We start from the raw sequence: 72,089 nt of genomic DNA, 5'->3' as shown, positions 1-72,089 counted from the left end.
TAGGTATGATGTACCAACGGGTCAAGGTTGACCGGGTGTTGGTTTGGTAGGCTTGGGACTTGGTTTTGGGCATAAACCAAGTACTGGATCGATCAGTGGATCGATCCAAGCCTTTCCTAGCGAACAGAGAGCATCTGGATCGATCCGTGGATCGATCCAGATGTCCCAATCGATCAGTGGATCGATTGGGACGCGGCTGCTTCGCGCGATAAGCGCTGGATCGATCCAGGCGTTTTTCCCAGAGCACAGAGGCGCTCTGGATCGATCCGTGAATCGATCCAAAGCTTCCCCGATCGATTGGGAACATTCGAATCGATCGGGATCCGACCGTTGGCGTCGATAAAGGCCGCAGGCGCACGATTCCTTCGGTAGTACTTCACCGATTCACTCCAGATCTTTCGCCAACATCTCCACAGCGCTCTCAAAGATCAGATCGCCAGTTCTTGAAGGATCTTGGAAGCTTTCCAAGTCAAGAGGCGGATCAAAGGCAAGAAGAGAAGCTAGGGTTAGGGTTTTCTGTACTCATTGTAAGCTTTGCGCTTGTATTTAGTTTCCCTTTCCTTTCTTCTTGTACTGAGAGTCTTGTAGGGCTTCTCCGCCCTCGGTAGTTACCGAAAAGGAGTGTTTTCATAGTGGAGGGTGCGTGCGTGGTGTGGATCCTTGGATTAGTCACCTCTTGTGAGGTGGATACCAAGTAAACCAACCTTGTTAGCGTTGTGTGATTGTTTCTGTTATTTTCCGCTGCATATCCTTGAAGAAACAAGCAACGCCGAGGAACGAGCGAGCAACGAGCTATTCACCTCCCTCTAGCTACTTTTGGTCCTAAAAAGTGGTATCAGAGCGAGGCCGCTCTTCACCGGAATCATCGCCGGAAGGGTCAAGCATAACAAGAAAAGCTAGAGGGTGAAGAAGGTGGAGCAAATTCTTCAAGTTCAAGACTTTATCAAGCTCAACTTCAAGATGCAATTCCAAGATGGACTTGGATTTGACACAAGGGTGGCTCCACCATACACTTCTACGAGTTTCGATTCTTGGAAATCAAGAATCGAAAATTTTCTTATGATGGAGATAGAGCAATGGTTTGCTCTAATGGAAGGCTTCAAGGCTCCAAGAAATTCAAAGGGTAAAGTTCTCAAGAGGAGCAAGTGGAGCCAAGAGCAAGTCCAAAGGTGCGAGGCTAATGACAAAGTGACCAAGCTTTTGGTTAATTTATTGCCAAGCACCATCCTTTGCAAAATTGGAGAATTTGAAGATGCAAAGGAATTATGGAGCAAATTGGACAAGCTTCATGAAGAGATCCCCTCCACTGTACAAGATCATGAAGAATCCAGAGAGGGTGACTCTTTGGAGCAAGACCAAGAGGAGGACTCCGAGGTTGAGAGATGCTCAACCTCCGAAGAAGAGGAAATCCAAGAAGCTTCATCCTCAAGGGAATGCAACGAAGGGAACAAGGAGGGAGCATACTCCTTGTTTCATATTCAAGATGATGAAGCCTCCACCTCTAAGATTGAGGGGGAGCAATCTTCGGTGACACCGGATCAAGAAGAAGGAGAAGCTTCTACATCCGGGTCAAGAGAAGAAGAGGAGGAAGAAGCTTCTACCTCCACAAGTCAAGAAAAATCGAATGGAGGAGGATCAAGGGTTGATCAAGAGGAAGCTTCTACCTCCGGATCCAAAGAAAAAGATGCCACCCCTACAAGCAAAGGTATAAATATTTCAATTAATAATAAAAATCATATCATATGCTTTGAATGTAGGGAACATGGGCACTACAAGAGCAAGTGCCCTAAATTGGCCAAGAAGAAGGGCCAAGTGGCACAAAAGGACAAGGTGAAGCCCAAGGAGACCATCCCCAATACAAAGAAGAGCAAGGAGCATATTATATGCTTCTCTTGCAATCAAAAGGGGCATTACCGGAGTCAATGCCCCAAGGGGAAGAAGGTGGTCAAGGCTCAAGGAGGCACTAGTCAAGGGGGAGCCTCCAAGGTAAAAAGGAAGGTAACTTTTATTGAGCCTATTCCCTTGCATTATGGTAAAAAGCATGATAGCTCTAATTTTTATCATTTTAATGCTATTTACCATAAAAATAGAGAGCATGGTAAAATTAAGGAAAATCATGTGGCTCTCCATGCTAAGACTACCACACCTAAGGTTAGGGAGGTAGATAGAAATCTAGGCAATCACACTAAGGGTTGTAGTTATAAGCCTAGAAACAAAAATGCTCATGGGTGTAATGAAAAATCAAAATTTAATGATTTAATGATAGAAAATCAAGTCTTGAGGTCAAGGCTTGATAATATGGAAAAGACCCTAAAAAAGATGAAAAATATCCTAAAAGGGCAAAATGAGCATAGCCTAGGTCTAGGAGCACATGAGTCATCTAATGGCCATAGAGGTTTGGGATACAAACCCAAGGCTAAGAAGGATGTGCCCTCTTACCATAGGGTCCCATATAGTTATGGCACAAACCCTAGGTCTAGTGGTCAAGTCAAAAATACTAGGGAAGTCATCCCTAAGAGTGTTTTTGCAACAAACGTGACGAAGGCTTCTAAGAAGTCTAAGAAAGTCACAAACAAGGTCACAAGGGAGGCTATCCCTAGAGTTGACCTAAAAAATGTGACCAAGGCTTCTAAGAAGCCAAACAAGGTCACTAGGAAGGTATCTAGGGAAGTTATCCCTAGTGAATATCTAGAGCATCCAAGGAGCACCAATAGGTGTTGGGTTCCTAGGAGCATCTTCTCTACCCCATAGATGGGTTAGAGAGTGCCAACTCCGATTAGAAGGGTAGTTAACCCAACTTTGAGGAAATTGACACTCAAGGAGCATTTTCAAGGTTTTGTTAACCTTTGAAAATGAAATGGAATTATTATTTGCTCCTTGAAAGAGTAAAATGTGCCTAATGGTGGAAAATTGATGTTATTTTAAATGGCACAAAATTTGAGAAAAACATAAGAACTACCAAGTTGGGATTTTGGTATGCTCTTAGGAAATTTAAGGCAATCCGGGCCTTAATTTAAAAGTGCTACTCTTGTGGAAAAATGAAATATGCCAACATTTGAGGAATATGCTTAATTTCAATTGGTATAAATTAATCAAGGGAAGTAGAAATGCCAATTTAGGCTTTGGCATTCTCATGAAGCACTTTAGGGCAATCTAGGTTTAAGTTGTAAGTTTAGCTAAGATTAATGATACTTAGATAGGTAATCTAGGTATATTTTATTTATGCTAAACCTTGCCATGATTGTTTGCTCATAATATGCCATGACATCATATTTTATCTTATTTGTATTTTGCATTCATGACTTATCATGAAAAATACAAAAATACCATGTCATGACATTCATACATCATGTAGTTATAGGAATCTTTCTTTTGAAAGTTATTTTATTTTGATGTATGCCATAAGATTATCATGCATTAGTTTAATTCCTTATAATTAAGGATAAATGACATTTAACAACACTTATTAACAAGTGACATTCTAGGTGGATGTCTAATATCTTTGAAATGCCTAGATAGATATGCATGATCCCTAGATTAGGGCAAAACCAAAATCTACATCTCACAAAGACTATAAGGTGACTTGTATGTGCTTTAGTGCACATTAGATACAAGTGAGATGTTAGGATGATGAACAAAGCTCAAGATGTTGATTTAGTGCATTCATTTGAGTTTTTAAGTTCATCAAAACACATAGTTATGTGTTTTCCCATCATTGGGAAAGCTAATGTACAAGTCATGTGCATTATGCCCAAGGAACATGATGGGATATTGGTTTTGAAAATGTTTTTAAAATGTTTTTGGAAAACTTTGGTGAAGGCTATCTTTTGATAGTAATCACCATTGAATAGTTAGACACAAACTTGAAGAAAACGCTAAAGTTTTTGTAAGTTTTCAAGTTTGTGTCAATCTTTGAAAATATAAAGTATTTTCATAGAAAGCTATTTTTCCATGATTAAGTATGCCCTAAATAATGTCTACACGAAATTTCATAATTTTTGGATTTTTGTAGAATTTTCTAGGGGTTTCTGAAGTTGACTGAAATGGAATTTCAGCAACTATCAGAGCTCTGATCGATCCATGGATCGATTGGAGTGCCTGAATCGATCCGTGGATCGATTCATAAGGCAACTCTCGCGAGCAGTAGCTTGCTGGATCGATCAGCCGATCGATCCACAAGGCCTGAATCGATCAGTGGATCGATTCAGACAGGTTCAATCGATTGGAACCCAACTCCAATCGATCCAAGTTGCTGATTTTGGCTGGGAAGGCCTGATTTCAGTATCTTTGAACCATGTTGAGTCTATGTGACCATTCCAAACCCTTAAAATACATTTGTATACATAAAAAGGGTGTTTTCGTGTTGAAAACAAGGATGGAATGGTTAAGGAAGACTTTATTGAAGTTTAGGTTGAGGTTTGTTTCAAATTTTGAACATTTGAACCTCAAAACTTCTAAATCAGGGTTTCCTAAAGGTTTAGGGATTCCAAGTCATTGTTGGTGCAATGACAGAAGTTACCACCATGTCTTTAGGGGGAGGGACTCTTTAAAGGCATGAAAATTATTTTTCATGAACCTTGGAAGGGGGTTAACCTTCTTTAAAGAAAATGCTCATGGACGAGCTTTTGAACTTGAAATGGGGAGTGGATATCCTCATTATTTCAAGTGGAAACTCAAGTGGTTAGAAAATGCTCAAGGTTGGGTATTTGTCTACATTGAGGGAGAAATTAAGGAAAAATGAAGGGTATGGGACCTTCATTGTCGTGTTGATCACAACGAGTGATGTTGTGAACAACGATGAGCAACTCTTCAGGGGGAGAGTTGTCAACAAATGGATTTGTTGAGTTATACCCAAAATTGGGGCATGGGTTGATGTGTGCCCAAAGATGGGTTGATGTGTTTTATCAATAGGGGGTTTGATGTGTGCCAATAGGGGGAGAATGAAAGGACTTGTGAATGGGAGTAAGTTAGGCTTTCATTACCTAGAGGGAGTTTGCCCTCTTAGGGGGAGAATGAAGAGTCTAACTTATGTGTTCATTACCCAGTGGCATGAAGAATGAGGCTATGGGATTAGTTTAACTTACATGTGGTATTGTAAGTGTTATTGTGGTATTGTCAAACATCAAAAAGGGGGAGATTGTTGGTGCAACATCCCTCAGGTCAAGGTTGACCTGGTTGACCAAGCTGAGTCTTGGTTTGAGTTTAGATGTTTGACAATAAGATATTGATTGAAGAAGAGTCAAGTAGGTCAAGGGAGTGACCGGATACTTGACTGGGAAGTCCTAGTGAGTGAAGCTAGGCAGATGGAAAGTCTTAGTGAGTGAAGCTAGGCAGATGGAAAATCCTAGTGAGTGAAGCTAGGCAGATGGAAAACCCTAGTGAGTGAAACTAGGTGGAAGTCCTAGTGAGTGAAGCTAGGCAGATGGAAAGTCCTAGTGAGTGAAGCTAGGCAGATGGAAAACCCTAGTGAGTGAAACTAGGTGAAAGTCCTGGTGAGTGAAGCCAGGCAAGGGAAAATTCAGATGGATCAAGGATGATCGGACATCTGGTGTTGGGAAGTCCAAGTAGGTCAAAGGATTGACTGGATACTTGGCATGAGGAAATCCAGATGGGTCAAGGTTGACCAGACATCTGGTGGAAGTCCAAGTAGGTCAAGGGAGTGACCGGATACTTGGCACGACTAGAAAAGTCCAAGTGGGTCAAAGGGATTGACCAGACACTTGGTGGGAAGTCCTAGCAGGTCAAAGAAGTGACCAGATGCTAGGCATGATGTACCAACGGGTCAAGGTTGACCGGGTGTTGGTTTGGTAGGCTTGGGACTTAGTTTTGGGCAAAAACCAAGTACTGGATCGATCAGTGGATCGATCCAAGCCTTTCCTAGCGAACAGAGAGCATCTGGATCGATCCGTGGATCGATCCAGATGTCCCAATCGATCAGTGGATCGATTGGGACGCGGCTGCTTCGCGCGATAAGCGCTGGATCGATCCAGGCGTTTTTCCCAGAGCACAGAGGCGCTCTGGATCGATCCGTGAATCGATCCAAAGCTTCCCCGATCGATTGGGAACATTCGAATCGATCGGGATCCGACCGTTGGCGTCGATAAAGGCCGCAGGCGCACGATTCCTTCGGTAGTACTTCACCGATTCACTCCAGATCTTTTGCCAACATCTCCACAGCGCTCTCAAAGATCAGATCGCCAGTTCTTGAAGGATCTTGGAAGCTTTCCAAGTCAAGAGGCGGATCAAAGGCAAGAAGAGAAGCTAGGGTTAGGGTTTTCTGTACTCATTGTAAGCTTTGCGCTTGTATTTAGTTTCCCTTTCCTTTCTTCTTGTACTGAGAGTCTTGTAGGGCTTCTCCGCCCTCGGTAGTTACCGAAAAGGAGTGTTTTCATAGTGGAGGGTGCGTGCGTGGTGTGGATCCTTGGATTAGTCACCTCTTGTGAGGTGGATACCAAGTAAACCAACCTTGTTAGCGTTGTGTGATTGTTTCTGTTATTTTCCGCTGCATATCCTTGAAGAAACAAGCAACGCCGAGGAACGAGCGAGCAACGAGCTATTCACCCCCCCCCCCTCTAGCTACTTTTGGTCCTAACAGAAATGTATCATAAGATTCGATCACCTCCGGAGAGATCTAAATCAACAATATACGACATCATTGGAGTCCTTGATGCATGAGAAAGCCACAGGAATTGATTGGATGCAATCTAACCTCTCTAGGTCTTTCAGTGGATTTTGACCAAAACCCACTGATGAACCTAGTGTAGTCAGATTTCACCAAACTATCGAGCAATACAAAGGGTTGAGCAAGGAGAAGGTAAATATGGTATCAAACCTAGATTCTAACCACTGCCAATGAAGTTATTGTGCAGTGCCATTTGACATGGAACAGTGCACTTACTGTAATTCAATGAACAACACACACTTTCGAGTTTTAACTTACAAGCACAACAAAACCCTATTTTTTGAGTTGTAACTTAGAGTTGAAACTCAATTTATAACCATATTTGTTATTCAGGAAATTATTCAACCATACAATTTTCACATCAGGAATAATCGCGGACCTGATATTTTCTCATATCAGGCACACCGTGAGCTTGATATTTTCCCATATTAGGCTCGTTGTGGGCCTGATATGGTTTCATATTAGGCCCACCGTGGGCCCGATATGTTTCTATATCAGGCCCATGTTCTGGCTGAAATATATCGTAAGATTCGATCACCTCAAGAGAGATCTAAATCAACAATATACGACACCGTTGGAGTCCTTGATGCATGAGAAAGCCACAGGAATTGATTTGAGTGCAATCTGACCTTTCTAGGTCCATTAGTGGATTTTGACTAAAATCCAATGATGGACCTAGTGTAGTCAGATTTTACCAAAATATTGAGCAATGGAAAGGGTTGAGCGAGAATAAGGTAGATATGGTGTCAAACCTAGGTTCTAACTATTCCGATAATGTTATTGTGTTGTGTCATTTGGCATGGAACAGTGCACTTACTATAATTCAATGAACAACACACACTTTTGAGTTTTAACTTACAAGCGCAACAAAACCATATTCTTTTAGTCGTAACTTAGAGTTGAAACTCAATTTACAACCTATTTGTTATTCAGGAAATTATTCAACCATACAATTCTCACATCAGTAATAACTGTGGGCCTGATATTTTCCCATATCAAGCCCATCAATGGGCTTGATATTTTCTCATATTAGGCCCGCCGTGGGTCTGATATAGTCTCATATCAGGCCTACCGTGGGCCTGATATGTTTCCATATCAAGCCCTTGTTCTGACTGAAATGTATCATAAGATTTGTTCATCTCTGAAGAGATCTAAATCAACAATATACGGCATCGTTGGAGTCCTTGATGCATGAGAAAGCCATAGGAATTGATTTGGGTGTCATCTTACCTCTCTAGGTTCATGAGTGGGCTTTGCCCCACTTTAGTCATTCCTTTAAGATAAAACCCAATTTACAAGCACCCACTTTTAAATATCAAGACAATTATAACTTTACATTCCCTACAGAACTTTTTTTCATACAACAATGGATGTAATACATACAAACATGATCAAGTAACAACACTACACAAAAATATAGATTTACATTACAACACTTGATGTACTACATACAATACATACAAAGATGATCAAAATAACATCACTTTAGAAAGTTGTAGCTTTACACTCCCTACCCAACAATTTTTCTTACAACACTAGATAATTAATCTGATTTTATGCAGAACTTGTCCCTCAAGATTGATGCTGCTACATTAATTCTAAATTTTTTCATGTCTCCTTATTTGAAGTTCATCTCTAAATCATATAGCAGACATTAAATGTATTACATCACAAAGAAGCCACAATCAACGCTGTAAATAACATCAACAATTTAATCTTTGATATTTAATATACAATTATTATATTCATACTATTTCTTACTTACTTACCTGGCTTCTTGTTGTGGACATTCTATTGTGAGACATACGCATTTGTCCAATGGATGATGACTTTCTAAATATGGATGAATAGCAGCAAGTTGCTCATGAGTATATTGTTTTATCTCTAACACCTGTAAGAATGAACAAACAATTTATCAAATAAACATCAACTATAATTTTTAATTTATACTGTAATACTAACATACACATGAATATTGGATGCTCACCACTGATTCAAACTCATATTTCGATTTAGAACTACTTGTAAGAGAATTATAATAATTAAAAGTCCTTGCTTTGATATCCACCGTCATCAAGTGAAAGTGTGCACTATCAGTGGACAAAGGTATAAAATTATACCTAACCCCTTCATCTTCAATATATGTCTTTATCACTTATTATTGCATGTCAAACTTCATTATGGACTTTTTAGCCAACTACAAATATGCAAAGACATATTTACTTAAGAAAATAATAAAATATCGTAAGATATTTTATATTATCAAATCATTTAAATTCCTTATAGTGAAGAAAGTGAAACAATATATAGACTTATTATATGGTCTACCAGACAAGGATGCCTCCCTAAACAAAATTTTATAATAGGTGTCAATTAACTCCCCTTTTGTAAACACCTCTCTATTCACACCAAATAAGAAGGAAGCCACAGTTAAACCAAAAGATGGTTCCTCCCAAACAAAATTAGTTGTACACCTGCAAAGTAAATCAATTACTATAATAAATTAAAAAAGGAACCAGATAATTTTCATAACTTTTCATTGAATTAAATAGACTATGTATTTTAGAATTCACACTACCATACTTTAAGGTTTCCAATTGTTTTAACAAGTATGCCACATCTTTGTCTTATTTTTTCTTCTTTAAGTCTTAAATTACTTCTTCACATACTATGACTATAAATATTAAACACATTTAATTAATAATTTAAATCTAACATCTAAAACTAATTAATATCCATATACACACTTACGACAATGACTTGTTTTCTTATTTTGTTGAGTTATGCAATCCTAAGTGCATCCTTTTTCGCCTCTTCTTCAGAATTACCTTCCGACATTGAGATAATATCTGTTTCTTCTTCCATATCATCCACATTAAGTTTTCAATTGCCCTTGTCCATAACATCTTTAGCTTCACCTTCTTTTATAATTTTTTCAATTTCTTCTACTGCTATGATGTTCTCAATAGGCTTGCATATTTGTATTTTGCTCCGCTTCTTCTTGGGTAAAAGTTTTCATCACACTGGACTATCACTTAGATTATCCCTATAATCATACCAACTACGGTCATGTACTCTCCTACTCCTTGTTCCAAAAGCAACTGGGTCTTGTGGATCGACTACACGCTCATTTGATTAACCTTGCATGCCTTTATTTTCTATAATTATTTTGATTAATTCTTTCACCCTTTCATTCAGATGTATGTTCTCCAATGTTAGCTCCTTGATTCGATTTGCTTGAATGATGCATTTACGACATTCCTTATTATCTTGCCATCCAACTTCAGTGTCATCTAATTGTGGTGTCTCCACTAGACGTGGAATATCATTAGCCAAATTAAGGTTCTCAATCAATGTTTTTTCAAATTGGGTAGGGATTAATTTAATCATAACTTGTACAATTATAAAAACAAATGAAATAAACTGTATATTTACTTTGAATATGTGACAGTCTTCAATATTTACCTCTTCAGTGATACTCAGTCTAACAAGGTCCTCACCTTACTAATATGTGAAGGAATATTCCTCCACTTGTTTATTCGTGCTCCTTCAATATTGTATGATTTTTGGATTGGAACATGCTATAAAAATCATGTCTGATTCATCATAATAAGTGTTACATAATCATAAATGTCCACAAAATATTATCATATTTAACATAAAAAATATACTCACAGGCAAAATACCAACAAATCCCTTTAGGTAAGGGAGTGTGGTGGTCTTGGGGTCATATGCTCGAGTTGATAAAAATAAATCCCCAATTGTAGCTAATTGTGGAGCCATAAATTGACGGATGACTTTAATCCAGTTGAATCTACTAAGATTCTCAAAATCATCTACTATATTTATAAGACCTAAAGGAAGTTTATACGTACTAGAAGAAAATGAGATACAAACAAATATATACAAAATGTAGAATTTGTAAAATAATAAAATATCAACATGTGCTTCAATGCTATTAGAATAAAATTTCATCAACTCCTCAATTTTTGATCTGATTATGGGTTATTATTTGAGAAGTGAGCAAGAAAGATGTCACCCAATGCTTGATTTGAATTTAAAGGAACCAAAGCACCCCAATCTACAATACCAAGCAATAAAGATATGTCTCTTCGTGTAAATGCAACAGGTACACCTGAAAATCGTAAGTTAATAGTTATATTGTAAGATACTTTTTTGCATACCAAAATGCAAAAAAAATAAGACATTAAATTTCTAAAACTATTTGGTGCTTAAGATTAAAAACTGTGAGTTGTACCTAAGAATCTAAAGGTTTGAGATATTAAATCTCAATTTTTAAATATATTAACCAGTATACCACGGATATGCTGGATTTCTTGTATGTCTAAAAAAACACAAAAGGGAGATTGTTTGATCATTGTTAGATGTCGATCATATAAAATAACAGCTCTATGATGCATTTCTTTGATTGTGCATGATTGAAAAAAAAAACTGTTAAAATGACCTAACACACTGTTTCAATGTAATTTCTGGCCAAAATTAACTACAGCCTATAATTTTTACAAATTTAATATATTAACAGTAAAATTAAAACTGGTGGAATGTGTTTCCAAACCGAGCTTCACATTATTCTGGAGGGCCTGATATGAGATCATATCAGACCTACATTGGCCCTAATATTTTACCATATCATGCCCAACGTGATGATCCCATATCATACCCTTTCTAGATTTATCCTATGATTTCTGGATATATCCTATGGGTTGAACAAGTTCATGATATTTATCTTTGCTATCGCACCTTCTTGCTTCATTATGAAAGGAGAGTATTTACGGCGAACAAAATCCTAAACACTTGAATGGACATACCTCAGTGTGGATTTTGTCGGAGATCCTTAACGTCTATCGACTTAGATGTGTGGATTTCGTTGGAAATGCTTGACGTCACCTTAGGGACACACTGTATGGATTCTGTCGGAAATCCTAGATGCTGGGATACACGAAGACAAAGTTTCAGTGAGGAACGATGACCATGAATTTTCACGAGGTAAGAAAAAGGAGAATGAGTCTCGCATGCATCCGAATCATTTTATTAATTTTAAATTAAAAACTAAACAAATGTGGCTCAGATGCATTGAAAAATAGTGTCCGGAGGGAAGAAATTTAGGAGATTGGTGGGAGGGGTAGGAAGGAAATAATATTATTTTTGATTTTTTTTATAATTTTAAAATTAGGGTGTTGATTTTAGTAAATAAACAAATCTGTCCACTCCTTTTATAAAAAATAACAGAATTTTTGAACTACGGACAATAATAATAATTATTTATATCCACTCACCCCACCAGTTCCATTGAACTGAAGACAACCTTTCTCGGGCCGGTTTGAGGTTGGACCGGCGATTAATAGTGGATCGAGAAAACGAGGGATTTTGGTGGAACTGATTGATGGAAGCGGCCTCCCCGGTGGTGGTGGTCGACGCAGCCGGGACGACGGGGGTTGAAGGAGAAGAATCGGAAGTGTTCTCTCCTTCGGATGTCGAGTATATAAGCTACGGGGGAGAGCATCATCTCCCTCTAATCATGGGTCTCGTCGATCAGGAGCTCAGCGAACCCTACTCCATCTTCACCTACCGATACTTCGTCTACCTGTGGCCTAACCTCACCTTTCTGGTACACCGTCATACCTTTTCTCCATAGTTCTGGTCGACTGAGTAACGTTTTGCTATTCAATTTCCAATTTGTGGCATAATCCAGGCGTTTCACAGGGGGAGGTGTGTGGGGACGGTGGTCTCTAAGATCGGAGAGCATAGGAACACCTTCCGGGGGTACATTGCAATGTTGGTTGTCATCAAGCCTTACAGGGGCAGAGGCATTGGTAAACTATGTTTAGCCGCTTAGTCATTTTTTTATTAGACAAATGATGAACGAGCACTCTTGCTTACTGCTGTTGAGTGAAATTTGTGGCAGCATTGTTGAAGCTAATCTTAGCAATTGATTGAAGGGATTTTATCTGTTCTTACTTGATGATAATTGAAAAAAAAACCCTCCTAGTTATGCTATGCTGGACGTTTGAAGGCATAGATGATGAAACTAGAAATCACGAAGTCATACCTGGCTTTAGCATAATGATTTGATAAAGTGTGATATGTAAAGGTTGTATTTCTACCTTGAGTATAAGCTATGAATAGGATCAGTTTTCTAGATTTGTTTGCACTTTGGTTCATTTGTTACATACATTGCCTATAGGTGAACTGTTGACACCTTTATGCCATATGAAGCATATTTTGCTACATGATATAATTTATTGGTTAATAGTGTGTTGTTTTTCACAATTATCTCTCTCACTTCTATTAGCAAGTTCATTTTAACAGGATGAATAGAAAAGGCTATTCATAGTAGCTTTATGAATTTATAGGTTTAAGAAAATTTTGAACTGTGAAATAGACTATTAACAAATTACTCTTAATAGATTGTTATGTTGATATGCAGAATTGCCAAAATAAGTTTAATTTGTTTGATTTTTAACATTAAGCATTATTATGACATTTGTTCATAAGAAATTTTCCACTTTTTGATATCACATTTGCTCTTAGATGATGCATGTTAGATAACATCTCTTATTCTCACTTTGTCATAATAGACAAGAAGTACTTAATTCCACATTGAGAGCACAATTTTTTTTTGGAGCGAAAGCATAAGAGTTTATTCTTATGTATTACCTTTCTATTGTGGAAAATGTAACCATTATAAGTTAGCAATATCACTAAGTGCAAAACCTTTTAGGCATTAACTAGTCGGGACTCTCTACTCTTGTGCTAAGTGGATTCTTAAATGAGGAGGCAATAGTTAGGTTTCCCAAATGAGGCCAACTTGCAAATATCACATCTTGCAAATATCACATCTTTTCCTTCAATATATGTCATACCTTGCATTTTAGATGTATTTTAGAATTTAATACTTCCTTTAACTTAACTAGTAAGGAACACACCTTAGCTTCAAATTGTGTCATTTACTCATATTTAAGTTATGTAAAACTTTTTCAAACATATCTTGATATTAGGTAATTTACTTAGTTCAAGGTTGCCTAGATCAAGTTCTAACCTACACATAGTGAGAGATTCAAAGGATTAGATCATAGGTTCATTAGGTGTCAATTCTCATCTAAATTGGGATCTTGGTGGTATATGCTAATTTAGATCATAGGTTTGTGTGATCATATGGTTTGTGTTGCATTTTGACGACGATAAATATATTCTCAAGGTTGAATGATTGTCTTCATGTATTTGGCTTTCCAATGAGCTTACATCTTTACATTTAATCTCTAGTTCTAGAAAATGATGAACGAACAAGGGTCTATTTGTTTCACATAAAATAATTTGTCAATGTAAAATATTTTTGGAGGAAAACTTTTAAAAGGAAAATGGATTACGTTTCCTTGTTTGTCTATACAACAACCAAAACATTATTCCGCTAAGTGGGGTCGGTTATATGGATCCTTTTACGCCATTGAGCTCTATTTCCTACTATATCATTGTCTATACAATAACAACAACCAAACCTTATATCACCAGGTGGGGTCGACTATATGAATCATTTTACGTCATTGGGTTCTATCTCCTACTATATCATCATCTATACTTAAATAAATTTTATCTTATTTTATTGTTGCTCGCCAAGTCTTTTTTGAACTTCCTTTTTATAGTTTGATATGCATGCTTGTCATAGTTTCATATCGCCTCGTCTAAGTATATGCCCGTACAATCTTAAACGTGTTTTTCGGAGTTTTCTTTCAATAGATGCAACTTCGACTTTCTTTCTAATACTCTCATTTCTTATTTTATCCATCCTCGTATGTCCACATATCCATTTTAACATTCTCATCTCTGCAACTCTCATCTTTTGCTCATGTGCTCAAGTTATAACCCAAACATTCAGCTCTATATAACATAGCAGGTCTAACTACGATTTTATAGAACTTTTCTTAAAGTTTTAGAGGTACTTTACGGTCATATAAAACACCCGACATTCTTCTCCATTTCAACCATCCTGCTTAAATTTTATGTAAAACATCTCTCTCAATCCCTCTATCGTTTTGCAAAACTGATTATAAATATTTAAAGCTCTCGGTTCCGTGTAACTTATCATCTCCTATCTTAATAATTATCTCATTACGTCTAATATTGCTAAACTTAAATTTCATATATTCTGTCTTTAATCTACTAAGCCTAAAACTTCTCTCTTTTAGTGTTTTTGGTCAAGATTCTAGTTTAGCATTTACTCCATGTGTTTCATCTGCCAAAATAATATCATCTACAAACAATATACACCACAGTACACGGTACTGTGTCTTGAATGTGCGAGTTCGTCCATAATTAATGTTGATCTTTAATGTAACCCTATCTTTATTGAAAATGCTTCAGTTACTCCTCTTTATTTTGGTTGTTAGTTCCTTGTACATATCCTTAATTAGTTCAATATATATTACGCTAACACTTCTCGTTTCTAAAATTCTTCATATAATTTCTCTTGGGACTTTATTATAAGTTTTTTCTAAGTCAATGAATACCATGTGTAGATCTTGTTTTTGCTCTCGATATTTTTCAACTAATTGTCTAAGAAGATGTATAGCTTCTATCGTCGACCTTCTAGGCATAAACCCAAATTGATTTTTGGTCACATCTTAATTTTTTTTGTATTACTTTTTTAAAAAAATTTCATGGTATGACTTATTAGTTTAATATTCCTATAGTTTCCACAATTTTGTATGTCTCCCTTGTTCTTATATAAAGGAACTAGAGTACTTTTTCGTTGATCAGCCATTTTTTTCGTTTTCAATATCATGTTAAATAATTTTGTAAGACATTCAATACCTTGTTTCCGTAGGCACTTCCATACCTCTATCGGAATATCATCCGGTCCAACGACTTTTCCATTGTACATCCCATTTAAAGTTTGTTCTACTTTTGAAATTTGAATTCTACGATAAAAATTTAAATTTTTATGCTCAATTGACCAACTTAAATTACCTAAGTTAAGTTGGTCATCTAAACGTTCATTAAAAAATTGATGAAAATACATCTTTCACCGTTCTTTTATTTCTCCATCATTTACTAGTACCCTATTACATTCATCTTTAATACATTTTATTTGGATAATATCTCTTGTCTTCCTTTATCTCATTTTAGTTATTTTATAAATGTCTCTTTCTACTTCTTTTGTATCTAATTTTTGATATCATCGTTCAAAAGTTTCATTCTTTGCTTTGTTCACTACTTTCTTAGCTTTTTTCTTGGCTATTGTATATTTTTTAAGTTTTTCTCGTTCTTATAAATATATAATTCCTTATAAGCTATTCGTTTTTCTTTCACTTTCTCTTGTATTTTCTCATTCCACCACCAAGATTCCTAACTTAGTGATGCATGTCCCTTTGACTCACCGAGTACACTCTTAGTTACTATTTTCAACTTTAATACCATATTTCTCGTTCCAAACCCATAACTCCTATGTACCTTCTCATATTCCTCATTTTTTACTCCGACATGCCCATTTACATCACCTCCTATTAAATTCATTTCATTTGGTGAAATATTTTGTAATATTTCATCTAAGTCATTCCAAAATCTTGATTTGGTAGTTTCATCTAATCCTACTTGCGGTGCATATACGCTAATTATGTTCATAGTCTTCTTTTGCCACTATTATTCTAAGGGCTATAATTTATCTCTTTTTCTAATTACTCCTACAACTTCATTTTTTAACGAACTATCTACAACAATACCCACTCTATTTTTTACTTTACTCTTTCCAGTATATCACAACTTAAAATCTGAGTTCTCTATTATCTTTATCTTCTCGCCTACCCATTTTGTCTCTTGTACATACAAAAATACTAATTCTTCTCATAATCATCGTATCTACTACCTCAGGGTCCTATGTTTCATGTTCTAAATCTTAGATTGTTAGTTTTTTTTATCATATTTGTTCTTATCTAACCTATGGTGTGAGGACTCTTGCCTATTTAATACTACACTTAAGTTCTCATTGAGATATAGCGGTCCTTGTCGATACGTTACAATCGGACATTGTAACGCGAACTCTTGTATATTTAGCACTAGACCCGAGTTTGGGAGATGTAGCGATTCTTGCTGAGACGTTACAGTCAGACTCTGCAACGTGTTCCTTCCGGGGAACAACCTAGCATTAGCACAATAGTTTAATAGATCCATTTATTGAATATTTGTCATAATTTTAACGTTGGCTAATGCAACCCTCCTACTTAAATAAATTTTATTTTGTTTTATTGTTTTTAACCAAGATTTTTTATATGTGTGTTTGTCATATTTTTATATCGCCTAACTGGAGCATTTATTGATCGTCTAAGTACATGCCCATATCATCTTAAATGTGTCTTTCGAAGTTTTTCCTTAATAGATGTAACTTCGATTTTCTTTTTAATTCTCTCATTTCTTATTATGCCCATCCTTGTATGTCCACATATCCATCTTAACATCCTCATCTTTGCAACTCTCATCTTCTGCTCATGTGCTCGAGTTATAGGCCAACATTCAACTCCATATAACATAGTAGGTCTAACTGCGGTGTTGTAGAACTTTTCTTTAAGTTTTAGAAATACTTTATGGCTAGGTTTTTAAAGGCGTGCTTGAGGCGCGCACGAGGCGCTGGGGAAACCGCCTTCTCCCATGCGAGGCGGGCACCGTTCGTCAGGCGCACGCCTGGGCGCGCCTAGGGCGCCTTCGCACCTCAACTGAGGCGCGATCCATTTATGGATTTTTAACAAAAAAAATACTATTTCAAACCAATTTGGTTTGGAATTAGGGCACGGAGAAGGAGAAGGAGAAGAAAAGGAAAAAAGGGAAGAAGAAAAGAACCGAAACCTGAATTTGAAGAAGAGTCGCGCTGTCGCTAAGGTGTTTCCTTCGGCCGCCACCACCCCTGTCGCTGAGTCGTGCATCGCCCAAGTATGAGTCTTTTTTTTTTTCTGTTCTTCACTTCTTTGCTTGTTATCTTCTTCTTATCTTATTCTGTTATTGCTTCTTTTTCTCTTCTTCATTCTCCCTGTTCAATTTCTCTTCGTTTCTTTGTTTCTTCATCTTCTTTTCTTCTCTTTATTCTCGTATCTTCTTCTTCCTCTTTTGTGTTTTTTCTTGTTGAGTTGTTGGCTCGCATTCTTACTGTCTGATTTTGTTTGTTTTCATTTTTGCAGACTGTGTTGTTGCTGCCGGTTTTGTTGGCTACTGTAGCTGTACGATTTTGCTAGCTGATGTGTTTTTTTTTCTTTGTCCTATTTTTTCATTTTGTTTTTCTATTTTTCTCTGTCTTTTTTTTCCTTTTTTTCTATTGCTGAATGCTGGTACAGTTGCTTTTCTTTTGCTAGACGTTGGTACAATACTTTTCCATTAAACTACTTTTTTATTATTTTTTTATTTTTCAGATTATTTTCTTGTTCAATTATTATGGAAGGTAGTAGTGATACTCCAACATATATATCAATAGATCAGGCATGGAATTTTTTTCAAAGAGTTAATCTGGATAATAAAAATGATTTGATTTGTAACTTTTGTCAAAAAGTTACAAAAGGGGGTATCTTTTGTGCAAAACAACATCTTGTTGGGGGGTTTCGAAATACTACGACTTGTAAAAGATGTTCGCCTCATGTACGTGAAGAAATTAAAAATTTCATAGAGACAAAAACGGAGAAAAGTAATCTTTCTAAACTTGCGACATTGGACTTAGAGGATGTAGACCCTTTGCGTGATGATATTGATATGGATGGTATTGGAGCTAAAGTTGTGCCGCCTATAAGTACAAGTACAAGTTCTAGATCAGTGAATATGAAAAAAAGGCCAAGACAAATAGGTCCAATGGATATGTATTTTGCTCCTAATGTGCAAAAAAATGTTGAAAGTAAAAAGGGTAAAGAGAGGCAAACTACGATAAATGAGGCATACAAGAAAGAATTGAGGGGAAAAGCTTGTATGACCATAACTGAGTGGATGTATGATGCGACAATTCCTTTTAATTCCGTTAACTATTCAAGTTTCAAAAGGATGTTGAACTTGGTTGGCCAATATGGTGTAGGTCTAAAAGGACCTAGTTATCATGAGGTGCGGGTTCCTTTTCTAAAAAAAGCTGTTGATAGTGTGACAAATGATTACATTAAGTCGTGTGAAACAGAATGAGCCAAGTATGGATGTAGTTTGATGGCAGATGGGTGGACAAACAAGGCATAGGACATTGATTAATTTTTTAGTTAATTCTCCTAAAGGTTCAATTTTCATCCAATTTGTTGATGCTTCTTATTATGCAAAGACTAGAGAGAAAATATTTCAGTTGCTTGATCGATTTGTGGAGCGTGTAGGAGAAGCAAATGTTGTTCAAGTTGTTACAGATAGTGCAAGTAACAATGTGCTTGCTGGTAAGAATCTATTTAATTCTTTCTTGTCAATATGTTTTTTCTTAGATATGTTAAACTTTTCTAGTTTTCTAACTTCTTTTTTAGGAAAATTATTAGAAGCAAAAAGGTGGCACTTGTATTGGACTCCATGTGCTGCTCACTGCATCGACTTGATCTTAGAAGATATTGGGAAATTGCCTGATCAACATTGAAGAAGGCAATGAGTGTGAATGCTTACATTTATGTTTGCCCCGGCATGGTAAATATGTTGAGGCAATTCACAAGAAAAAAAGAGCTTTGTCGGGCGGGTGTCACAAAATTTGCTATTGCTTTTCTCACTCTTGAAAGGATGCACCTACAGAAGCAAAACTTAAGGAAAATGTTCATTTCAAAGAATTGGACAGAGAGTAAATGAGCAAAAGAAGTTGCGGGGAAGAAGGTAGCTAAAATCATCATGACACTTAGATTTTGGAGTAGTATTGTGCATATATTAAAGATATATGACCCTTTAGTTCGTGTTCTGAGACTAGTTGGTGGCGAAAGAAAATCTGCAATGGGTTATATTTATGAGGCTATGGATAGGGCAAAAGAAACAATTATGAAGGCCTTTAAGGAGAAAGAAGAGAAATACAAAGAAGTGTTTGAGATCATTGATACGAGATGGGAATGCTAACTTCATCGACCTCTGCATGCTGCATGAGATTATTTGAATCTAGAATTTTTTTATTCATACACAGATTCAAATATCCGTGGAGAAGTGGTGAATGATTTGTTTGAAACTACGGAGAGATTGGTTTCAAACGATGCTGAGCAAAATAAAATCACTACCTAACTCTTTATATATCGAAAGGCAGAAGGGTTATTTGGGAGGAATGTGACAATTAGACATAGAAGAGCATTATCTCCAACGGAATGGTGGGAATGTTATGGAGCAAATACCCCAGAATTGCGAAAGTTTGCTATTAAAATGCTTAGTCTCACTTGTAGTGCTTCCGGCTGTGAGCGCAATTGAAGTGTATTTGAGCAGGTATGTAATAAATATAAATGTATAATACATTAATACTATTAGTATGTTATTTTTATAAGTAAAATATATTCTTTGCTATTTTATTATACTTACTGTGATTTTTGACATTTTGTAGATAAAAAAAAGGAATAAGCTAGCTCAGCAGCGCTTAAATGATTTGGTATTTGTGAAATACAATGGTGCCTTAAAACTTCGGTATGATGCATGTGATAAGATCGATCCCATCTCTTTGACAAATATTGATGACAATAATGAATGGTTGATGGGTAGAATGAATGGAGAAAGTGATAATGAAGAAGATGAGTTAGTTTTTGAAGGTGATCACTTAACATGAGATGTCGTTGCTAGGGCTAGTGGAGCTGAAGAGCCTGAATATTGTACTAGAGGAAAAAACATTGCATCCATGACCTCTAGTTCACATGCTAGGCTTAAACAAGTCGAGAAGGGAAATATATCTTCCTCTCATTACGCTTGTTTTGATGAACTTTGTTAGTTTAGATTAGAAAGTTGAAACTTGAAAGTTTTAAACTTTTATTAATTTTATCATAGTGTTGTTTTGCTTGTCATATTTGATATTTGTGTGTGTGAAATATTAATAATTATCATATTTGACATGGTAGTTTAGTAATCAATCTCATGTTCAAGAGACGCATGCCTTGGGCGCGCCTCGAGCCTCAGGCTCTAGGAGCCCTTTTGCGCCTCGGTGCGCCTCAGCTCTAGGAGCCCTTTTGCGCCTCGGTGCGCCTCGCGCCTCTAACAACATTGCTTTGTGGTCACATAAAACACCCGACACTCTCCTCCATTTCAATGCTTGTATTCTATGTAAGACATAACTCTCAATCCCTCTATTGTTTTTTCAAAAATAATTCTAAATATTTAAACCTCTTGGTTTTGAGCAACTCGTCATCTCCTATCTTAACAATTGTCTCATTGCGTCTAATATTGCTAAACTTAAATTCTATATATTCTGTCTTTGTTCTACTAAGTCTAAAATCTTTCTCTTTTAGTGATCCGCTAAGATTCTAGTTTAGTATTTACTTTTTCATCTTTCAAAATAATATCATCTGCAAACATGTATACTTAGTCTTGAATGTGTGATTTTCCTTGTTTGTTTATGATACAAAGAAAATATTTTCACTTTCTTTTACTTGCATGATTGATTTGGGTGAATTGGTGGTTTCTCCGTCATGGAAATTGTGTCTAGTGGGATGAAGGTGGTGAGGACATTAGTTGTGCGGTTGAAGAGGATGAGTCTGATGGAGGTGGTGAGGAACATAGTTATTAAAGGCGCTCGCCTGATTGCGCCTTCGTGCCTGTGCGATTTAAGCATGCGCCTTGTGAGAGGAGGAAGAAATCAATCTTGAGGAAATTGATAAAGAATCAGTTATATAAATCTAAAACATGATAATGATGATAATGATATGATTGGGGAAGATGATGAAGATTTTGGTGATTTAGATATTTAAAGTTTTTTTTTTTAATTTGAATTATGCGCATAACGTATTTATTTGCTAGTGAATTTTATATTTATATATTGTTTAATATTTTATGGACTATAGTTTTGTTAGTGAAATTTTTTGACAGAAATTCCCTATTTATATGCTTAAATTGTAAAAATTTATACCAAAGTGTCTTAAGGTTTATGTGGACTACAATCGAGATAGTGAGAACATTGATATTGCGATCTGTTGGGACAAGCAAGATGGAGGCTGTGGAGTGAGTGAGAGGAGGTGGTGTGGGTGAGTAGGAGGAGTTGGCAAGGCCATCAGGTTCATTAGTGAGTACAAGCAGGATAAGCATGATGGAGTAGCAGTGAGAGTGAGTGGGAGGAGATGATGGGTGCATCAACCCCATGGTTGATGAGGGTAAGTGGGATTAAGGTGGGGAGGGCTAATTTGTGGTTGAAGAGGATGAGTACAATGGAGGTGGTGAGGAAGGATCTTGTGGGGTTTATAAAGGGGTTAATGGCGGGGAAGGGCGCTGTAAGGGATAGAAGGGTAAACAACTTGCATATGTAAAATGACTTCCATGCAAAAAGAGAAGAGACATTTTCCTACTGATAAAAAGATTTCATTGACTATATATCACATTATGCTAAACACTAGAAAACTTAAGAAATATATTTTTGGAAAATATTTTAAGTGAAATAAACATACCTCAAGTATGTGTTGCATACACTTGTCTTCAGTGTATAATCAATTTCACAAGTCTCCACTAGATGTAGGCAATCATCTTTTAGGTAAATTCATGCACACAACGTGCTCAAATTTGGCATATTCCAACTCTTATTGAGTTTGCATGGAAATATGTCATATTGAGGTAGCTAGCAAGTAGGATTTTGATCAACATATGAAGTTTTGGCATGCCACAATTTTGTGATGGGGGCAACTAGAAGACTTCTCTCTAATGTGAATTTTGATATTATAATAGTTAATTCCTGCCTTGCACACCTTTTAACTGTATGGGCATATTTCCTAATGTGAAGGTGTATTTTCTTCCTGGAACAAAAGCTTATGTACCACACTCACAGTGTGCAATCTCCTATTATAGAGGAATATGGATACTTCCATAATACGGTTTATCTGTATTTTCCATTTCTAGGCTACATGAAGACCAAATCATCATGTGATGCCTAAACCTTTTGACATAAGACTCACATATTATTCATTACAGCATGTTATTTGAGATCTCAACGCTTCACTTCTTAAAGTGGCACTCTCTCTACAGATAGCATATACATATTTCAATTGGATGTTGTCTCGTGCATGATGTAGGTGGTAAAATGGATATTGAGAGGAAAAAAATGGTTATTGTACAGCTAAGAACATTGATAGAAAGCATTTTATGGTGCTTGAGCATATAACGAGAGCCTAAAACCGTAGGAAAATGAGACTATAAAACAGAGTGGAAATGTGAAATTTTATAGACATATAACAACAACAACAACCATCAAGCCTTCTCTTATAGATGGGTAAACTACATAGATCTTCCTACGTCTTTGGGCTCTATCCCCTACTATATTATTATGTATATGTAAATAAATTTTATTGGTCGACTAAGTATTCGTACTATCTTATTGCGTCTCTTGAAATTTCTCCTCACTCGGCATAGCCTCCACTTTCTTTCTAATATTTTCATTTCTGATTTCGTCCATCTTCGTATATCCAGACATCCACCTCAACAACTTGATCTTTGCGACTCTCATCTTTCTCTAATAGAAATTTTATAGACATCAGAATAGAAATTTCCTCTAATACTTCAAGTTGATGAAAGACTGGTGTTCATCTAGCTATAGATTTTGGTAATTCGTATTTAGTCCTGTTTTGTTGTGATGATATGCCTTGTTAATAGTTGTTTTCTTGTTGAACTTTGATGTTCTATAAAGCATGGATTGAATTTGACCCTTTGTGAAATGAATCTCTTGCACTGGATATGACAAATTGAATGCCTAGAAGAGAGGAGTATTTTCTTTCTTCTTTAGCATTTACTTTCTTAGAAATGGAACCTTAATTTTTTCCGATTGACACTTTCTCTGAATATGCTGTGTGCTCATTCTACTGCTGCAACTCATTGTAAAATTTATTCGTGACTGCAGCAACTGAACTTGTTACCAGATCTATCAGAGTGATGATGGAATCTGGATGTGAGGAGGTAATTTGCTTGACGAATAACTTAATAACATGTTGCATCAATTCTTCTAATATTTCAGAAAGAGAAGCATACCTATGTTTATGATAGTTAATTCTTCCCTTGAAAGTGTGATATTGCACATTGCTTGTTATATCACATGTATTCTCCCTTGCTTGATATCGTCCAAACATTTATGAGCATCTCTCCATTTTATTGAATAAAAACAGCCTTTGGAAATATTGTTGGTCTATTGAAGCTAAATCTTGTCCAGATCTTTCTTCATTCAGACTTTAGCAATTTAAATGACTGTATGAAGGTATCTTGGACTGGATAATTTAATGTATGAATATTGGATTCTTAAGAGTTAATGTTCTGGTTATCAAATCCAGCTGTAAAGTTAGGTACAGTTTTAGTTACCTCAATCTTCTATTAGCGCTTGGGATCCTCTTAACTCAAATGCATGTTTGTTATTATGAAAATGTTACTTTTCTTGAGAGCTCATGTTGGAATACTATGAAATTATTAAAAGTAAATTATGTTAGAGGTCCTTAAATTATACCCATCTTTCCAATTGGACATTAATTTCTTTGTTTTTCTCTAATAATAACTTCACACTTAATGGATCAACATGAAATCTAAGATAAAAATAGCATGAAAGATCTGAACAATCTCTAGGTTCCGATTTCTTATTGTCGATGTTTTATGATCACTGGACCAAAGTATTTGAGAGAGCCATTTAAGCTGTAATATAAAGCTGAGCTTGAGTTTTAATGTGTCTTTCCTACCATGTTTCATGTTTACTAATGATGATAGCCTCGTGTCATTCACAACAATTATTCAATCTACTCAAAATTGATTTAGCTTAAAATAATTATTATTGAATCTAATATAGAGGAGCGGGAGGGGGTGAATAGCCTATCGCTGAAATTGCAAACTAAATTTACCTAACATAATGTAAGAAATGCAATGGAAATAAAAAAAAAATACAAAGAAAGACCTAAGCAATGCTAACAAACCAATTTTTTACGTTCATACTTCACGGTTTATGAGTCACTCCATGAATTCCATTATGCTTTTTTCCTTTTCTGATCCTTCCAAAGGCAAAGAAACCTTACACTTCTCATCAGGATATAATGTTAAGCACAAGGAACGAAGTGTGGAGCTAACCAAAGAAAAGACTGAAAACTGAAGAATTGAGATTGGAATGATGAAAATGAAATGTCATGCCTGTACAAGCTAGGTTTGCCGCAATGCTAGCTTCGCTCGCCGTGTGTGAACTATAACAATGTTAGAGAAAAATATAAACAAAAGCTAACGAAACTGACTACATGCAGACATCTGAAGTAACTCACTAGTGTTATGTATACATATCTCAGCAATTAACCTAAAGGTCAAAGGAAAAGGAAAGTGAACACAATGTGCAAAGTGGAGATAAGAGAGATATACATGAAAATATAATCAAAGAGGGCAACATAATATTCAATTTATATTTCCATATCATTATTTTTTTATTCTCTTAATTAATTTCACTAGTTCTTAATTTTTCATTTTCAACATTAAACACATTATAGTCTACTTTATTCGACAACTCAACGTAATTTATTGAGTGGGTGAACGACATGCAATACACCCATCAAGGATGTGTCATATAAGTAAAGATGAACGACCCACAATCCCCTAATACGAACACAACATGTAAAGATGTAAAAATAAAGGTGAGTGACTTGCAACCCACCCAAGAGGGATGCATCATATATGAGAGTGAATGACCCTCAATCCACTCATAACGACATGCATCGTATGTATGTACTTATACATAGATAGGGTGAACAATCTATAATTCAATCAAAATAGGTGTATCGTATATATGTCGAGCCAACAACCCTCAATTCACCCAATACGAAATACTTCATGTGTATGCACATATACATACATATATAGGGTGAACGACTTGTAATCCATCCGAAAAGTGTCTCACATCAAAATAGGATGAACGATCCAAAATCCATCTCATGAGGTGCCTCACATACGAATAGGGTGAATGACCCGCAATTCACCAGTGAGGAAAAATCATTTCACTTTGTTCATGGAGCCAACTCTCTACAAGTAATCATGCAACTCTTAGAGAATGAAGCTGAAAATCTTGACTACAAGTAATCACGCCACATTTAAAGGGCGGAAACGAAACTCTAACTACAAATAGTCACACTTCTTTTAGAGGACGAGCTGAAACTCTAAACTATAAGTAATCATGCAACTTTTAGAGGGCGGAGTCAAAGCTTTAAACTACATATAGTTATGTAACTTTTTTAGAGGAGGAAGCCAAAGCTTTATGATGTAAGTGCTACATTTATTATCTGGTCAATTTAATATCAATGATAACATGCCCTTTCAAAGAGTAGAGTCAAAACTCTAAGCATAAATGTTACATCTGTTATTTTGTTAATTAATATTAGTGCTAACATAACTCTTTTTAGAACGTAGAGTTGAAACTTTATGATACAATTAATTTTCTTATTTATTAGTCAGCATAATTAATTAGGAAATTTAATTTATAACAGATCTCAAATAGGAAACAAATAAGATATAAATCAACCATGGATAAAAAAGGGCAACCAATGTGATAGGAAACAATCAAGTTGTGAGAACTAGGATAAGGAGAGTGAGCACAAAGTGCTAAGTGAAGATAAGAGAGATGTGCATGAAAATATGACACCAACATAATTTACAATTTATATTTCCATATTATTTGTTTTTTATTCTCTTCTTAATTAATTTCATCAGTTTTCTTAATTTTTCATTTCAACATTACACACATTATAATCTACTTTATTCGGCAACTTAACATAATTTATTCAGTGGGTGAACGACATGCAATATCCCCATAAGGATGTGTCGTATAAGTAAATGTGAATGACCCATAATCCACTTAATACGAACACAACATGTAAAGACGTAAAAATAAAGGTGAACGACTTGCAATCCACTCAAGAGGGATGCATCGTATATAAGAGTGAACAATTTGCAATCCACTCGTAATGACATGCATCGTATGTATGCACCTATACATACAGATAGGGTGAATGACTCATAATCCACCCGAAAGAGATGTATCATATATACATAGAGCGAACGATTCGCAATCCACCCAATACGGAATATATCATGTGTATGCACATATACATCCATATATAGGGTGAACGACCTGCAATCCACTCGAAAAGTGCCTCACATAATAATAGGATGAACAATCCACAATCCATCCCGTGAGGTGCCTCACATATGAATAGTTGAACAACCCGTAATCCACAGGAGTCACTATGCAACCCTTAGAGAACAAAGCTGAAACTCTAGAATGCAAGTAATCACACAACTCTTAGAGAATGAAGCCAAAACTCTAGACTATAAGTAATCACACAATTCTTAGAGGTTAGAGTTGAAGCTCTAAACTACAAGTATTCATGCAACTCTTTTTGAGGGTGAGCCGAAACTCTAAATTATAAGTAATCTCACAACTCTTAGAGGGCAGAGTTAAAGCTCTAAACTACGTGTAGTTACACAGCTCTTCTATAGGGTGGAGCCAAAGCTCTATGATATAAGTTGTACATTTATTATCTTGTCACTTTAATATCAATGATAACGCACCCCTTTCAAAGCTTAGAGTAAAAACTCTAAGTATAAATGTTGCATATAATTTTGTTAATTAATATTAGTGCTAACATAACTCCTTTTTGAGCGCAAAGTTGAAACTTTATGATACAATTAATTTTCTAATTTATTAGTTCGCATAATTAATTAGGAAATTTAATTTATCATACATCTCAAATAGGAAACAAATAAGATAGAAATGAACCCGAAATTAAAAGGGCAAGCAATGTGATAGGAAACAATCAAGTAGTGAGAGTAAGGATAAGAGTATAATGAATTCTATTTTTCATAACATCAACTTTCATAAATTAAATCATGTGGCAAAAGGTGAATCGCTCACCCCAGCGCCCCTGCCAACCCGTGCCTAGGTCAACACGGAGGAGGTAAATCACGGGTGGTTACTAGCCATTAGTGTAGGTGGCCAAGACACGGGGGAAGGCATGCTCTGACGTGCCAAGTTTCGACCTCAAAACCTCATGTGGCAACACCTCATGTTTTAACCACTGCACTGCCTGAGGGAACTTTATAAATTAAATCATGCACAAGGTAAGTGTAGCAAGACAAGCAAGAAAAACTCCACTTAAATCGAAGGGTTGAATCATGCTGGTTGCTATGGAGCGTCAACGAGGATGGTGGCAACGACGGTGGCGATGACAACAATGTGAGGGAGATGTTGTGGGTGGGAAGTAATGGGAGTTTAGGTTTAGGGTTTGTAATAATGAAAAAAGGAGGCAATTTTGTTGCGTGCAATGACGGCGAGGATGATAGGAGAGGAGATAGAGATTTGGATGAGATGGGCGGCGACCAACCATATATCTGGCGCAATTGGTTCATGCAAGAGTGTTGTTATCAATAGGCCTGAGGTTGATTCCTAGCGGGTGCAAAATGCTCCTCGTTGCCTCAACCCCTCCTTGCATGCGCTGCTATTGTGGCGCGAAGCCCCTATTATTTACCTTCCTTCGTGAGGGCCCACCCTAGAGGGACCGTCAAGATGACGGTTCCACTTTTTGTTGCCAATATATATATATATATATAAGCACCATGCATGGAGGGGGAGGAAGGGATTTAGGTTTAATTGGAGTTTTTCAATTTAGTCCATAAAATTTTAATTTTTCACAATTTGGTCCTTGGAAACTTTACTACCATAACATGAAAAGATTTAGAAGTCTTTACAAACCCCACTTAGTCCCATATACATAGCTTCACTTCAACCTAATTTTGCGCTTAACTTTTACTCGACAATGAATATTTTAGTCAATTCAATCCACCATTAGTTGATTAAACCACTAGATCACATAAGCAATTTGACAACTGTAGTCTTCTGTTTTAGATCAATACTATTCTTATTCATGTTAGGAAACTTGTCGATCGAATCCATCTTAGTTGACTCAACAATGAACCTAAACATTTATTCTGTTCATTAATTACCTGACTTGACTCTTTAGTCGACTTATGCCGATCGATTAAAACTAGTCTTCAATTGGATCCTCGACTTAAACCAATTCTAAGACCAAACCTTCACTCAAATAAGAACAAGGTTCTACTTGAAACCCAAATTATTTGTTCACTCGATTCTTATAACTCACCTCTCACTAGAAGTTACTTGACAAGAAGCCTTACTTTCGGGACTTCTTCGTGTGCAAGAGCTTCGCCTTTGTGTCTTATTTGCTAGGTTTTTGATCATTCCGGGCTTCCAACTGCCAAGCATAACTCACCATTATGATCGGTGTAGTCGATGATACAGTTGATTGATGGTGCCTTAAATGTTAGCGGTTGAGTCACCAAGTAGTCAACTCAAGTGAATCAACTAGTGAATAAAATGATTTTGTTCAGGGCAAGTTTAGAGTTAGCCGATTGTTGAGGTATTCCAGTTAACTAATGGTGGCTCAATTGACCACACAATTGACTCAAGCTGATTAGCTAATAAACATTACGTTTCTATTCGTGGCTGAGTAGATTGGACGGTCGACTGATGATAGGATCCACTTAATTGATGCTTCAACAAAAAGTAGAGACACATTGACATAAAAAGTTGCATGATAATGGTCAATGACGTATTGGCTATACTAATGATGCATTCGAGCTGATTGATTGGCGTTAGCATAATAAGAGTGTCGAGAACAAGCAAAGCTAAATGAAGGCTATAAAAGGGGTATGGAGCACATTCAAATACGTAGTTGCTTGCTGATATTCTGCTTAATTGTAAACTCTTTATCTTCATAGTTGGGCATCAAATTGCAATCACTCCAAGTGCTTGCAGAAGGTTTCTCCACTTTTGGATTTGTCTGAGAAGGAGAAAACATAGTGGTACGTTCGGTGATCCATTAAAGCATCGTAGGCCATGGAGTAGAAATAATGGTTTTAAACCACCTTAAATCGATTATTAGCTTGCCATGTTCTTGATTCTTAATTTCCGCTGAATAGTTTAAAATTAACCTTACTAAATTTTAGCAACAGCTTTAAATGTTAATTGTAAGAACATTTGTTGTTTACCCTTTGAGGTCCTCCAACTTTCATTCAACCAAATCCAACAAGTGGTATTAAAGTAAAGACGTTTTTGAAGGACTATCCACAGACGAAGCAAATTGTTGGAGAGAAATTTGCTATCCTAAAGCTTGAGGGGAATTCCAATTTATGGAAGAGGATGATAGCAATAATGGGCCAAGAAATGAAGAGATGAGTAAACAACAAATGGCAAGGCAAAGTTCGACTTTTATGTGTCCTACCCATGCATGGAGTAAATTTGATGAGAGCATTACCAATATGCAAAAGAATTATGAGAAAATTGGTGGAACTATATGAAGGCAACTCAGAGGCAAAATTGGCTAAGCAGAATTCCCTAAGAAACCAAATTAACAATTGATAATTAGAAAGAGAGACCGCTGATGAAACTCCATGCTAGACTAAAAAAAACAACATAGATCACCAGATTGACAAACATTGGAGAGACCATGTCAAACAGAGACATGTAAAAGAGTGCTATTAATGCCTTACTAAGAACATTTCAGTGGATTTTAATGGTTTAGATGTTTTTCATGTCAAAAAATCTAGAAGTAAATGTAAGTAGTTTAGAATTTTTTTTTTCTCTAATATAGAATTATACAAATCTAGAATTGCTAACATAGTAGAAAAAGACTATAGAAGAGATATTGATGTGTGTAATTCATATGCATATTTTCGATCTTATTTTTGCATGCATTTCCTACATTACATTATCATATTTGCATTAACTTCTAATGTTTGCATTCATTTTCATCTTTTTGGTTCGGGAGACTGCTCTTTTGTATTCTATGTTAACAAGACATGAAGATTTTGGCATTTGGACACATTTGAAGACGGAAAGCCTCATTTCAGGACCATACATGGTCTACCTGTGGCCCCTGCCATGGTCGTGTACTATATTTGGAGGCAAAGCACTCAATCAAAGCAACATTGGAAGGTCCAACAGCCAACATGGTCAAACCGTGTCATCTAACACGACCGTGTTTGGTACTATGGTTGGATTGTGTCATCCAGCAAGCCACACGGCCTGGCCATGTTCTCCAACACAGCCATGGTGCGTGTGGCTGTTTCCTTCTTTCTATAGGAGTCCGTTAAAGATCAAGCTACCTTTTGAACCCTATAAAAAGGCAAGGAAGCATAGGCTAAAGAACATCCCAGCTTTGCGATAGAAACCCTATTTGGGAGAGTCAAAAAATTGCAGTAAAAAGAAAGAATCTAGATTAACCAAATCGCAAATAAAACTCGATATCAACAATGCCAGTCCTGACAACGACACCAAAAACTTGATGTACGATTCAGCAAGTGCATGGTGTCATTAAGTAAGAAGAATATCGTTCACTAAGATCGTATTGTTAAATACAAAATATTCGCAAAGGAGATATCTAGACAATCAAGAAAAGATGTGTCTAGGAAGTCAAACAAGAGTGATCGAACGAAAACGGTAAGAAAGCTATTTCGGAAGACAATTCTAGGATTTTGGCTTCGCTATGATGATTGTCAACGAATACACCTCTCTTATTTCAACGCATGATTATGTTGAAGGGATTTGTCCAAAGGTAATTGAATGCGTCTATGGGAAGAAGAAAAGAAAGAAAACATCAATGTATCTATCCCAATTGCAACTTATAAAATGAATTAGGTTAGACCTTTTAAGTTGATGACAAATGGTGAAAGCCTCGAGAGAGTTCAACTACTTTTATGGTAACTGTTCTAGGGGACGCTTTCTTAAGGAGACTCCTATCACTAGAGCCCCGCGATCCCCTAGACGCTACCCTTACTCGGAGAGGAACTCTCAAGTCGGTTCTAGAGGTTGGAGATTAGGTTTCACCATTAAATATGTCCCCTATTTAGGGCTGAGCATTCAGTTAAAACCGAACTGAATTAATTGAAAACCGAGCAAATCAATTTTTTTTTGAACCAAACGAATCAGTCGAATTTTCTTACAAAAATTGAACAACCCGAACCAATTAAATATCATAAATTTTAAAACCAAATTAATCAAATTTATTTTTTTTTTAAATAAAAAAAATCAAATTAATATCTTTATTCGGTTTATTCCGTTTAACCGAATTACGAATTTTAAAATCGAAACCAAACTGAATTTACCGAAGTCCGAATTTAAAAAAAATGAAAACCGAATTAACCGAACCAAATTTCTAAATTCGGTCGGTTCGGTTTGGTTCGGTTAATTCAGTTTTACTAAATATTTGCTCATCCCTACCTCTATTCTCTATGGATCCAATCGTATGTTTATATGCAATGATTACGAGTTAGGGTTCACCCCTTGGTCTACCCCAACGAGGTCACTATCCAACTTGAATCCAACAACATAAATGGAAGAAAGAAAACGAGCTAAAACCAATAAAAAATCATACGCATCATTAATGAAAAGAGGATCAATGCATTATTTCGTCAAACTAAACATCAAGTTACTCCCTAATCCTAGAATTAGGGAGACTACTCCATGGCGATGGAGTTACAAGCCAAAAACATCATTCTATTACTAGAAATAAGAATTAAATTTAAAAGGAATTCCGTTGTAGATGCTCTTGATGTTTTTGGAAGAACTCCACGCACTCCAATGTGGAATAATCTCGAAACCTTGAAGACAGCTCTCCCAAATAGGGTTTCTGTGGCAAACCTTGGATGTTCTTTAGCCTATACTTCCTTGCCTTTTAATAGGGTTCAAAAGGTGGCTTGGTCTTTAATGGACTCCTACAAAAAGGAGGAAACAACCACACGTGCCATGACCATGTGGTTCACTGGATGACATGGTCCAGCCACAGTGCTGAACATGGCTGTGTCAGATGACATGGCCAGGCTGTGTTGGTTGCTAGACCTTCCAATGTTGCTCTAATTGTGCCCTTCGCCTCCAAGTATGGTACACGGCTGTGGTAGGGGTCATGGGTAGGTCGTGTATGATGCTGAAATGAGGCTTTCTATATTCAAATGTGCCCATATGTAGAGTTCTTCATGTCCTATTAACATAAAAGAGTAGTCTCCCGAACCAAAAAGATGAAAATGAATGTAAACATTAGAAGTTAATGCAAATATGATAATGTAAGGTAGGAAATGCATGTAAATAAGACCGAAAATATGCATATGAATTCCACACATCAAATATCTAGCTCTTTCAGTAGCCTTAAAGGACAAGGGGAAGACGATTCTAAGCCATCTTTCATGGAGAGCAACAAAGAAGCATATTGGTAAGAAAAATGAGATTTTTTTTTAAAATTTGAATTTTAACTGGAAACATGCTAAAAGGATGCTAAGAAAAAGAAGAAAAGAAAGGTAAGTCTAAAAGCCACGGGGGATGGCATGACTTCCTTATTTGAAGAAGGCAACTATAGGGCTAGTATTATTCTTATGATGGTAGATGATAAAGCCACTACCTTAATTGAAGATAAAGTAATGGGAGCCTGAGTGATGGGGGAGCTACATCTTACGAGTTAAACGACATGGTAAGTGCAATAAAGAATTTATGTTTTGAATTGACACGATCCTTGTGTAAAGTTAGAAGACTTAATGGAATTAGTAGATCTTTTAGAAGGTAGGCTAGAGAATTCATCCCCTAATATTGATTTGCAAAAATTAGAAGATGAAAACAAAGGGTCAAGGGAACACAAATAGAAGCCCTAAAGGTTGGCCTAGAAAAATCTACTATTAGCTCTCACAATTTGATATGATCATCGGAAGCCAAAGAGGAAATTTTAGGAAAAAAGGGATTAGGATACAAGTATTTAAAAACGAATATCATTGTCTAATTGCTTAGGGGCACAATTGCAAGAGGCCTTGCCTCTGTGTCTTATTTGCTAGGTTTTTGGCGATATTTGTTTCCTTGTTTGCATTACACGTACTCGGACGATGATAATTCTCAATTTAGGCGAGGGTCGATAGTTGACTAGTAAATGATTGAAAACCAATATGAGTTGATGGGAATAGGATCTGAGATAATTGACTAAAAACATCAAAAAACTAATATAAAATCTGTTCCGGGTTTGTGGTTTGATTCAGATGTGGAAATCAGTTGACTAATAGCTGAGTCGACTAGATAGTGGACTCAAGGCAAGGAGTAAACAAACAAAATATTTCTATTTGGGAGCTAGTTAGTTGAGGAGTCGACTGAACATGGAATAATCGATTGATGCCTATGAAATTGATGCTAGATAGATTCAAACAAGCTGTTAATGGAAGGTGCAATGGCAGAATCTAATGAGGACTATAAGTAATTAATCGGTTGGTAATGAATAACGGGTTCAACATTTGAATTCAAGGCTATAAAAAGAAGTTTAAGGGTTGTGAATTGATATCCCTCACACACCTAAACCTATAGAAATCTATATTGTAAAAGATTGCAATGGCTATATTTTCCTCATTCTATAAATCTCTTTTGTATACTTTGAAAGATTTGTAAGAGGTTTCTCCATCACTGGTGTTGCTGCAAAAGAGAAAATATAGAGGGAATTTGGGAGTGATTCGTTGAAGCATCATAGGTCGTAGAGGAGTCGTGGATTGCTGAACCATGTAAACACCTTGTGGTATGTGCTTGTATGTGTATATGTTTTTTATTTCACTACTGATTGTCTTATGACCTTGCTAAAGTATTAACAAGAGTAGATTTAGATTTACATTTACAAGTACATACAGTATTCATCCCCCTTCTATCGTCAGTCATCTACATCCTCATGATCTCCCAATAGACTCAACTATTAGGATAGTCGTAGTTGATGATTTAGACGAATGAATGGTGCCTTAGTCGACTGGTAGTTGAGTCAACCAAGTAGTCGAATCAAGTGAATAAGCCAATGAACGTAATGTTAATGCTTAGGGCTAAGTTTGGAGTTGGTTGATTGTTGAGGTATTTTAGTTGACTGTTAGAGGTTGAGTTGACCATGTAGTCTTCTGAAGCGATCAACCAATGAACAATTGTTTTTTTTTGTGGTTGAGTTGGCTGGACTGTCAACTTTTCTTGGATCGTCGATTGATGTCAAAACTCAGTCTATTGATGCTACAACAGAAAAACTAGAGAGAATTGTTGATATAAAAAGGCTACACAACAATGGTCGGATGACGTAATGGCTAGTCGTTTGATAGTGCATTTCTGATGATTAAACGGCACTAGCATAACGGTTAAGAACATGCGAAGCTAAATGAAGGCTATAAAAAAGAGTAAAGGAGCACATTCAAAGACTAACCTTCCAATATATACTTGCTAATATTTTGAGCCTTAATTGTAAACTCCTTTCCTTTATATTGGAGATTTAAATTATAATCACTCCAAGTGCTTGTAAAAGGTTCCTCCACCTTCAGAAGTTGTTTGAGAAGAAGAAAACTTAATGGTGCATTCAAAGTGATCCATCGTATAAGCCGTTGAGTAGGAATCAGAGTTCCAAACCACATTAAAATTGATTGTTAGCATGCTTTGTTCTTGATTCTTAATTTTTGTTGCATAATTGTTTAGAATTAACCTTGCTAATAGGAATATCTTTAAAAGTCATTTGCATGAACATTTGCTATTTACCCCACTTTCGTTGCTCCAGCATTCATTCAACTGGTCCCAACACAAGTGAGACCTGTATCTTGTCTACATATGGATTGATATGTAGACAAGGAAGGCAAAATGATTAAGGATTTTTGTTGCATAATTGTTTAGAATTAACCTTGCTAATAGGAATATCTTTAAAAGTCATTTGCATGAACATTTGCTATTTACCCCACTTTCGTTGCTCCAGCATTCATTCAACTGGTCCCAACACAAGTGAGACCTGTATCTTGTCTACATATGGATTGATACCAACCCTTAATCATTTTGCCTTCCTAATGCTAAAATTTATTGTCTCTGTATGTTTACCGCGTTTTTCTTTCAGAGGATTATTTTGAGATAGGTTCCATTGGTGGAATTTAGTTGAACTAATACTGATTTTCATTTATGAAAAGAAAAATCTTTAATATGGTCATAAACTCAGTAACTTGTATGCAGGTAGCATTAGAGGCGGAGGTAACAAATAAGGGAGCCCTTGCATTATATGGCCGTCTAGGATTTATAAGAGCGAAGCGGCTGTACAGATATTATTTGAATGGAGTAGATGCTTTTCGCTTAAAACTACTCTTCCCTCAGTGGCACCACTCACCAACAACAAACAAAGATGGTGTTCATCTGCATGATAATCAATACGGTGAGACCCAGATTGTGCCATGATCCTTGATGTTTCTGGGTGAAGCACCTCCAGACTAATCAAAATGGTTGATTTGATAGTTCACCATCGCATTTTGATGCTAAGGCTAATAATCTAGATCTGGAAATACTTGTGCTTTTTACTCGGATGTCATTTGAGGTAAGCACTATTGTGTGTTGTGATTTTTTTTTTTTTGTTATATACATTGCATAAGTTTCTCAATTATATTAAGTTGCATCGGAATTTAATTTGGAAATCGTTGACTATTAGTATAGGTTGAATGCACTTGTTTTGTGTTTCTGTGATCGTGTTTTATACTAAAATGTAGAACTTCGTCACTGACTTGGAATTTTTTGTGGGAATCATTGTCGAATGGGTGTAGATAGTATCATTACATTTAGCTGGGTTGATTAAAGCTTTTTCAGTTTGCTTAAGGTGTAGGCACTTCGGTCACGGTGGATTCCAATTTGCTTTTGTCTAATGTGGCTGTAAGTTGATCAAGATGGATCGGGGTGATTGGTGGTCTTGTAACACTGTTTTATAGGACTTTGTGGTGAGTGTCGTCCAATTGCTTTCTCTAAGTAGTAGTCAGTAATTGACATTGTTGTTCTACAAGGTTCACCTAACAAGAACTTTTAATATATCGACAATTTGTACTCTAGGGCTTCTACAAGACTCACCTTACAGAACTTTTAACATATCCACACTTCGTATGGAATACAAAAATTATTCATCAATTATCTTATCTTTACACAAACTTCTCAACAAATTATTTATTAATTGATTTTATCTACGTATCATATATGCATTTTTTTTTCCGTTTATAGTTTGTTTATGTTTTGATATACATTTTTTTTATTTCTCATTGAATCATGTTACTCAGATAATATTTACTTTGTAAAACCTTTTAATTTTAAATACAAATAGAATTCATTACAATTTAATATACAGTTCTAATTATTTTATATATTATTTTGTAATTATTTCATCGAGCATATGATTTAATAATGTCGCTATATTTCATTAGCCGTAAGGCTGTGTTTGGTTCAAGTTATCATATATAACTTTGGTTATATGATTATCAAGTAATTGCATAATCAAAGTTATCGGGAATAAAACATAACCAAATGTTGTTTGGTTCAACCAAGGTAATGTAACAAAAATTTATTTGTTTGAAGGTTTTAATGAATAATCTGGTTTAATAATTTACTATATTACCCTTAGTTACAAAATCAATCATATATTATTATTATTATTATTATTATTATTATTATTAAACTTTACATTTTTTATTTTTTCTTTTTCATGTTTTTCTTTTTTAGTATATTTTTTAAAGTTTTTTTTATTTTTTTTTCTATTTTAAATTTTTTCTATTTTTTATATTTTTTTTACATTTTTTCTATTTTTTTATGTTTTATTTATTTATTTATTCCCCATTTTTTATTATTTTTTAACTTTTTTTATGTTTTTCCTTTTTTAAAATTTTTTTTTATGTTTTTTTTTACAATTTTTATATTTTTAAAAAGTTTTTAACTTTATTTTTTATATTTTTTATTTTTTTCCCTTTATATTTTTCCTTTTTATAACATTTTTCTCTTATTCAAGGGTATTTTGGATAAAAAAATTTTGTTAACCCCGGAATCAAGAAAATCTTAGTTTTATGAGGTTTTCCGATTTCGGGTTGCATCCCCTTTTGCTGACGTATCAGGCATGGAACATTACTCGAGAATCATCGATTACCTAAACAAAACAGGATTTTCGTTGATAACCTTGGATGAATAACCAAGGTTATCAAGAATAACCCCCAACCAAACATACTCTAAGCGTTTGTCAATTAATATATTTTTTTTTTGGTAATTACCCTATTCGGGCGCCCCATGATTAAAAAAAAAAAAAAATCAAAAGTTAGGCCTTTTTATTTGGTATTGCCCAATGTACAAATTACATCACTTGGCACTAAACTTAGGGTAGTAAATAAGTTAAGTTGAATTAAAGTTTACGGTATTTAAGCTTGTTTAATAAGATAGTCGAATAAAAAATGAACCAAGTTAATGAAATAATTATTTAATCTTAGCTTGATTTATTTTTTATGAGTTTAAACTTGAGCTTGGTTTAATGTTGATTTTAACTTTGTTCATTTAAATGTTATCAAACTCTCAGTTTAAACTTGTTTGATTATTTGAAACGTTTATTTGTTTCATTGGTTATTATTAGCACACTTATATGTTTATTTTAAAAGTTTTTTTTATTTGGTATATGATAAAAGTTTTAGTAATGAATATAGTTCTTAAATATTGTTTAACTATTCACAAACATTAACAAACTGAATATATATGTTCTAGCTTGTTCGTTTGATTTAATGAATTGTTCAAATTTATTTATTTAATTAATCTTGTATATATTGAATGAATATAAATAAATTACCAAGTCAAATATTAAATTTATTCACTAATATTTAGTTCATTTACCATCTGATTCAAACTATCTTTGCCGACTCAAGACCATTTTGTCAAAGATATAAGCCATGACCTAAGGATTTTGAACCTTTATAAATTCGAATTATTCTCTTCTTATTTGAAAACCGTCAACCTAAAAAGAATTCGAATGGGTTGAATCTCTTGTAGTTCAGTCTAACATAGCATGCTGTTTGTCCGGAAAGACCCCTAGGAAATGTTGTAGATTGCGTCGGATCCAACCCATGGAGGGTCCATGTTAGGTGTGGAGGTATATTTTCTTAGTTTTATTTTCAAATTTTTAATTTTAAAAATCTATATATTTTAAATATTGTTGTTTATTAAAAAAAAATAAACCTCGACTGACATGTAGGTTACATGGTTCAACCAAGAAAGACTCTTATAACGTGATAATTGGCTGAGTCGAGCTTGAGAGCGCTCATCCATCTTCATTTTATCCATCAAAGGCCTACACTTAAGTTAAGTTTAGTTGGATGTAATACAATCGAACTTATAATATAATCAAATTTGTAATGTAATATAATCTTGATTACATTACTACGTTTGGTAATATAATGTATGTAATCTTTGATTACAAGTGTGATTACATTCTTTTATTTGATATTCATTATTTTTCCGACGGCGACAGCCGGCGACGGTCGACGACTGGTGACGGTTGCCCGCGGCGACTGCCAACGACCGACGGCGGGCGACGGTGACCTGCGGCTACGACGACCAGCGACTGAGGCGGCGGTCACGCGATCGGTGACCGACGGCGGCAGCCGGCGGACGGTGACCGGCGGCGGGCGATGGGCGGCTGACGACCGACGGTCGACGGGCGATCAGCGGACTACGGCTGACTAGGGGTATATTCGACATTCAAATTTTTGTTAAACAGTGATCTCGTAATGTAATCGGATTACATAGTATTTACTTTGTAATTTAGATTACAAAACTTCACTACCTTTTGTAGATTACAAAACTTCACTACCTTTTGTAATCAAGATTACATTACATTACAGGTTTAAAGTTAAAATAAATAAAATAATTGTAATACAATTCTGATTACATTACAAGACAGATTACATCCTACTAAATATAACCTTGCTCAAAAATAACTCCATTAGACTTCAAAACATCATATAATATGTGGGATTATGATAACATCTTATATAAGCGTAATTACTTTTTACTATAATAAAATAAAATAAGATATCCCCTCCTCCATTCTTCTTGATGCGGCAAAGATCAGCCGCCTCATTCAAGATTACTGACCAAGCTTTTGAGATTATTGAAGAAGCTTTCTTCTTTCGACGCGATCAACTCTGTGAGGAATAACACCAGTCAAAGGGTTCGTCGGGAGTTAGTTTGATGAGATCCTCCAATGTCTAAGTCATCATGATATCTCAATAGTATAATAAAAAGAAGAAAAGTAAAAAACAGAGAGAGAGTGCCAGCAATAGCCCTCCGCCTAGAGCATGTACCTGACTTTTTATTCGTACAAGACTACGAGAGGGGCAGACACCTCTAGAGATCATGGGAAATTGGGGAAAAAAACTCATGGCCCCTATTTGCTTGTGGTTAAAGTGGGGATCATGGCCCATAACTGCTTGTGGTGCTCGTGGTCTGTTGACTTCAACTATAAGAACTTGAACCGCCCGAAACGCTTGGCCTAATGACTCGGCCACTCAATTGCTCAACAAGTTGAATCTCGAATCATCTTGGACCAACTTAGACTGACTCAGCAACTTGGGGTGAGGCCACCTAGGTGTATCCTGTTGATCTAGAGCCAGCCATATATCGACAATATCATAAGTTGCCTCTCCAAGTTGAGTTGAGGAGTTGTAACGTGTGAGACTCGATTAAAGTGTCTAAGTCAGCAGGATGCTAAAGTGGGCTTGAGTATCTAGGTTGATATGGTTGAACTGACAGAGAACTAGAGGGAAGATTTCCTTAACAACTAAAGTTGTCAGATGGGTTGACTCATGGCGGGGCGACCAACCCATGGGAGGCTAGCAATTTAGCGGGGCAGGGAGGGTTAACACATCATCTTGGTGGGTTATTAAATCCTCAATCCAAACCTAACCAACCCAAGACGGCAAGACGAATTGCAGATTAGGTGGGCTAACCCACAAGCCCACCAAAAAATAAAAAAGTATATAGAAAAGATAATTTTTTAAAGTTTGAATTAGGTATTAGGCGGGTTGAATCATACTTTGAAAAGAAAAGATGCTCCTATTAGTTTCCTTATATCTTAGTCACTTTAATTGCATTCCATAGGCATATTTAGATTCATCATTTGTAGCTTAGCGCACACAATGTTTGTGATAGACTTTGCATGAGCATGCTATCAAATTTTTGACTTGTTTATTATTATTACAATATATTTGTTTTAGTGAATATGCTCTGGGATAAAAATGTGGATGGTTGTTTTTAGCTGAATTATACAGTATTCTTGATATTAGATAACATACCATAAGTTGATGAAGTTTCCTTTGGACCCATTAGCTGTCAAACCCATGAGCCTTTTAAATTTTCCACTTTAATTTTAAGTTTTAGAGACTTTTTCTCAACTATGGGTCAACCCAAGCCCATCATAAGCCGAGCCACACGGGTCGAGGGCCCAGGTGGTTTGGCTCACTTGGATCTACCTTAAATATACTAATAAAATTTCAACTCAATCTGTTTAAAATTATTTGGAAGGGTCAATCCGACGGACCCAACCCAAATTGACGACTCTATTAACAACAAAACCAGAAAGGCGAAAGGTAGAGCTAGGAGGTCGACCATTAGTAGTGAAGCTGGAGGGGGAGAAAACACTAATTATATTTAAAATAAACTAAAGACGAACAAATCCTGTGTGAAGACGCCAACCCTAGAGTGTAATGAGGATAGGGTGAGAACTCAATCTGCGACTAAGTCCCAGTCGACAGAGTGAGCCGAGTTGACCCTTCTGAGAGGGGATGAAGAACTAAATTCATGACCATGTCTGAGTTAGGAGAGTATACAAGGTGACTCTGCCTGAGATAGTGGATAAGTGACAACTCTATCCAACACAGAGGCAATAAGTGGTGACCTCTATCCGAGATAGGAGAGACAAGTGACGACTCTGTCTGAGACAAAGGAATATAAGCGGTGACCCTATCTGAGTCAGGGGAGGTAAGCGACGACTCTATCCGAGATAGAAGAATATAAGTGGTGACTCTGTTTGAGATAGGATAAGAGGTGACTCCATCCCAGACAAAGGGTGGACAACCCATCTGTGACTTAGTCCCAATTGGTATCACAAGGAAACCTGCTACTATTTGGAAAAGAATGACAATCCCTCAAGTCTTGAATATATGTGGAGTCGAGGAGAAAATAGCTCGATCTCTGAATGCTTGTGGAGTCAGAGGGAGAATAGCTTGATCTCTCGACTCCTGAATGTAAATACCCTTAGTTGGTTTTGATGTGATCAACTAAATTAAGTTAGGGTCTGTGGTTTGATATCTTGTGTCTAAGTGTGCAGGGCCTAACAAACACAAGAAGTCGATTGGAAGACGCAACTAACGAGAATGATGGCACGAGAATCAAGTCAATAGGCTCAGTGCATCCGAGAGATGAGGTGCTGCGAAAGAGTACACCGGTGGACGAGAAGGATATGCGTGACATTTTTGAGGGATGAGAATGTAGGGAGGAAGATTCTTCAAGGAGAAGGCCGGAATTGAGTTCTGGTGAGCTAAACTCTAGATGCTAGAGAATCACCTAAGCAATCGAAGAAGCAGCTGGACAAGTCAACATGAAGTTAACTTTGTCCAAGCGCCTAGACTAGGTCCAGGTGCCCGGAGTTCAGATGTCGGGACCACATCCAGGCGCCTGGATCAGTTCAGTCCAAGTCATGCGCCTATTCAAGTCGTTGCAGCGAGAATCAACTTCAGAGTCCACGTTAGTAAGACTCCAGGCACCCGAACAGGGTCTAGGCTCCCAGACATCGAAAACTTCGTTGACGAATAGTCATTATAGAGTGCATCGAGGTGACCACGTCTAGGCACTCAGAGAGGGTCCAGGAGCCCAGGAGTTGTCACATCAGCAAATGACTTTCAATCAGTGGGCTATAAAGAGTGCCCTGTGTTGGAGTGGGTAGGCCTACAAGAGGAGGGTTAATTGTCCTGAAAATAAGTTAGAATAATCTCGAGCTAGTTTTGGTAGGGACACAATATTAGTTAACCAAATATAACATTAAATAACAACTTAAAAAGAAATAAATAAGAGACTAGGATGTTTACTTAGTTACAACATAGGTGGTTATTAATCCAAGGCAGTTGCAAAGATCCACTTAAAATATCTCCTTTGTTGAAAGCGTAGAAGCCTCTTACACTCTTTGAATAACTCAAGTATTAGTAAAGAAATGATTACTGAAGTTATTGTTGATTTCCTAGCTTTAGCGGTCTTTTTATAACCCTTGGAAAACTCTATCCGTAGCTTGAAGGCACCTTCAAGTGGGTCCAAAGCGCCTTCAAGTGGAAAATTTTATCCGCCGAAGATAAGGCTTTATCTTCGGCTAACGGCTAGAGAAAATTCCTCCAACAGGCTGGAAGCGCATTCGACATTATTCATGGAAGGCGACCTCCAAGCCATTGAAGGCACCTTCCCTAAAGTAAATTAGCTCTTTAGTCGATCTTCTTTACGTAAGTGATGCTCTGGCCTTCCAAAGTTAAGCTCACCCGAATCCAATTTCGGTCTTCTCCTCGAGCAGGCTTTCACTCTGGCTTCTCATCCCTCGGAAGCATCGAACTCATCATTCCATTGGCGTACTATTTCGCAGCTTCTCGTCCCTCGAATGTACCGAGCCCGGCAACTCGATTCCCGTGCCATCTTTCTCGTCCGCCGAGTCTTCCGCTCGACTTCTTATGTTCCTAAGCTCCTGCACACTTAGACGCAAGGATCAAACATAACATGACCTAATTTAACTTGGTTGATCACATCAAAATCAACCTGGGATACTTACAGCCTGATCCTCATAGTTTGTACAACACATGCTGTAATTCATTTTCGTATTCCTATTTCCATTTCGTTCTAGCGTTAACATTTATAGGAGGCTACTCCGCCTTCATTGAAGGAGATCTTATAGTTGAGCTTCCACTACGTTGGATTAGCAATCTTCCTGATTGCAAACAAGTAAATTTACTGTATTTCTTACTTTTTATTTATGTTTATTTTAATTATCTAATGTGTACTTGTCCTTGCGAAGTTTAGAAGCAAGAGAAATTAAATTCTAATTTGCAGGCTATTCATCCCCCTCTTGCCGGCCTAATATGAACCAACAATTGATATTAGAGCCAAATTCGCTTTAGAAGGACTAACTGTCAACTAAAGCAACAAGAAGATGGTCGAAACGAGCATTCATCCATCGAAGTTAGAGGGGGAGTTCGCGTTATGGAAGCGAAAAATGAAGGTATATTTTAAAACTGATTTTGATATTTTACTAACTATAAAATATGATTTTGAAGTGCCTATAGATGAAAATGGAGAAGAATAGTATCTATGGAACAAAAAGTAGCAGACCGAGTTCATGGAAAATGATGAGACCGAGTTCATGGAAAATGATGAGACCGAATTCCACTTACTGAGCATACTACCACCTCAAGATGTCAACGAAATTGGCTCTTACAACTCAGCGAAAGAACTCTAGGAAAAATTCCTAGAGTTGCGCGTAGGAACCTTGCGTGTAGGAACCTCGGAAACCAAGTTGGCAAAAAGAAATGTGCTTCGCAATAAGTTAAGTAATTTTCGACTGGAAAATGGAGAGTCAATCGCTCAACTACATTTGACACTTAAGGAGTTGATCATCGGACTGACCAACCTTGGAGAAACAGTAACGAATTGAGATTCTTTAAGGTATACTCTAGACGCATTTCCAAGGACCCTAGACTAGACCTTGATAGTTCATTCCTACTACATTTCCAATGATCTTGAACTAAGTACCTTAGAAAATTTATTTTCTACATTAGAACTTTACGAATCTCGATATACAAGACCAAGAAAGGAGCCAAATCAGAATCTAACGCTGAAAGCCAAGAGGGACGAATCAGATTCTGACACATCCCTCGACGAAGATGAAAGAGCATATATGGTAAGAAAAATTTCAAAGTTTTTTAAGCCTAACAAGTTCAAGTCATAGGCCAAGAAACTTCTTCAAGGAAAAATAAAAATAAGGTACTACCATTGTGATGAAGATGGAGACGTAAATGAAAACTGCCCGAAGCTGAAGAAAAGGGAGAAAGAGAAAGACAAAGGGCAAAGTTGATCAAAGCACAAGATCGTCTCAAGGCGACTTGGGCGAGACGTCATCATCTGAATCCGAGATGGAGCAATATGCCAGACTTGCGCTAATGACAAGTCACCAAGATGAAGAAAACGACAAAACTTCATCTGAGATGAGCATCGATAAAGGAGGAGATTCGAACGATGAGTCCGGCATGATAAGTGAGATATGACTCTTACTCTCGACCAGCTTTACAATGCTATTCAAATGTTATCTAGAAGTCTCCGTAAAAAGAGGACAAAGTATGTAAAGTCAAAGAAAGACTATGCATGCCTATAAGAAAATTTTAACAAACTTAAGGATGAAAATGAAAAATTAAAAGATCAACTAGAATGATTGAAAAAGAATTATACATGTCTAAATTCAAATTTTTCATAAAGTTCTATGTTTAGAAATTATAGAGAGCTTAATTGGTATATTACAAATCATAAGGGCCAAATTAAAAAAAAATTTAGGAATTATATCCTATAAATTTTTTAATAAATCTAGTAGGTATGAACTTATATTGGGTTCCTAAATCATGCTTAATTTGATTAAAATTAATTTTTATGCATGCTTTAAGTTTAATTTGCTTTAATTTTTAACATTGTTTACAAGATTAAATAGTGACATACCTACTTTTCATATTTTCTATTGTAATTTTTTTCTCTAATGCAAAAATTAATTACCTATTAGTATACAAATCTTCAGAATTTTTTTATTAATAATTAATTTTTTATGAATTTTTGATAAAAAAACAAATTTTAAAAATTAAAATATTTCTAAAATTAATTTTGAAAAACCAGATTTTTTTAAAAACTTACTATTGTATTTTGAATGAGTAGAAAATTTATTCAGATTTTTAAGACTCAAATACTATTTTTAAATATTTTATTTTAAAACATAACTTTATCTGTTTAATTTTGGTTAAAATAAAAATATTCTGTGTATGAAATTTTTTATCATATTTAGATTAGTTATTATTGATATGGACAAAAATAATCAGGATTTTTCTAAACTTAAAAATTATTTTAAAATTATTTTTGTCAAAATAAAGAATTAATTGATAAAAACTATTTCTTTGAAAATAAATTTCGATAATAAAGCATATCATTGAAAATTATATTTGTACTCCTAGAAAAATTTCTAATATTTTTCTACTTATTTTTCATATTTTCCCTAACATGTTTTTTTATATGATCAAAGGGAAGAAATATGTATTAAGTTAAGAGGGTGGTTTAAATTTTTTTATTACAAATTTATATCATGTTATAAATACAAATAAATAGTTTATTATTTGTTTTTATCCTAACTTAACTTGGGTTAATGTACATCAAAAAGGAGAGAATATAAGTACCCTTGGTTGGTTTTGATGTGATCAACCAAGTTAAATTAGGCTATGTAGTTTGATGTCTTGTGTCTAAGTGTGCAGAGACATAGGAACATAAGAAGTTGAGCGAAAGACGTAGCTAGCTAGAAGGATGACACGAGAATCGAGCCGACAGACGGTGTATTCGAGCGATGAGGTGCTGCGGAAGAGTACATCGGTGGACGAGAAGGATATGCGTGACGTTTTCGAGGGACGAAAAGCTGGGGAGGAAGACTGTTCGTGGAGAAGGCTGGAGTTGAGTTCGGGTGAGCTCAATTCTAGATGGTCGGAGAATCACTCAAGCAATCGACGAAGCAGCCAGACAAGTCAACATGAAGTTGACTTTGTCCAAATGCCTGGACTGAGTCCAGGTGCCCGGAGTCCAGCACTTGGATCCGTTTGGGCCAAGTCAGGCGCTTATTCAAGCCGTTGTAGAGAGGATCAACTTCAGATTCCATGTCGTAAGACTCTGGGTGCCCAGACAGGGTTTAGGCGCCTGGACGTCGATAACTTCGTTGACGAAGAGTCGTGGCAGAGTGGATCAAGGCGACAACATCTAGATGCCTAGATCATATTATGTTAGGAGAAAGATGAAGTAGCAAGAAGGCTTGGGAATAGTTTGCTCAACGCCCTTCACGATGTAGTGGTCATGTCGGAGGGTGAAGTCATGGGATAGGATCATTTGAGACACTAAACTCAAACCAAGGTCCCTCACCAATGTTTCCTTCCTCAAAGTTTCTACGGAAGAATGGGAGCCTCTATGTGCTATTTGTTATACAATTTTGTTGTCCGAGATAGAAGTGAGTTTGCTAAATTGAAATTATAAATTCAACTTCCACTTATTTGTTCAATGACCTGAGCTGATAATTTTAAATTATCAGTCTACTAGGTTTAACCATGCTACTAGGTTGTTCTTGCACTAGTGTGACTTCTTTGGTTGTAGTTGGTTCTCCTGAGTACCACATCAATTGAGTACTCTGAGTGTTGAGTACTCCGATTGTAGAATCACTGAGTACTCTGAGTGTTGAGTTCGGAGAGACTTCGTCGGATTGTTGAGTAGATCGTTGAATGTTGAGTCAATAGAGAAGTTGCCCGATTATCAAGTATCGCTCAATTGCCAAGTTGGGCGTGTCGGGATGAGTTCACCTGAGTGGATGCTGAGTGCTACCGAGTCGAGACGCAAGTCGCGCGACAGGTTGTCAAGTCGAGAACTGAAGATGTCGAGTACTCGGGAAGTAATTCGGAAGAAAACCCATGTGTCTTAGCCAAGCTAGGAGTGGAATCATCCAACCGTCTAAATCCGGAAGAAGCGCCCTTGATTGTCGAGTGTTGACCGAGCCCGAGTGGATTGTTCAGTCGAAAAGCGATGCTGAGGCTTGCGTGACGCAGTATTCTTAAAATAGATTTGCTCCTCCTCCGACGATGCTTCGAGGTCATTGTGAGTCATTTGTTTCTCAGGATTCAATGACAAATCGTGAATCTCCACTAAGCACGGATGGTCGTAGCGAATTGAGATAGTACCCCAAAACTACCAAAGTGGATCTTCCGAGTGGATGCATGACAAAAAGGAAAACCCGTGGGAACGAAGGTGGATAGAGATTACTTTTCTTTCACTACTCTATTCAAGATCATGATCTCCTTTTTTTTTTTATAGGAGCTCCGATCTTAAACAACGTTAAATGGCCAATTAATCGCCATCTTTACTCTCCCGGATGACAATTGCCATTTTCCAAGTACACAAAAACAGGGGTCATTAGGATCAAGAACTGAGTAGCTTGATGATAATTGCCACGACAAAGAATGGCTAATAGTATTCGTAATCTTTAGAATAGCAAATCCGCTCAAACATGATGCCAGTTCGGCGAAACAAATTAAAAAAGGGAAAATAACACAGAAACATTTATTCCGAAGAATTTTTTTGGCTATAGGTCTCAGTAACAAATGACGAGGCTAACGGTACGGTAGTTATTTATTAGATCTCTAGGCAAGGAAGTTGAAGTAATACCAAGCAGCAACGGCTACGGCGAGAGCGAGAAGAGGGAGGAGGAAAGCAGAGACTCCGGAGGAAGAGCTCGGCTTCGCCTGCTGCTGCGGCAGTATGGTCCCGAAGAACGGCTTGGGCGGCCCTGAAGAATAACCCTCGACGGTGCCGATCAAAAGATCCTTCATCATGGCGGTGGCAGTGGAGCTGTGCCCCACCTCCTCAAACGCTTGCGAAGCGTCTCCACCGGCTACAGATCAACAATCGTCAACGACTAATCAGCAACCTCGTTGGACCGACGAAGTAGTAATATTAACAAAAGTACCTGCTGCCTGAAGGAGAGCTTCCTCCCCTCCCGGATGCTCCCCCATAAAGCCGGTCACATCGTAGACCTGGATTTCAGGAAATCTATCAAGACGGTGCTTCGGGGTGGGAAGAAATAGAAAACCACAAAACACAAAAGAGGATTTGAACCTTGCCGTGGATAGACAACCAGCAGTCTTTCTGGGAGGCGTGGAGGGAGATCTCCGAGGGAGAGTATGCCTTCAAGGACTCCATAGCGAATTAGTCTTGGAACTGGACAAACGGAGAAGCAGAGGACGCAGAGAGCTGCACGATGAACAGCTCTATTTATTAAGCGAGCATACAAGAGAAAGAGAGATGCAGCTTCATGTCCAAGTCCAAGTTCCGCGTCAGAGCCTGTTTTAGTGATTTGCGGCATCTGCCATTGCGTTGACTCTTCTTTGAATTTTAGAATGCCTTGCAAAATCAGGAATCCGCACAAGTTGACGCATATGTGCATTGCCTTCCACTTCAACCTCCCAGAGCCATTAATTAATTTAATGGAAACGAACAAAATGAAACTTCTCTAGAACCTTCAGGTTGCAGTCTTGCAGATCCCATCGACGTCACGTCTTACCAACACTAATTTATTGAATAAAGAAAATCTCGAGTCTAACTATCGTAATTCTAAACAAACTAATTTAAATAATAATTATTCTGACCACTTTCTTTGATGCTGGGGATTCACATTTATAGTTCAATATTGTTAGAAAAATTTACATACTAAAAATATTCTTGGGAACCGGCCCTGTGGTCGGGCCGGCGCACAGGTCCACCTCCATCTTTATTTTAATATTAGTGATCGTGTACATACGTTGTGTGTGTAATATAATAATATATAAATTATTTATTTAGGCCCCAGCAATAAACTACTGTAACGAGCTTCCCTATGAAAAAAATTATTTTAATTTAATATTATACTAAGAAAAGTATATTTTTTAATATTGTCGGCTTAAAATATTTATAGAAGCTTCTTTGATCATAGTGTTATCAATTTTAAAATGTGGGACTAAAGAGAACTTTATTTTTTTATATAAAACAACCAGAGAAAATTAATGACGAGAAAAATTCATAATAATACGTCATAGCTGAGTCTCGAACTCTAGATCACTGATTGTTTCGCTTGTGGAATTACTAATAAATCTTAAAATTATTTTTAGTGTGAATAGAAAAAAGGACAATAACGTAAATTCATTTTAGGCTTCATCAAAATTAGTTAGTAAAAGGGGGAGATTTTTAATAAAATAGTAAGATTTTAATATTTTTTAAAGTAATGTTAGTTTCATTGAACAAAATTAATTCTAACAAAACAATGGATCCCACCATTTTTAAGTTTTTATATATTTTTTAAAAGGAAATGCTAACAAAATAATGGATGTAAATATAAATTCTAAAATGTCATGGATTTTTTTTAATAAAAGTGTCCAATAAAAATAAAAATATGCATTGAGCAGTCAACAAACCTTTTCTTCATCTTTCACCTGTCTTTTTCTATTTCTATCTTCTTAAATCTTAAAGTTCCTAACTATATATTTAATTTATGTGTTCCTAAATGAAATTATTCTTATAGTATTGATTTTATTATTTTTTATATAAATATAAAGGGCTATTTTTTTTTTACATTGGACGTTTCAAAATCTAAGGCGACCCTGATTCTAAACTAATATATTATGAAAATATTTCATGATCAAAATAAAAAAAATATCAAAAACTATTACTTGAGCATTTTTATTCTTTTATCAAATAAAAAAATGTATTTTATCTTTTTAGTTTTTAACATTTTTATTAGTATTTATATATCCTTATGGGATGATAAAGGTGACCCACTAAGTATGGGTTAAAGGAGGAAGATAATAACTGAGATGGAGGTCAACGTCATAGGATCAACGAGCCCACTAAAAGGTAGCTGAGCGAAGCCCTACATCATGGGCCGATCAAGCATGTGTTGCCAGATTGGAAAAGGGATGGACCAAGCGAAGTACCCATGCAACCAAGATCACTAGAAGTTTGTCACAAAGCAAAAGAGGCTGGAGATGACTGGAGCATTATCCCGGTCGAGCAAGAACATACTATCGATACTCGTCACCGCATGGAAGAGTAGCCAAGTCCTTCCGATCGGAGGAGTGCTTGGCCGAGCAGAGGAGTACTTGGCCAGCGGTTATCCCGTTGGGCCGATCAGTGGCAGTGCTGCCATATCTTTGGATATACTTTTGGGAGATGGTGTCGTCGACATGAGGCATGGTCAACAAACGAATCATACAACGGACAAATCGGAGGAGAATGTGTCCATGACCACATGTCCATGATCAATTGGAGAATATGTCCATGGTCACGTGTCCATGACCAATTGGAGAACATGTCTATGGCCACGTGTCCATGATCAATTGGAGAACGTGTTCATAACCATGTGTCCAAGACCAATTGGAGAATGTGTCCATGACCAACGGGCCCACTAAAGGATAGTCGAGCGGAGCCCTACATCATGGGCCGACCGGGCATGTGTTGCCTGATCGGAAAAGGGATGGGCCAAGCGAAACACCCGTACAACCAAGATCACTAGAAGTTTGTCACGGAGCAAAGGAACCTAGAGATGACCGGAGCGTTATCCCGTTTGAGCAACACTACAAAAAATTAGGAAAATAGCGACAAAGTATTAGCGACGAAACATAATATCGTAGCTAAATAACGATATTTGCGACTAAATATAGTAACGATGCAAACATTTTTCTTTTTTTAAAAAAATATATGTTTACGACGAAACTAGCAGCGAATTAATTCGCTGCTAAAATGTTTGCGACGAAAGTAAGCACCTTTCGTCGCCAATGGTTTTTTTTTTTAAAAAAATATGTTTACGACGAATCTAGCGGCGAATTAATTCGCCGCTAAAAAATTTGCAACGAAAAGTGTTTGTTTTCGCCGCAAATGATTTCTTTTTTTTTTAAAAAAAAAAATATGTTTGCGACGAATTTAGTAATTTCGCCGCTAATATCCGTTATAAGCCCTAATTCTGCCCCCGACCCTTTCTTTCTCCCAACGCACGCGATTCTTCGTCCCTAAGCGATTCCGGGATTCTTCCTCGCTCATTCCTGTGCCCTCCCTCCTCCGGCGAGACTCCCTCGATGCTGCACCGACCCTTTCTTCCTCCCAACGCACGCGATTCCGCGATTCTTCCTCCCTTATTCCTGCGCCCTCCCTCCTCCGGCGAGACTCCCCCGATGCTGCACCGAACGCCCCGTCTCTTCCTTCCTTCTGGCGAGGCGACTCTTCCCTCCTTCCTGCTCCTGTTATTGCTTGTTATTGCCGTGGATTTGTGTTCTTCCTCTTGAGCGTGCTTTACATCAGTTCTTTCCACGAAATAGGTTCGTAATGTAGTGTTTATTATACTCGTATCTCTTTGCGTCAAAGCTTGCTCTTTTTCATTCAAACTTGCACTGTTCTGCTTCTTGTTCCTTTAGTTTTTGATTTGATTCAAAAGTACATACTAGACATGAAGCATCTCGGTTCATCTGGTTTCGCAGAAGGAGTACATAGTATAGAAGATAATGTTAATTTCGCAGAAGGAGTGAGCATTAATTGAAACTCGAAACCTTCTGTCAGTTGTGTTTTTCATTTTTATTCATCTTTATGTGCTTCTGTCTAGTTTAGTTCTTTAGTCCTTGGTGATCTCTTGCCTACATTTTTGTTATCCCCGTCCACTCCTCATGTTTGTGTCAAATCTTAGCTTGGTAATTAAAATTAATCTTAGCTTTGTGTCAAATCTTGCCTACCTAGTTTAGAATTGTAATATTTTTTTTGGTAATATAGTTATTTATAGTATAGATGATAATGTTTAGCTTAGTTCTTTATAGTATAGATGATAATGATAATGATAGATGATAATATAGTCATTTTAGGCCACATGTGTAGAAAATTTCTTAGTTATCTAGCCTATCCTTAGATGATAATGATAATTTTTTATTTTAATGCTTAGATGATAATTTTAGGGTTCTTTTGATGCTATTAATTAATTTTAGGATTATTTTATTGAATAATATGATTTTTTTTATATTATTAATCAGATTATAAATATGGATAAAAGTTGGATAATGATTGAGAACCGAATTGAGCCTGAATATAAAAATGGACTAAATCAGTTTTTAAAGGTGACAAAGAAATATATGATAAGTTTGAATTTATCTAAAATTCATTGTCCATGTCGAAGGTGTGGGAATTTGTTTAAATATGAGTTGGATTATGTTCGAGAACATCTTTATAGGTGGGGATTTGATAAATTATACAAAGTTTGGAACTTTCACGGAGAAGCTACTACATGATCTATTAATATAAATATTGTCAATGAAGAGGAACATGATCAAGAAGATGATTTTGAAGATATGTTTACTGATTTTAAAAATGCAGAAAATATCAATACCAGTGGACCTCAATTAGATGATATTAATGTAGATGATATTAGAGGAAGTTATACCTCAATGTTTGAAGAAGCACAAAAAGAGTTGTATCATAATTGTACTAATCTTTCTGTATTCAGTTTTTTGGTCAAGTTAATGCATGTGAAGGTGTTAAATGGGTGGAGCAAAAAATCTTTTGATATGTTACTTTAGTTATTGCAAAAGGCATTTCCAAAACCGAATGTGATTCCAAACTCTCATTATGAAGCAAAAAAAATGTTAAAAGAGTTAGGATTGACATATGAGAAGATACATGCATGTAAGAATGATTGTATATATTTTGGGATGAGCACGAGAATAAAGATATATGTCTAGTGTGCAAGGAGCCTAGATATAAGTATGATGGGATGAATAAGAAAAAGAATGCTTAGAAAATTCTTCGATATTTTCCTTTGAAGGCCAGACTTAAGCGATTGTTTATTGCCAAACATACAACAAAAGATATGAGATGGCATAAAGAAAAACGGGTTGAAATAGATGGTGTATTAAGACATCCAGCAGATAGTGAATCATGGAAAGAATTTGACACATCACATGAAATATTTGCCAGTGATCCACGAAATATTCGCTTAGGGTTGGCTACTGATGGTTTTAATCCATTTGGAAATATGTCAAATGCTTATAGTATGTGGCCTGTTATACTTGTAAATTATAATTTACCACCATGGAAAATGATGAAGCCATCATATTTGATAATGTCTCTTTTAATTCCTGGTCCTAAATCACTTGGGAAAGAGATAGATGTGTACTTATGACCTTTCATCAACGAACTAAAGGAGCTATGAGATGATGGGGTGGAAACATATGATGCATCGACTGAACAAGTATTTCAATTACATGCTGCTGTGATGTGGACCATTCATGACTTTCCAGCATATGGAACAGTATCTGGATGGAGCACAAAGGGTTATAAAGCATGTCCAGTATGTCTTGATGAAACTAAATCCCAAAGATTACGGAGTAAAATATGTTATACATGCCACTGTCGATTCTTTAATGTGCAACACCCATGGCGTAGAAATAAGAATTTCAATGGAAGGGTTGAACAAGAAGGACCACCACGAAGACTTAATGGTTATGAGATTTTAGCACAGTTAAATGCATTACCCCAAGTGACATTCAGTAAAGATCCTACATTAAGTAAAAAGCGGCAACGATCTTTGGATGAAACCAATTGGGTAAAAAAGTCTATATTTTTTGAGTTAAAGTATTGGCCAGATTTAAATTTGAGACATAATTTAGATGTGATGCACATAGAAAAAAACATCTGCGACACTTTGGTTGGCACATTATTTAATATAGATGGAAAGTCAACGGATACATTTAAAGCAAGGTTAGATCTGCAGGATATGGGAATTAGAGTGAATTGCATTTAAAGAAAGTTGGAGACAAATTTAGTAAATCATATGCAAGTTACACATTGACATTAGAAGAAAGACGTGAATTTTGTCAATTTTTAAAATCCGTGAAGTTTCCTGATGGATATGCTGCTAATATATTTGGAAATGTGGATGCAAATGATGAAAAATTACATGGACTAAAATCACATGATTGTCATGTTTTGTTGCAAAGAATACTTCCAGTGGTCGTACGAAAATTCTTTCCAAAAGACATATGCGACACACTAATTGAGTTATGTGATTTTTTTCAAAAAGCTAACTGTAAGATCTTTACACTTAACGAACTTATGTAAAATGGAGGAGGAAATAATCTTCATATTATGTACGATGGAACAAATATTTCCTCCTGCATTTTTTGACATTATGGTTCATTTGACAGTTCATTTACCTCATGAAGCCATGTTAGCTGGACTTATTTCTTCACGATGGATGTATCCTTTTGAACGATATTTGGACAGACTAAAAAAGTATGTTCGAAATAAAGCAAGGCCTGAAGGATCTATTGCAGAAGGGTATATTGTAAATGAGGCATTGACTTTCAGTTCCTTATATAAGAGTCAAATTGAGATAAGATTTAGTAGGCCAGAACAAAACTAAGATGTTCAACCAATAACATGCAAGTTAAGTGTTTTCTCACAACAAACAAGAGTATTTGGCAATCCACATAATTTGAAATTGACTTTGACTTTGTATAAGAAAACACATTGGTATATTCTCAGCAATTGTAAGGAAGTTGACCAATATAGAAAGTAAGTTTTTACATTATGTAATTTTATTGTTTATATTTCATTATACAATTATAAAATAATTATTTTTTTCTACAGTGAACATCTACAACTTCTGTCACATAAAGTTCATTCAAATCAACTTCTCCAATACCATGAGCGAGATTTCCCACAATGGTTTAGGGATAGAATGATAAAGTTAAAGAATTTAACAAATTTAGAAATCACAAACGAGTTATATTATTTAGCAATGGGACCTGATCTTGAAGTTCAATTGTATGATGCCTGCATTGTAAATGATATTCGATACCATACAAGATCTCGTGATGCTCGGAGAACTACTCAGAACAGCGCGGTTAACGTACCATCATCTGATGGGGACAATTTAGATTTTTTTGGAGTGTTGAAGGATGTTGTTCAACTATTTTACTCTTTCAGATATAAAGTACAATTATTTTGGTGCGAATGGTTCCAATGTAATCCGAAAAAAAAACAATAGTTGAAGAGTTTTGTCTGTTATCTATTGACACTTCTAAAACATGGTACGCTGATGGCCCATTCATTTTGGCCAACCAAGCAAACCAAGTTTATTATTTAAATGATATAAAGCATGGAGGCCATTGGATGATAGTGCAGAAGGTTCAACACCGAGAAATATATGAAGTAACTGAAGTTGATGAAGTATCAGAAGAAATTAAATCCGGAAATAATTTCAATATTAAGACTAATTCTTCTAATTAAGCAACTTTAGTAGTTGGTGAAGAATTAGAGATATCCCAACTTTGTAGATTAGATGTTGAGCATCAACATATAAATATGTCAAATGCACAAGTGGAGCTTGCTAGGGATGCTCAAAGTTTTCTTAACGATGAGGATTGAAGATACTGAAATTGATAGTAACACAGATGATCAATTATCTCTTTCAGATGATAGTAGTGATTAATTTTTATGAACATGGTATATACGTTTTTCTTTATTTTTAATTCATTACTTGTAGATATCTATATATGTTGATGCATATTTGTTGATCTATATATGATGAATATGTGACAGTCATGCCACCTAAGAGGATTGAGCATTTACCAGTTTTGGAGACACCTATAGATGATAGTTCTTCCCGTGGTTAGTTGTTTTGTATTTTATTTACAAAAATTTTATTTAAATATTTCATCTGTTAATTGTTAACACTATTACATTTACAGGTCAACCGATACGTAGGGAGACACGTGGCACACATTCTGATCGGCTGCGACGCCAGATTAGTGATCGGGGTAGATTGTCCGTTACTTTCCGTCAGAGCGATGGCCATCCCATTGGCCCTAATGTAACTTCATTTATGATCGAATTAGGTCTCTTGGTAAAGAAGTTTGTTCCCTTACAAGCTAAGACCTGGAAGCACATCCCCGCTGAGAATAAAAGGATGATATACGATAGAATATCAGTAAGTATAAGTAATTCAACATATTTATAACCACTCTTTTATTACTAATCATGTGCAAAATAAATTTATTTTTTCAGGCTGCTTTTGATATAAGTTTTCAAAAGGGTTTATCGTCGGTCATAAAGGAGACCGACCGATTGATGAGTGCATGATATAGAGACAATAGATCTAAAATGCATAACCATTATAAGAAGCTATCGCACCTTCCTCCTGCTGAGCGCAGACAGCATATTCCGATTGAGTTCTGTGAGACTCAAGATGATTGGGACTCCATGTGTACTCTATTATTTGAATCTGAGGCATTTCAGGTAACTCATTCTATAACAAATGTCTTATTTATATAAAAATTTAACTATTTGTTCTATAACTATTGTTTTGTTTATACAAAATTCTGTGTTGTAGAAATGATCTACAATAAATGTCGAAAATCGAGGAAAACTCCCATATAGCCATCACGGAGGTTCTAAATCATTCATTCAATATAGTTACGATGATGTAAGTGTTAATTTTATAATTATCTTATATTGTTTGTTGATTAAAATATTAACACATTATTTTTTTTAGACCGATCGGTCACAAAGAAAAGATCGGATTGCTGTCTTTAATGAAATTCATTATAGCTCAAAGAAAGGGTGGATTGGGGACACGACAAAAACTGCATATGTATATTATGATCTTATTTAGTGAATTTGTTCTTAACCGTGCATAATTATTTTTTACACTATTTTTAACATATTTACTTTTTCTAGGATGATATGGTAAGACTACGTGATGAGTATATTCTATCGCAAAATCCAGAAGATGACATCGATGTAGTCCAAATTGCAGATACAATTTGTGATTAGGTCTGTGAGAATATTATTTAATAACTGTCGATACAATTTTTATTTTTTCAAAGTATATATGACATGTTGTCTTGATATTTTTATATGAAATGTTGCCCATCTTCTTTGAATATATACTTGTCTCGATCTTTCCATCAACTGCTATTAATATTATATGAAATTATCTTCTTCAATTATGGTTCATTCACATAAAGGTGTTCACTTGTTGGCTTACAAAGAATTTTCTTAATAATTTTATAAAAAAATATCCGGTAAAGTAGAGAAAAATCTCCAATCATAACTTGAATTTTGCATGCAATCCCCACTTATAAAAAACTTTGTTTTCACTCCCTGCATGTAAAGTTTTATTTGTTTCAACTCTCTCATGCAAATATTGTGATTTAATTGTCCCTCAAATGTTTTAGGTACAAAAGGTCCAAAAATGAGTATAATTTCTCTTAAATTCAGCACTTTACATTAGAATCAGTATATTTTCTATTAAATTAAGCATATTTTTTCCTTGTTTCCTAAACCCTAAAAATGAGTATAATTCCTATTAAATTCAACATTTTAAACTAGAATCGAGTATATTTTCTATTAAATTGAGTACGACGTTTTTCCTATTTAATATAATTCCTCCTAAATTCAGTACCATTTGAAAAAAATCTAGTATATTTTTCATCCAATTGAGTATCATTTAAAGAAAATCTAGTATATTTTTCATCCAATTGAGTACAATTTAAAGAAAATCTAGTATATTTTCCATCTAATTGAGGTCAATTTGATAGAAAATATACTAAATTCTAATTTAATGTACTGAATTTAAGAGGATTTATACTCATTTTTAGACTTTTTATACTTAAAATATCAAGGGCAATTAGGTAAGTATATTAGACTAGAGAGTGAAAACAAAGTTTTTTTTCAATGGAAATTGCATACAAAGTTGTGTTTATCAATGGGGACTGTATGTAAATTTACCCAAAAATATCTCTAACTGAGCTGAGTAACAATATTAGATATTCAATAGTAAGGTGTTCCCTTACCCTCAGTGTCACATACATACTGTTTATCCCGTTGAAGACTTTAAGTTTCGTGCTTAATTGTCTATTCTGGTTAAATACTGTTTATTTATTAAAATTAAAAGTAAGCATCTGACTTTCTACTGATAATCATACACCTGGAGTGGGAAAGAGAGTCTCGAACTATATAAATATTTTATTTCCACTAATATTGTCTATGGCCTGGTGAAGGATTAGAAAGATTACTTCGGAATTGTCAATTGCAGGTACCACACTCAAGTTTTTTAACTCCGATTATTTAAGAAAATTTCCCCTGTAATTACTTTTATGTACCAGTGTTTTCTTTTGTTTTGATGTTGTAATACTATGGTTACGTTCCTAATCGATCTGCTTCCATCAAATACTAAAATAAATATTTCGTGATCCAGCACAGAGTAGAACAAGAATTGGAGCTTTACTCCTCGAAATCAATATATATATATATATATATATATATACAATGCGTAGAGGCGGTTCTCATGAGTGATTAACAGTATGTAACTCCAAGAGTTTATTACCTTTAGGATTTGCAGAAATGATTTTTCTTTTTATTTCTCATGAGTGTTTTATAAAATACTGTTAATCACTCATGAGAACCGCCTCTACGCATTGTATATTACATCAGATATATATGGTTAGCCATCCAAAGATTCAGGAAGACCAACTTCTAATGATCATAACATCCTATATATTCCAATTAATCAATAGGCTTGACCAAGTTAATCTGGGGACTTAGCAATCAGTTGGCAGATCATTAAGATCTGGAAGTTCGATGAAATCCTTCCTCCCGGGAGCAACAAGCTGCTGGACAGCTTTAATTAGAGATTTATAAGCTCCCACTGATTGGAGTGTGCTATTTAAAGTATTTCATATAAAATAATCATTAGATTGCTATATTCATTTCCTTAGTTTATTCAGTCGAGTCACTCATTTTGACTTGCAGGAATGCTTTTGAAGATCTTTTAAATTCATGCTTTTCTTATATTACATTTCAATATCATCTTATTTTTCAGTATATCTATATTTCATAAATATCTTATTTGATTGTTATTTATTGTTGAGTTTAACTCTTATCCACATGCTCAATATATCATCATATCATATCATATGTTTTATTATCTTTAAAATTTTGTATTAGGTTCTCGATACTCGGTCTAGATACATTAGAGGATTTGAAAGTGGGTCGAAGCCAGTTAGGTCTACTTCTTCAGATGCTACATCCTCATCTAGATCAACTAATGCTGCATTGCGTGAAAGACTTGAATCGACCCAAGATGAGTTAGCGAACACCAAAATTCAGCTAGCAAACACCCAAGATGAGTTAGCATCAATTAAATTAAGACAAAATATGTTTGAGCAAATACTTAACCGATTGGCACCTGGAGCATTAGATTCCTTAATCCATGATTCATCTTCAACTCCACCTCCTCCTCCTCCTCCTCCTCCTCTTCTGTCTTAGGCTTTGATGTTGTAGACTTTTGTATAGAAACATGATGTTCTGGAATTGTTTTGAATTGGTTTGGATTTTTGGTTGTGAACTTGGTTGGATTGTTGGTTGTGAATATGTTTTGAATTTGGATTGTGAATATTGTTGTTATATTTGTATTGAAGTATGAGTTAAATGTTAGAGTATTTGTGAATTTGTTGTTATAGTTTGTTATAGTTGTGATGATGGGTATGTATATAAATCTGTACAGAGGATATAAATGAGTATCTTTTTTTTTAAAACCAAATGTTAGCGACAAGTTTAAGCAAATTCGTCGCTAACCTATATTATTAGCGACGAATTTGCTTAAACTCGTTGCTAACTTGGCTGCATTTCAAAAATATCGAAACTGGGGACGTAGTTTTTAGCAACGAATATATATAAATCGTAGCGAATATTTTAGCGACGTAATAAATAAAATCGTCGTTAACAATAACTATAGCAACGATACTAATTAAATCATCGTTAAATAGTTTACGGCAAAATAATTTACTTTAGCGACAAATAGTTTAACGTCGCAAACATAGTAGCGACGAATTAAGCACAATTCGTCGCTAATATAGGTTTATGACAAGCTTATAACGACGACTCTAGCGACGAAATTTTATCGTCTCGAATATTTTTCAGCGACGAAAAAATATTATTATTGACGATAAAAATCGTCGCAAAATATCTATTTTCTTGTAGTGCAAGAACATACTATCGAGACTCGTCACCGCACGGAAGAGTAGCCAAGTCCTTCCGATCAGAGGAGTGCTTGGCCGAGTGAAACAACTAACATTTTGCCACAACTTTTTTACTGCTTATTTAAGGATGTAACAGATGCATTAAATTAAAAACTAATGCAGCCGAGTGAAACGTTGGCATTTCAGAACTGGCCATTGGTTTCGCAATGGATGCATTAAATTAAAAATTAAAGCTGTCCATTGGTTTGAGCTCCTATATAAGGAGGTTTCCCCTTTTCTTCTATTTCAGAGTTCATTGCACTTTCCAAGATGCTGCATCTTTATCTTGGAGTGCTTCATCATATGTCCAGGGATCAACTTCATGTTCACCAGGGATCAAGTCCGAAGACTCTCCCAAAAACATGAATCTATCAGGTTGCCTAACAACCCTCCCACTACGACGAGACACTACCTGTAATTGTGTATTATTTGTGACACATGTTGTAGTTACTTGTGGTATCTCATCTTGTACCGTTGGTACTAAAGTAAAAGTGTCCTCTCTTATTTCCTCAAGAACAATTTTACTCATGGGCTTGTGATTCATTACATAGTCCTTTTCTAAAAATCGGCCATTGGTGCTAACAATGATCTTCTAATCTTTAGGACTATAAAACAAACCACCTTTCGTTCCTCTAGGATATCCCACGAACAAGTGAACTTCTATACATGATTCTAACTTATCAACGTCTCCCTTCAGCACATGTGTTGGACTACCCAAATCCGAATGTGTTTCAAACTTGGCTTATGCCCATTTAATCGGCTCACAATCAACTTGGAACGGGCATGCCACTAATCTAACAGTAAGCCCACTCAACAGAACTTAGTAGCACCATCCAGACCATTCATTGCCCCTGCTTAGGTTTCAAGGCTCGGATTGTATTGAACCATGTTGACTCGTGTGCGCACGTCGATTGCTAGACTGGTTGGGACAAAATTTGTCCAAGTGGAACAACTAACATTTTGCCACAACTTTTTTGCTGCTTATTCAAGGATGTAACAGATGCATTAAAATAAAAATTAATGCAGCCGAATGAAACATTGGTGTTTCACAACTGGCTATTGGTTTCACAATGGATGCATTACATTAAAAATTAACGTAGTTCATTGGTCTGAGCTCCTATATAAGGAGGTTTCCCCTTTTCTTCTATCTTGCATCTCTTGCTCGGTAGAGTGCAGTGCCCATGATAGTAGTCAAGTACCTCTCAGTTTGCCATCACCATTAGTGCTTAGTGGGAATTACGGTTCACCGTTGTATCCTAGGAAACAGACGACCCAAGGGAACCTTGAAGCACAACTGGAGGTGGGGCGAATCTGTTTCAAGGAAACTGCAACCCTCACAGACCTCGGTCCATCTGCCCGCTTGAATTCCGCATTCGCTCCGCCGCTAACTCTGTCGAGCTTTTCATCTGGTCGGCTGCACGCTTGTCTGGCCACTCGGTCACTTGGTCCGTGACTCGCCCGTTCGGCTCGCTCAATTCGCTTAGCCGCTCGCCAGTTCGCCCAACTGCTTGCTTAATCCGCTCGATCGCTTGCTTAGTTCGCTCGACCGCTCGCTCAATTCTCTCGGCCGCTCGCTTGGTTCTGTCGGCCGCTCACCCAGTTCACTCGATTGTTCGCTCACTTACCTGATCGCCCACTCGGTCAGTTCTCCCGTCCGACCACTTACCTAGCCGCTCACTCGGTTAGTTCGCTCGACCGCTTGGTCAGTTCGCCCAATTAGCCACTTGCCCTAGCCGCTTGCTCGACCTCTTCCTCCACTCGGTTGCACACTCGTCAGACCGTTCGCTCATTCGATCGCTCTGCCTAATCTGCTACATAGCGCGGTTGGCTATACTGTCCACTTGGCCGATCTGCCCGCTCGGCCTCTCTGTCTACTCGATCAGTCTGCGCTCAACACTTGGCAGAAACCAGCCCCGCTGGCAGCCTGAGATTATCAACTCAGGTCATTTTAACATTGTTGAGGTGTATAAGGAGCTGTTGTTTCGTGTCTGATCCTATATTCAGCACACAACTCAGTGAACGGTGATATATATTCACCGCCTCGATCACTTTGAACCACCGTAATCTTTTTATTAAGTTAGTTTTCAACCTCATTCTTATAGAGAGTAAATTTCTCTATAGCTTCATCCTTACTTTTGAGAAGATACACATAACAATATTTTATGCTATCATCTACAAAAGTGATAAAGTATGTATTCCCAACACGTGCTTGTAACCTTTGAGGTTGCACACGTCGGTGTGAATTAACCCGAGTGGTTCATTGCTTCTCTCAATATGTTGAAAGGATGACCTTGTCATTTTTGTTTCAACACAAATCTCACACTTGTGTTTTAGGTCAAGATGGAATGTAAATATGCTTTGCATATTTATTAATCTATGCAACACATCTAGTTAACATGTCCTAGTCTACCATACCACAAAAATGAAGACTCAAGTATATAAGTGGAAGAGTTTTCATCTTTATTTATTTTATGGCTAATGGTCATTACATTGAGTTTGAATAGCTCATCAGATATATGGCTCCTTATAAACATTCCATTCTTGGACAGTACAACTCTGTCTGACTCAAAAATAATGAGAAAGTCATGCTTGTTTAACAGTGATCTAAACACTAGATTCTTCCGAATCTCTGAAACATACAACACATTGTTTAGAGTAAGGTACTTGCCTGAGGTCATCTTCAACACCACTTTTCCTTAGCCAATGATGTCCGAGCTTGCTGAGTTCCCCATGAACAACTTGTCTCCATTGACTTCTTTAAAGTTGTAGAGTAGCTTCTTATTACAATAGACATGTCTGGTGGTTTCAGTATTGATCCACCATTGCAGCGGGTTTGAACCAATTAAGTTTAATTATGAGACCACTATGTAGAGGTTGTCCATTTCTGGTCCCTCATTCAGGTTGGTCTTCTGCTTCTTCTTTAACTTTTTGTATTTCGAAGATTTGTGATTGACTCGATCACAGTTGAAGCACTTTCCAGAGAATTATTTTCGTTGATGCCTCCTCTAGGCCCCATCTTGGAAGACTTGGGGTTCTTCTATTTCGAGTTTTGACCATGCTCGACTACGTTGGCTTTCACAGTAGCCTAAGAGAACAACTTTCTCTTTGAACTATTGTTATCTTCTTCGATACGAAGTCTAACAATGAGTTTCTCCACATTCATCTCCTTCCGCTTGTGTTTTAGGTAGTTCTTGAAGTCTTTCTAGCCAAGAGACAGCTTCTCAATGATAGCAGTCACTTGAAAGGTTTCACTTAAAATCATCCCTTCTGAGTAGATCTCGTGCAAGATCACTTGAAGCTCTTGGATTTGGCTGATTACCATCTTGGAGTCAACTATCTTGTAGTTCAGAAATCAACCCACGATAAACTTCTTGGCCCCTGCATCTTCTGTCCTATACTTCTTGTCCAGGGACTCCCACAACTCCTTAGCCGTTCTCTTCATGTTATACACAACGTATAACGAGTTAGCAAGGTAGTTGAGGATGTAGTTTTGACAAAGGAACTCAGAGTGAGTCCATACATCCACTGCATTAATGGTCTGCGCATCAGCATCCTTAGCATGCATGGGAGGGTCCTCGGTCAAGAACTGGGCCAGATTGAATGTGGTCAAGTAGAACAACATCTTCTGCTACCACCTCTTGAAGTTCAATCTGGTGAACTTCTTTGGCCTTTCCCCATGGTTGATTGACACAGTTATAATCTGGGTGGAGGGGGACTTAATGTGTTGAGTCTGTTTCACCTCAACACTTTGTTCTATGGTCATCTCAACAAAATCGAAATATGTTTCAAGAATGTTGGACAATCTGCCGGAGATTTTGGGAAATTAGTTGAATCTAAATTACACCAAATTTAATTTAATTTATCTGTTGAGATGACCTGAGCTGATAATCTCAGGCTGCTAGCAGGGGTTGATTTCTGCCAAGTGCTGAGTACAGACTGCACGGTAGCGGAGCGGATAGAGTGACCGAGCGGGTAGATTGACTGAGTGGGTCATGAGGCAGAGCAGCCAAGTGGTAGAGCTAGCAATGCAACCAATCTGCCTGCTCGGTCACTCTGCCAACTCTACCACTTGGTTGCTCTGCCTCACATCCCACTTGGTCAATCTGCCTGCTCAATTGATCTGCCCTCTCGGCCGCTCTGTCCGCTCAGCTACCATGTAGTCTGTACTCAACACTTGGTAGAAACCAGCTCCTACTGACAGTCTAAGATTATCAGCTCAGGTTATCTCGACAAATAAGTTAAATTTAATTTAGTATAATTTAAATTGGACTAATTTCTTAAACTCTCTGGCAGATTGTCCAACAAAAATCTTAACAAGTTTAAAATACTAAAAACTCTCTATCTTTGGCCATCCCACTTTTGTCATCGTCCTCTTCCTCTGAGTCACCTTGGGGAGTTAACATGCAGACTCTCGCAAACAACTAAGGTTCATGGTCATTCCCATAGAATATCTCATCAATCCAAAGACGGATCTATGTCATAGTTGTAGTGGGTTGAAGCACACCCAAAATTTACAATTAATTACCAATAGTGAGGGCTCACACATCAAGGTATTGAAATGAGATTCATTTCCTTACCTGGTAGCTTGCTATGACATCTAATCAAATGGAAACAAATCAAGTGACACAATATAAATTATGGGCGGAAAATCATTCCTTAAAAAAAAATCTATCACGTCTAAATCATATAACAATTTTATTACATAAATAATAATAAAAAAAATATAATTTGGATGAATAAATTTGTTTGTAGCATAGTCATCCTGAATAATGAGTTTTCTAATTAATTAATTATGTCTGTCAAATTTGATATAACATTAATGTGATGTGTTAACGTACAAATGGGCACAACAGAGTATGCCTAGTATGCCTATGTGTATACTGTTGGGTCTGCCACATTTCTTCATCTTATATCTCGGTGATATAAAGGATTTCACCTAATATAATGGACTAAATTTTATAGACCCAATATATTAAACGAGATTTAGTTAAGAATATAGATGTAAATTCTATTATAAATAATTTTATAATTCAAAATTTCATATGCACAATCTCATTAAACAATATCATGTACAAAATATATCTTTAGTTTTTTTTAAATTTTTTTTCTAGCTCTTGGTTATGTTAATTAAATTTTACCTTTCAGATTTACGAGTTGAGTTATGATATTAAACACAAAAAAATTTAAATGAAATTTAAGCCCAGTCCATCTCTTATTTCTGGATCTGTCCCTACATCAATCACTTTATAGCCATAAATATCATACACCGACTTGTTTATTGTCTTTGTCTTGCCTTCCATATTTTCCTCGTAATAAAAAATTGCTTCCACCTCATCAAATTAATCAAAAGATTTCTCGGTCCACAACGTATCAAAAAAATCCAAGAAGTTCAATTAGGAACACGATATCTACAAAAAAAAAATGATTAAAAGGAGAGGAAACCTGAAACCTAAAGCTGTTAGTAATGTACGTTAAGGTTCAAGATTTTGGCTAAGGAATTAGGTTTTCAAGGTTGGCTTTAGGCCTAGTCCATTAAGGTCTATGCCTAGGGCCCCAATTTTTATTATGACCCATTATTTTTTATGTATTAAATATATTTTTATATGTGTTTTTATTACAAGAGAATGGAAAAGAATAGGCCAACGTGATAAAAGATTGTATAATTTCATTCTCTAAAATTTATGGCTATTATTTTTAATATATTAAATATATTGTTATGTATATAATTTTTTAAGAGAATATAAAAGAATAGGGCCCACATAATAAATATTTACATGATCTCAATCTTGGTCAAAACTTCAGATTTCGCAAAAATCTTATCACTGTTCCAATGAATAGAGTCATAAAGGGGTTTTTTTTTAACAAATTAAATTTATTTTTAATTATGGATATTATTTATAAAATCTAATCTATTCCTCTTCAATATCTCTCAATCCTAGCTTCTCATTGGTTGATGATGTTTTCTTTTTCTTTGATCAATAAGAACATGAATTAGAAATTTTTTAACTTATTCATACAATGCAAAATAAAAAAATTAGTTTTTTTTAGTTCTCTCTCTTCCCCATTTCCAACTCTCCTCTTTATGCTTCTCTTGCTCATTGAGATTGGAGAAGAGAAACCGCATCTAATATTAATACGCTGATCCGGTTAGTCCTACTTGCTTGATTAAATTCAAATGTGGTGTATTCATCCATATTTTGTCTAATTAAAATGGAAGATTTTATTATTTTTAGTAATAATGAGTTAGATAGCTCTACCATTTCACTACCTTAATAGACATTAAATTTAACTTTTATTTAGATATATTTATAATCATAAATTGTTCAATTTTTTCTTTATCTCCATTCTATCATTTATAACTGTTCTAGTTTAGGTGATGAAAAATACGATTTATTTTTTCTTTTGCTCTATGCCTAAAAAAATGCTCCTATTTAATTTTTGATAAATGATAATGACTAATTTGGTCTATCTTTATTTTCTAAGCATTGTATTGAATTTTGTCATTTTGTACCTGTATTTTTTATTTATTTATTTTTTGTGCTTTGCCGATAATAATTAGTTGAGAATGTGAGCATGATTTTTTTTCCTATTTTTTCTATTGTTATCCAATTTCATTGTTCTTATTTTCTCAATTTTATTCTTTTTTGTAAGGGTTGTTCACTCTATCTTTCATTTAAGTAATTAAACATACTTTTATCTTTCTTTATTTTTTTAAAAATAATTTTGAATTTTTGTAAGGGTTATTCACTCTATCTTTCATTTAAGTAATTAAACATACTTTTATCTTTCTTTATTTTTTAAAAATAATTTTGAATATATTTATTTTTTAACTAAATAAATTGTAAACTTATTACCGACTTGAGGTATATTATTATATCTAATAATACTATTCTGTTTAATACAGTAAAATTTATATTTCTTTAAATTAGGTTATCAAAATATGAATATAAAAATTTAATTAATAATTTTGTATCTAAAAAAGTGAAAAAAATTAAATTTTATAAAAAATAATATTTTAATTTGTTAAAAAAATTTAATCCATATTTTTATCCCAAATCTGAATAAAAAAATGTGAGAATTTTTTTTTAAAACAATATCAAAAGCTTAAATTTTTTTTCCGCTTAGGCCCTCAAATAAGCTTGAGCCGGCCCTACAGATTTTCTTAGACTGAGACTTTGTCTCCTATTCATCTTTGGTTTTATTTCTGTTCAGGGATGGGCTCAAAGCTGCTGCATACATAAAATAAATTATTCATCACCTTGTAAGTTGTAAAGGAGCAATGGTTTTGCAGCAAATGGAGCAGTGAAGACTTCAGATTCAAATGCTTTGAACCAACGAGTTTCCAATGCAATTGTTGTGTGGTTGCTTAAAAGCAATCGCTCGGTTTGAACCTTCTTCTCTCTTTGCAGAAGTCTTTTTTTAAGGAAAAAAATTAGGACGATCTTATAATTATTAAAATTATAAAAAATATCTTTTAAAATAAATTAAAAAAATGGTTTATTATATTTTTCATATTGAAAATCCTTTTATTTTAACATTGAAATAAATTGATTTGGTTTACAGAAGTTTTCCTTTTCCAAATCAGACCTTATAAAATAAATAACAGAAACTCTTTTTATCATTTGAACTTAAACTTTGAATTTTGTAAAAAACACATCCGAGAAAAAGAAAAAGTATAAGAACCTTTACATGACTTGACCAATGGAATTAAAATACTTCAATTTTTTTTTTTTTTGTTTTTTTTGTCAAAACGACTATTTAATGGCACGCGAGAATAGTCATTATAAAAAAAACTACACTTAAAATAATATTTTTTGGTAATCATGTGTGGCCGGTCCAATTAATATAGTAAAAAGGTAAATATCGTTTGTTCCGTCAATTTATTATAGAAAAAATGATTAATTAAATTGGGTAAGGTCGAATTGGGATGATAGGATTGGTCTTATAAAAATGTTCCATCGACTATCAGGATAAATCGAAGAGCGCTTATAATTGGCAGCTCAGAAGTCCATCATCTTTTAATTACGTGTCTCATTTAGAGAAAAAATTCTTACAAATTCATTATAGTTAGAGCTTGAAACGTGAATATCTGGGTGACAACCTGAATATCTTACCGTTGCACCATAGTCCTGGGGGCACCGTAAATTTATTCTAAGATTAATATAGAGATGGTAAATCATGATAATTAAGAAGACAAATAATAGATGGGACGAAGTTTACACGAATTATAGAGATTTGTGTCCCGCTAATCCTAAGAATCGACTCCTAAATTTTATGTGATATCAACTTTATTATTTACCATCTCTGTTAGTCCGTAGGGGCGGCGGGTCCTATTAATGTGGCAAAAGGTGAAATCGTTTGTCCCCAGTATTTTCACCGCACCCGACCCCATGTCATCACGAGAAAGGTAAATCACGGCAGCCGAGAGGGCAAGTGGTGGTGGGGTGAGTTGCACAGGGTCCGGGGATTTACGCTCCAACGACCATGTGGTTCGACCCCGTGACTTGACTTACCATCTCGGATGATCCGTAGGGTCTAAAATTAAGGTAGAGTAAACTTTTTATAGTGACTAGGTTCACCGCTTCGCGGTCTCATATCCCAAAAACCTCGAAGAGATTTTTTAAGGAGCATCAGTACCACTTGATTGATAAGAACGTCTCACCATTGAAGCGGCAACCTCAATCAATATGCTTCAAATTAAAAACTTTTAATTGATAAGAATCTACACGGATAGAAATTCGAACTTGGTACCTGTCAACGAATAATAATGTCATAATCAGAGCACAGATAGTTTAGGTGTTACGGCGGGTCCCATTAATGAATTAGGATTAGGTGAGTTTCTTGGCTGGCAAGGCAAAGCGTGACCACACTTTCAATTTCATATTATTATTTATTAGCTATAAATACAGCTCAGAGAGAAGCTCCTCTACCATCCCCTCTCCCATCTTTTCAAATGGTGATAAGGAAGTGCTTCTTGTTCTCTTGTTCAATCTTGTTTCAGCGTCTGAAGTTCATTTTCATGTTGCTGTTTTTTTAATGTATTTCGTGGGGATTTTATTTTACATAATTAATTTAGATTTCCTGTTTTTTTGTGGGGCGATGAGGATAAAAGAATTCACTCGCCGATCGTAAATGGCAGCAGCTTCTTTAAGTTAATCTTGTTCTGCCTTGACGACCATTGAATGTATTCTGAGCCTCCCAGTTGACCTTTTTTAATTTAGATTTTTGTTTTTTTTTTGGGTGCCTAAAACCTCGAATGCTTGCGTGAGCCTCCCAATTGAGCTTTTCTTGCTTTGAATTATTTTACCAAAAATTATTATCATTAATATTTTAGTGTTTCTAATTAAGTTTGGATCGAGTTTGAGTGGTCTTTAAAGTATGTTTTCTATTTTTTTTTTTTAAAAAGAGAAATCGGTGGTGAATTTTGTAAAGCCATGGCCCCACAAAATAATATTTTAAGGCATGGCAAAAGGAAACCAGCTCATCAATAGTGATATTTATCTTATTTAAATGACAAGCAAGCAGTGACCCGACTCCCAATTGATTTGATTTGATTTGTTTTGTTTGGTTCCAGAAGATCGACAATGGCATCCATTCAATCCAACAGGAAGGGTACATTATAAATTATATAGTAATATCATAAGATCAAAATAATAATATTATAAACAGACAAAGGATCCAGTAAAAATTAGTTTTTTATATTTTTAATGAAGTAATCATTTCGTTAATTAATAAAACGGAAATTATTCAAAAGGCACTCAGAATTTAAAATAATATCTTAAAGTTTGAAACTACTTAAAAAAACATACTTTTTCCTATTTTATCCTCTCAATTTTTTTATTTTTCCTTTTGTTATCCTCAATTATCTTTCCTTTTTTTCTCTTTTATAACTATTATAGTGTTAATTTTTAAAAATTAATATCAAATTTTAATTATATTAGTACCATTGTGATGCTAGTTTACATTATTATAGGCTTGGTTTAATTCAGATCAGATTTAACATGTGCTTGATTTTTTTTAATCACGATCACATTTTAGTTGACTTTTTACATAACATTGTACTATTTTTTAATTAATTTTTTTGCAGCCTCATAAATTTATAAGATTTGAAATAAATTCAGTTAAATTTATATCAGTGAATTTTGACTGAACTCAATAATAAATCTGAATAAATTATATTGGATTAATTTCAAATTTTGTAAATTTTAGAGATGGTAAGAAGTTAGACGGTATTCTTTATTATTTAATTTGATATTTCATGAGGTGCTACATTGTTATGTAAAAAGTTAGATAGAATGTGATCATGGTGTGTATGAAACTAAGCTCACGTGGTGTTTGATCTAAAAGACCAAATTTATTTTAGTGCAAACCGGCATGCTATCAGTGTTGCTAAGTAATTAAGCTGTAGTGTTAATTTTTAAAGTTAACATCACAATAGTTATAGAAAAGGAAGATATGTTGGTGGTAAAAAATAAATACGTTCGTCTTCAATGTCCCTATTAATTCGTCTCAGGATCAATACGGAGGAGGTAAATCATGGACGACTATTAACATTTGGAATATTAACTAGCACATAAAGGAGATATTTATCTCGACTTTGTCAAGATTTGAACTCCAGACTTTATGATGATAATATTTTATGTACTAGTTACTAGATCGTTCTGAAGACAGAAAAGAAAGACATGTTGTATGAGAGAGAGGGGGGAGGGAGAGATAGAGAAAAATATAACTCAAATTTAATAGAGAGGTTAAACGGAAAAAAAATATATGATTTTTTAGAAATTTTCAACCTTTGAGGTACTTTTTTGTCAATTCAAGATTTTAAGGGCACCTTGAGCCATTTTCGTTAATAAAATGATACCTATTAATAAATTTCTATTTTTTTTACCTTGTGATAGTAAAAAAGTGAAATTCATCGCCCAGAGTTTTTACTCTGCTTCGTACTAGCCAACTCAATTTTATCTTGGAACTAATTTTTTTATCCTGGCTTCATATTCGAGTAGGCTAATTGATTTAGATTAGTTGTGTCATTTAATGATAATCTCAATTAGTCTCATTGATTATCTCTGGGAGTGATTGGTCCGGCTCCATGAAAGTTTCCTACCGATCATCAGGGTAAATCGAGAAGTACACGCGGTGGCCAGTCCAGAAGCCCAGCATCATTTGGTAACTTTTGACAGAATGTTATAAATACCACTCTAGAGCTAGGAGTTCAATAATACACTTTGTACTCATTTTCTATATTCATATCTTGAACTTCCAACTATTGTAAAAGGTTACTCTGCCTTTAACGAATGAGATCTTTATAGTAAGCTTTCATTGACTTAGATTAACAATTTTCCTAGTTGTAAACCAAGTAAATTCTGTATCTCTTACTTAATTCTTTTTATGTCATTTGTTCTATTTAATTAATTAGTGTGTCTTTACAAAGTAAGTAGCAAGAGAAGGTTCTAAATTTTTATTGTAGGCTATTCATCCCTCTCTAGTTGGTCCACCCGATTCAATAAGTGGTATC

The 72,089-nt window shown here is 35.7% G+C and overlaps 2 protein-coding genes across 2 annotated transcripts; one reads left to right on the top strand and one right to left on the bottom strand.

The window, feature by feature from the left end:
• The first annotated feature begins 11,994 nt into the window (after positions 1-11,994).
• On the top strand, positions 11,995-36,295 carry LOC122017399 (N-alpha-acetyltransferase MAK3-like). The gene is made up of 4 exons (XM_042575013.1): positions 11,995-12,311; positions 12,396-12,516; positions 23,679-23,734; positions 35,844-36,295. Exons 1-4 carry the CDS (start codon positions 12,087-12,089, stop codon positions 36,060-36,062), a joined length of 621 nt encoding a protein of 206 aa, XP_042430947.1. The 5' UTR covers positions 11,995-12,086; the 3' UTR covers positions 36,063-36,295.
• Positions 36,296-47,919: 11,624 nt separating this feature from the next.
• On the bottom strand, positions 47,920-48,813 carry LOC122017859 (cytochrome b5-like). The gene is made up of 3 exons (XM_042575565.1): positions 48,600-48,813; positions 48,451-48,517; positions 47,920-48,375 (listed from the first exon to the last, which is right to left on the bottom strand). The coding sequence occupies exons 1-3, from the start codon at positions 48,681-48,683 to the stop codon at positions 48,125-48,127; spliced, it is 402 nt and encodes a 133-aa protein (XP_042431499.1). The 5' UTR covers positions 48,684-48,813; the 3' UTR covers positions 47,920-48,124.
• Positions 48,814-72,089: the final 23,276 nt, after the last annotated feature.

Source organism: Zingiber officinale, chromosome 8B, assembly GCF_018446385.1.
Source record: "Zingiber officinale cultivar Zhangliang chromosome 8B, Zo_v1.1, whole genome shotgun sequence".
Taxonomy (NCBI): Eukaryota; Viridiplantae; Streptophyta; class Magnoliopsida; order Zingiberales; family Zingiberaceae; genus Zingiber; species Zingiber officinale.
This window is presented reverse-complemented; position numbering and strand designations above follow the sequence as displayed.

Excerpts from the sequence above, each read along its gene's own strand:
- LOC122017399 (XM_042575013.1), top strand. The coding sequence starts at position 12,087 with ATGGAAGCGGCCTCCCCGGTGGTGGTGGTCGACGCAGCCGGGACGACG. Across the intron at positions 12,312-12,395 it reads GGCCTAACCTCACCTTTCTG|GCGTTTCACAGGGGGAGGTG; the intron begins GTACACCGTCAT and ends GGCATAATCCAG. Across the intron at positions 23,735-35,843 it reads TGGAATCTGGATGTGAGGAG|GTAGCATTAGAGGCGGAGGT; the intron begins GTAATTTGCTTG and ends ACTTGTATGCAG.
- LOC122017859 (XM_042575565.1), bottom strand. The coding sequence starts at position 48,683 with ATGGAGTCCTTGAAGGCATACTCTCCCTCGGAGATCTCCCTCCACGCC. Across the intron at positions 48,518-48,599 it reads GGTTGTCTATCCACGGCAAG|GTCTACGATGTGACCGGCTT; the intron begins GTTCAAATCCTC and ends CCTGAAATCCAG. Across the intron at positions 48,376-48,450 it reads AGCTCTCCTTCAGGCAGCAG|CCGGTGGAGACGCTTCGCAA; the intron begins GTACTTTTGTTA and ends GTTGATCTGTAG.